A 72,089-nucleotide genomic window follows, 5' to 3' on the forward strand; every position below is an offset into this window, starting at 1 on the left:
GCCTCACGTCCCAATATGAGACCTCAATCCTGCAAAGAGTTTTGCAGAATTAGCTTTATGCATTGTGAACGGCCCCGTCAAAATCAATGGTACTATTCACATTGTGTAAAGGTAATTACATGCATAAATCCTTGCAGGACTGGTGTCAATTCACATTACTGATATATATAAAAATCTCTTACTATATGTTCCATTCTATGCATCCAATGAAGTGGGCTGTAACCCACAAAAGCTTATGCTCAAATAAATTTGTTAGTTTCTAAGGTGCCACAAGTACTCCTGTTTTAATTTCAACACAGAATACAAAAAAAGTGTAGAGTCCTCACTTTATACTTTGTTTATTACAAATGTTTGCACTGTAAAAATGATAAAAGAAAGTCTTTCAATTCACCTCATAAATACATTGCACTACAGTACTTGTATCATGAAAGTGCAATTTACAAATATCGTGTTTGTTACATAACTGCACTCAAGAAACAAAACAATGCAAACTTTAGAGCCTACAAGTCCACTCAGGCCTACTTCTTGTTCAGCCAATTGGTAAGATAAGGTAGTTTACATTTACGGGCGATAATGCTGCCTGCTTCTTATTTACAATGTCACCTGAAAGTGAGAACATGCATTCACGTGACACTTTTGTAGCCAGTATTGCAAGGTATTTACGTGCCAGATATGCTAAACATTCATATGCCCCTTCATGCCTCGGCCACCATTCTGAAGGACATGCTTCCATGCTGATGACACTTGTTAAAAAAATTAATGTGTTAATTAAGTTTAAGACTGAACTCCTTGGGGGAGAATTGTATGTCCCTTGCTTTGTTTTACCCACATTCTGACATGTGTTTCATGTTATAGCAAAGAAGGTACCAATGTGAGATTTCTAAAGATCGCTACAGCACTCGAGCCAAGGTTTAAGAATCCGAAGTGCCTTCCAAAAATCTGAGAGGAACGAAGTCTGGAGCATGATTTCAGAAGTCTTAAAAGAGCATCAATCCAATGCGGAAACTACAGAACCCGAACCACCAAAAAAAGAAAATCAACCTTCTGTTGGTGGCATCTGACTCAGAGGATGAAAATGAACACGCGTCAGTCCACATGGCTTTGGACTGTTATCAAGCAGAACCCATCATCAGCATGGATGCATGTCCCCTGGAATGGTGGTTGAAGCATGAATGGACATGTGACTTGTTAGCACATCTGCATGTAAATATCTTGCGATGCCGGCTACAGCAGTGCCATGCAAAAGCCTGCTCTCACTTTCAGGTGACATTGTAAACAAGAAGGGGACAGCATTATCTCCTGCAAATGTAAACAAACTTGTTGGTCTGAGTGATTGGCTGAACAAGTAGGACTGAGTGGACTCATAGGCTTTAAAGTTTTACATTATATTTATTTTTGATTACAAATATTTGCACTGAAAAATGATAAACAAAAGAAATTGTATTTTTCAATTCACTTAATACTCTAGTGCAATCTCTTTATCATGAAAGTTGAACTTACAAATGTAGAATTACGTACAAAAAATAATTGCATTCAAAAATAAAACAAAGTGAGCATTGTACACTTTGTATTCTTTGTTGTAATTGAAATAAATATATTTGAAATGTTGAAAACATCCAAAAATATTTAAATAAATGGTATTCTATTATTGTTTAACAGCACGATTAACTGCGATTAATTTTTAACTGCTTGACAGCCCTAAACAAAACATGTTTACATGCTACTGTATTTTAACTTGTTGCTAAATGTACCCAAGTTAAAGACCATTTACACAGAAAATAAAATATTTGTCCCATGATGAATGATTAGAGTAAGGAACTTGCTGTATGATGTGTGTATGAGATTATTATGAGTGTAAGTGTTTGTGGAATCAGACCTTTAGTTTGTGTTCATCATGAATAACTGAGCTCCATGCCACAACTCAATAAATTGTTGAGGCCTCAATTCAGCAGTCTATCCCTGTTCAGCAAAGCACTTAAGCATATGCCTAAATGTTTTGCTGATTAAGGACTAGTTTTATTTAAAAATTAAATGTATACTGAAGTTCTCCAAAATCTTAGCAGTAAGTTTATCATACAGCAGTGTTTGCAATGGCGTGAGAGCTGACACTTCCAAGAGAGAGGTATTTTTATGTCTGTCATAAGCTGCTTATTTTAAAAAGTATGTAGTATTTTATAGTGCTACTTGCGAGTAATGTCACTTGCATTTGTGAGTGTATGCAGGATCAGACTTCAATCTTCTGTGTAAGTTTACCAGAACTCCAAGTACATTTATAGGGAATTGGAATCCTAGGATGTTCAGCAGCGGAGTATAACCATGTTTGCATGTATTTAACATGAATATCTATCTGGATTTTTTTCCATCATAATCCCCAAAGACTAAAGACAACTGTCTCTCATCTGAAGCTCATAAGCACCAGGGGCTTCTGTCCCTGATATCTCTATCAGAGCAGTTAGTCTATGCATTCCATTACCGAATTTTAAGTTTTAATAAGATTTACAAAACAATCCAAGTATGAAATTTCTAGCTTCAATCATTACCTGAATATAGAAGTTCTGATTATAACTTATGATATCATGCTGGGGGTTTTCATCCTCATGTAGCTAAACAGCTCCACTTATTTTGTTCTAAGATATCTGGCCTCAAACAAAGTGCAAAAAAGAAACCTGCCTGAGAAAGATAAGAGCAACTGAAAAGGAAGGACTACAATGGAAGCTGGAACTCAAGCTTAACAAAAAGTAGCAGGCACTACCATGCAACCACCCATTGATACCCAAATACATGTCAGCCAGATGTTCATATTATCACCACCTCTTTGTAACAACTGAGAGGTGAAACTGATCTTTGCTAATTTACGTATTTTCACATACAATAAGAAAATATGGTTTAACATTCATTTTAATTTAATCATGTAAACACTATGTACACTTTAGATTTTCTTTGGACTTCTTATTCTATTTTATGTTACTGGACAAATAGCAGCATGAAGCACTTAACGTCTTCAAAGCACTGTACTAACATTAACTACTGTTAATCCTCATCCCCTTCTGTGAGGTAAATAAAACATACACCATTAAAAATAATCAGTTACTGCAGCATTGACTATGTATCGTCTAAGTTAAAACAGATACTGCAGAGAAGCATTTACACCATAAACATGGTAAATATTTACCATTTAATGGTGCTTATTGTAACCAGGTATTATCTCATTTTATAATTGGGACCTGAGAGTCACAGCGGGAGATTCTCATCTGGTGTATATGGCATAGCTCCATTGTCTGCAGTAGAACTATGAAAATTTACATGAGCTGAAGATTTGGCCCACTGAAGTTAAGAGTCAATTTTCTGAATGTGGCCTCTAATTTTAGGTGCCACTCTTCAGACATCTAGAGCCTAATTTCAGAGATGCTCAGCAACCAAAATTTAAACCGAACTCCATGGTTGGCACCTTTGAAGCTCAGGCTCCAGGGCCTATGTTCTCAGAAGTGACAAGTAATTTTAGGTGACCAACTACACTGATTTTCCCAAGGCCACAAAGCAAGTCAGTGTTATAGTTGGGACTTGAATGGAGAAAAGCTCATCCCATAAATCCCAGGCTCAGTCTATTAATCCATAATCCTTCTGAATATGCTAGCCTTCATGTTAGTCACTACAAGATCAAAAGCACTGGGGAAAAAAAAAACTGTAGATTGACAATAATAAGCGAAGTAAATTCTGGCACAGTACAAATCAAATCTGGTTCTGATGTCCAACACTCATTGAGAGTTTTTGGCGTTGTAAGCTGTTGTAAGAGATTCACGGTGGCATTACTTAAAAAAGGTATATGTACCCTGTGTCCCAGGACCCTTTGGACTTTTGGCACTATTATCTTGCTTACATAACTTGCTGCATTTGCAAACACTTTAAAAAATCTTCTGCTTCAAGTTATTTCTTTGGTATCCCGGAACAGATTCATTGTGACTGCTTGATTATCTGGCCAGTGATGCAGAATAACTAAGCAACAGCTGCATCAAGCAAAAGAGCCCCAATGTTACCAGTACTTAAGCGTTCACGTAAAGTTAGCACATGGGCTAACAGCTGGCAGCATCAGTGCTTAGGTTGTTGCACAGCCTCAGATAAACTGTGCTTTCAAAAACCAGGATGGGTTGATGCAGCACACATACCCTTTTTAAGGAAAACCAGGCTGGTAAGGTTCATAGTTTTAAGTTTTAAAATACTGTTCTAGGGTAATTAGAGTACTGTGTAAAACATTGCTTCAGAAATAAACTACCTTGATTCTAAAATAATGCACGCAAAGTAAAACGAAATTCTATCATCTGTTTTTTCAGTGCTGTGGCGTGCGTGTTTATTTAAACTAAATCTAGTATTCTGAATTTGCATCATAAGGAAATCAAACTTTAGATTCTGAACCATTTTATAAAAATCTGATGTTTGTTAAATAACCAGAGATTCACATTAAAATTTAGATAATTCTATAACACTGAAAAGGGACAGAATTTGCATTCTGTTAACATAACTGAGGAATGCAATTACCTTATAGCCATCAACGTACGTTGGGAAAAATTCTGCCCTCGGTTACATCTGTATAACTGAGAGCAGAATTTAGCCCCTGGTTTGTAACTGCAGCATTAATGACAAAAAACTTTTATAATTAAGAAAGGAACTTCATTTGTTAGGCAACACTGGCTTCCAGCATAACAAGAGGGGAAGAAGTGTACCAATCCCACTGAGTGGACAGTTGTTTGGTCAGAATGAATACATACAAAATATGAAAAACACCATGAGGTTTAACAGGTGAGGGATATTGAATATCATGCCATTGGTTATGATTAAAAAGACTTTACAACTCTCCAGCAATTTGCCCTTGGGAGTTTGTTCAAGTGAGTTTCTCTACTAGAAGTTCATGGATAAACTGGAAATGACAGTGGTGCTGTAAAAGTGTAGGTAGAAAAACAGTGCAAGGCCAAAGGCTGAACATTTTAATTTGTCATGAGTAACCCCCAACACTACCATTACCGCTCCTAAAGAAAACACATACATAAAATACTCTCAGCTTATCATAAATCACATTGGCCTGCATTGTACTCTATGTTTAGAATGTACTGACTACCTTCCTGCTTCACTTAGAAGCTCTGGATGAAGAATAAATACAGTCTTTCAGACTAGTACACTGTCTACCTTCCAGTCATTATTGGTAGCAAATACATTCAACATTAATTTTTTTCAAAGAGAAGCAGACACTATTATTTAAGGCCTTTGTCCCTGTTAGTCTGTTCTGCAGACTATGCTTCCTTAAAATAAGATGTTTACCACTGTTTCAGCAGCCAGAGAGCGAAGTTGAACGAAAAGGTCACATTTACAGCTGCCAAGAAGGCAAAGTTCCTGAGGCTTAGCCAAACAAAATAAAATTGATGTTCACTTTAGTTTTCTCTTTGTAGCCTGGGAGGGAGGGTAGGCTAGAGGATTGCATACCTTTTTCTGACTTTGCATCACATTTCATTCTCCTTACAGCCCTTGCCAACTGGGGTTGGAATTACTACTGATTGTAGAGAAAATGCATGTAAATTGCCACAAATATCAAATGCACAAACAGGATCCCATAACACAAGTAAGCACCAACTAATGGTGGTATAAACACCATGGATCAGAATTTGATCTCAGTTATTCCCATGCAAATCCGGAGTGAAGTCCATGAGCTTCAGAAGAGTTATTCTGAATTTACATTGGCATAGTTCAGATCAGGATCTGAATCATGCTTGCAGTGAAGAACCAAATTAAACTAGAGCATTAAACAACAGCCTTTTAGAGACATAAAGTAACTAATAAATTAATAACAGTGCTCTTTACCCTTTTGGGGGATAGAAATAATAACTACCAATGAATACAGCTAATATTTATCCAGGGATTTGTGTTAGTTGCAACAATTCTAAAAGGGTTACTTGGTGGGTTGGGTTGGCCACATCTGAAACCTGTATGAGTAATTTTTACAGGTTTCTTGTTGCTACCCTGTATAACCTGTTTAAAATGTATAAAGAACTCTGTGTGTGTGCGCGCGCATAATTATTAATTATGTACTTTGTGTGGGTACATACATACACACACCATACATATACATACATGCATCGTATATGGTTTCCTGCATATCCTATGGGAGATGTAGCATGGCCTTCGCTAAAACATTAGATTTGTTTCCAGAAGTTTACAACATCCACAGTACTCACAAAAGGCAGAGGGAAATGGAGCCACAAGTAGGTAGAGCAGTCAGCCCAAGAATGAAGAGCCATGTATATAAACCTAACATTTCAAGAAAGATGTGCCATGGTTGACTCGTAACATCACCTTTTAACACAGCATATACAAGACAGTGATTTCCACTGAGGCATTGGCAAATGAGGTTTTCTGTTTTGTTTTTTTTAAATAGGAAAGAATATTTTATTGGTTGCTACTGCTCCCACTGAAATCAATAGTAAAAATACCATTGACATCAACAGCAGCTAGTTTGGCCCCTTTTTCATAGTAATGAATATCCAATTAAGATCAGAGTGTGCAATAGCTATATCATCTGGTTTTATATTTGTGCCGATTGTGAGATGCACATGGTATTTTCACAGTTGTTAGGTAATACACCTAAATAATATAATTTAAACATAGTTTAGTGTGGTGTAGATCATTGGTAATTTTGTAATACACCAAAAATCACTGGTGTGGCATAAGTGAGTGTGTTCACTGTAGTACAATCCATACAATACAATAGTTTAGCTATGAAACGATAATTACCAGAATCCATTCTTGGCAAATATCCTCTTCATTATTTCTCTAGTATTCCCCTGTCCCCACTTGCTGTGGCATCTGGTTGAAGGGAAGTTATCAAATATATGTAAATATATATGTTATTTTAAATAGGTCACAAGCCAACAGATAATGGCAACATGCTTTTTCTTCTTTTACTTTATAAATCAGCAGAGTACTAAGAAGTGGGCTTGTTCATTTGCCTGTACTCCCTCTACTGGCTGCATGACTGGTTCTGCAGAAGCAGAAGACCAATATTGCATAATAAATACATGCTCAGATTCTGGAAGATCCCTCTTTCTACAAGATTTTAACAGTTTTAAAGGTGGATCATATTTGTGGCTGAATTACTTGACAGTGACCTTTTTTTAAAAGTTACATTTACACACTACAATCCCCCAGTCATTTCCTGAACTGTGGTTTGCAAGCAATATAGTGGTCTGAAAACAATAGGCACTTAGCCTCAAAGTTGGCAAGTAGAGGGAGAATTATTTGGTAGGTATGGCACCAAAACCCAATCTTTGTGCTTTCTCACATACATCTACTATATAAACTGAGGAAGAAACAAACAGAGTTTTAGGTTGTCGGTGGGGCATGCTTTTTCTTTTTGCCCCTGCAGGATTTGCAGACACAGCAGATGATGCATGGAGATGCCACAAGCAGCAAGGGAGAAGTCACCAGCGCTATGATACCCAATCCCACCAGGATCCCCACAACCTGCAAAGTTTAAAGGGAAAAAAAATTAACCAACAGGAAAATAAAAAGTGTGTATTTGTGAGTTGCAATCTTGACAGATGATTGTGGTGAAGGAGATTTCACCTTTCCCTTAATGTTTGTCATTGCTCTGTTTGAGCTGGTTATCAGCATACCTGTGTTCTGTTCCACATAACTGAGGCTCGAGAATGGCCCAGTTTGTTTCTGCAGGGGCCTTTGTCATAATGTCGTAAGAAGATATCATTCTGAAAGATAAAAGAAAAACTGTACTGAGCAGGTCACACTAATGTGGGGAGATTAACAGGACAGGAGTAGAACTGCCACATTTCTGACAGTGCAGTAAAATTAACTGTTCTGGCAGAGAAATTTGCTTGCCTGTTACTTAATTACTTTGAGAAATTAAATAGGAAACTTTAGATCTACAAGACACACTGTCTAAGATATTTCATATCCCTAATATTTATCTTCTGTATTCCTAATTTTTCTCGGTTCTCTAGTCAGTTCTCCCATGGTCTTAATAGGCTGCTCTTTAAAATAGAAAGTCCCCACTTTTCTCCCACATCAAACTAATATTTATCAAACTAATTACTTTATCTCAACAAGATGAGGGGCACTCAGTTTCCAAACACCCCCCCCGACTGTTCCCCTGTAGCTTGAGCCCTGCTTTTTCCATTCATTCTTTAATCTAACTTTATTGTTATATAAGCATTACCTTGCAGTAAACTTTGAATACCTGAAACTTTAGGGGGTTTATAAGAGCTATATTGTAACCATGCAATGACTACACGTTGTCAAAGAAATCATTTAATTGCCTTATCTTTAACTGATTAAAACCAGCTAAGGGCATATCTACAGACAACTATCACAGCTTCACATGTTTAGACTACTATGGAAACTTGACACCCCTCCAATTTTTCATAGAGTTACACAATCATTGTGTACTCTGTGTACTCCAAAACAGACTTGAAAAAACCAGCACCCATAAACAGACTGAATAGAAAGTTGAGCACACCCTGTTTAACATATAGAGAATAAAGAGGAACAAGGAAGTTTCACCATTTCCAAACTGTGTAGCAAAAACCCATTTAACTTTATTTTACCTCAAGTGCTGGTACAAAGAGTTCTTTTCCTCACCTCCCACAAGTATTACTACTCACTGTGCCAAAAACTGATGTTATCATTGTACACCAGTATGTTCCACAGGACCTAATCCTGTGAGGAATTCAAAGTCAGTGCAAGTGGAGAATATTTGATGTTTTGGTGGCGGTGCTTGGCAACTTGCAGATCTGAGCACTTTTTAATGATGATAGTGTCCCCCAAGTTCAGACTTCCTGTTCTCCCCTCCTCTTGAGCTCTTTGTATCCCTAATAAGATTGTGAACATGGAAAGTAGTTTCCAAAACACTTTCATCCTCAAACTTATTAACTGGATCATTCTCTTCTGCTAATACAGCACTAGAGACTGACTATGGAGAAGTGACCTAATTTAAATGAGCTCTGAATTGACCCCAATTTGAAACTGTAGCCTTTATCTGTGCCAGACCGAATCCGAACATTTTTAACAGGTTGGAATCCAATGAACTGGGGGGAGAAGGGGGAACACAATTAAATTTGCTGTCCTTAGCTCTCAACCCAACTATCTTTAGCTATAGTATTGGAAAATCCCTCTTCCTCAAGAGAATTAGCATTGGACCAAGGGATATGGCTACAATCCACTTCAATTTAGGAAAAAAAGAAAAATCTCTTTGAGGCTCATTGGAAGCAGAAGTAACTTAAGCTTTGGCCACCATGAGGATCCATTTAAATACAAGGGCATTCACTCAAGTAAAGATCCTTTTATCCTTAGCATAAAGGAACAGAACTAGAACATACATGATTCCAGTTATGACATATGGAACTTATCCCCCAAATCCCAAACTAGCCTTGTTCTAGAACCTTCATCACATGGCACTTACATCCAAGTTCTGTAGGCAGTACCAGCAAAATGTATGCTTGCAGTTCCTACACATCATTTGAGCGCAGCCTTCATTTCGTTCAATATAGATCCGGCACACTGGGCACTGTTTAATTGGAGCCTCTGTGTCCATCCTGGTAAGTGCTCTAGAAGGGTAAGGAAACATATGAAAGATGAAATTTCAGTGCAAAACCTGTGGCTGTATGACTGGAGTACCAATGCCAAGTAGTATATGCATCATTATGTTCTTTAGGGCCTCTAGTTTGCACTCAACTCCATAGTCTGGCACGCTCCGTGAGTTTCAAGATTAAGAAGCTAACATCAGGCAATGTACTGGAAGTGTAAAATTTCATATTCAAGGGAATGCATTAAAACATATACTAAGAGCAAAAAAAAACTGCTCATGCAGCATAGAGACAAATTAAATGTTCAATTCCACTGATTTTACACAATGTACAAAGTAAACACTCACTACAGCCATGCATGTAACAGATATAACATTAAAAGAATGGCACTGGACAATGTGGAAAAGAGCTTCTGTATTTTGTTAAGATGACTGGACTGTGTAACTCAAAGTACTGTCCTTGCTTCTGCATGACAGCTTTAACCTCAAGCAAAGCCAAAGATCTAGTTTGAAGATCAAAATCATATGAAGACCTCACAGGCAATTCCAGTTTGATGAAACACCTCCTGCTCACCAGAATGCTTAGTTGTAACTCTTTCAACTCGTGCAAAAATATTCACAGTGGTGGAAGCCACAGAGCACAATAGAGAGTTTAAAGATGACACTGTGCATGCCAGTGAATGCTGTTCTGTTTCTGTAAGCACAGGCTAGCCAGAGAGCTGGTGTGATGTAAGCATAAGAGTATTTACAGAATTCAGAGACATACAGCCATTGCCAGAACTACGCATCCCCACTAATAGGCTGTTGTAAGCACACACCTAGTGCAGTCATTTTCATCCGTGCAAAGTGAGTGTAAATGGCTACCAAATGAGAATTCTCCACTCACACCAGTGGAAGAATTTTGCACCTACTTAGCACAAGAGTTAGGCCTAGTCTATGTACCGTTTTTATACCAGTTCAACTATTATGGTTAAGGAGTACGATTTCTCTACCAAAATAGTTAAATTGGTGTAATACCTAGTATAGACACAGTTATGTCGTTTTAAAGGTGACTTATGATGGTATAGTTTATTCCCCTTTGTGACGGGTTGTTCACCCCAACTCTGGCCCTGAAGGGGTTACTGTAGGCTAAGAAGGGGGCCAATTAACCAGACAGGCCACAGCCTGAATAACGAGGGAGCCCAGCTGAGGAGGAATGAGCTGAGCTGTGTTTTATAAAGGCAGGAAGCTGGCAATAGAGAAGAGTAACTGCAGTTGCTTTCTGGGAGAAGGGAGTTTTGGGGTGGGCAAATCCAGAGCAGTGTGGGAGCCAGAAGGTTAGGAAAGGTTCAGGGAAAAGGCAGTAAAATCTGAAGTGAAGTAGACCTTAGCTACTAATCAGAGGGTCCCTGAGATGGAACTTTGAGTAGAGAGTGGGCCCAGGTTCCCTACCAGCCATTGGGAAAGTGGCACTAGCTAGGCTGTGAATGGGAAGACTGCCTTACACACATGACTTGGCTGGAAGACTAAGCCATGAACACAGAGCATCTTGCCTTACTGAGAGCTAGGAAGAGAAGGTAAGAGGTGCAGTGAGATGAAAAAGAGGCATTGGACCTGGAATCAGCTAATCTCCAGAGTGACCAGGAGCAGGCGCACTAGTGGGGAGCAAAGCGGCGACACCCTTCGCTGTGGAAATAGCTATATTGGTATAAATCACCTTTGTATCGCTATACAGTAACTGCATCCACAGTAGGGAGGTTGCATCACTTTAACTACACTGATATAATTAAAGTAGTATAATCTGTGTGTGTAGACAAGGCCTGAATGACACACACAAAGGTGCAAAGTACTGGATAACCCAGACTGAGGACCAGTGGAGCTTCCAACTCCATAAGTAGCTGCTTAATGCAGGACTAACAGCAGCATGTGAATTATATTTAGAAACACATCTGCAATGATGTATTAGAAATAAGTCTAAAATACGGAGAAGGCAGGTCCATGAAGTAGATGTGGCACTGGACACCCATTTTGTACCACTAGCAGAGCTGAAAGATGGCACAGCCTAGCTGAATTCTGCTCTTACCCCTGCTCAGTTGGTATTACAATGGGTTGGTTTTCCTGGCACAAGTGCTCTGGGTGCCACACTTCTTTGCAGGATGAACAGAATTTCAGGTGACAAGCTGGGCATTCTACAGGCACTGCTTGCCCTGAATCAATCAGTTCAACATGGCACATGGTCTGGCAGTCAGCAGCAGGGCACCACGTTCTGCATGGGTCCAAGTGGACTTCTGAAATGTAAATACAGAAACAAAACTGTTTAAATCTGCATTCATTATACACTCCTTTTTTCACTCCGATTACCATTTCTCTAGTCATACAAGGCCTGATCCGATGCCCACTTAGATCTTTAAAGGATTCTGCATTGCTAACACTATGGACGTTGTGCAAACAGTGTTGCACTGGACACATAATTAAGATGAGAATTTGTCAGACACTGTCAGACAAACTTCAGTCTTTTGCCATAAGAGGCTGGTGATAAGTTAATGAGTGAATGTTAGATAGTCTCCCCATCTCTCTCTAGAAGAGCCTAGAACAGGAGTTCTCAAAGTGGGGGTCGGGAACCCTCAGGGGGTTGGGAGGTTATTATATGGGGAAGGGGCGTTGCGAGCTGTCAGCCTCCCCCCAAACCCTGCTCTGCCTGGTATTAAATACATTTTAAAGTGTTTTTAGTTTATGGGGGGGAGGGGTCACACTCAGAGGCTTGCTATGTGGAAGGGGTCACCAGTACAAAAGTTTGAGAATCAATGGCCTAGAACAACATTAGCCTCTGTTGCACTATTACAGGCCCCTGCTGAATAGCTGGCTTATCCATTTAAGGTAGTCTCTGGAAAAGCAAATGATATGAAAAACTTTTCTTCCTTAAGGGCTGGAATGATACTCCTTCAAAAAATAAATAAATACTTTGCCACGTTTGTACTGCTGTGATTCTAAATTTAAACTGCTCGTAAGCCCTGTCCTTCAAGTCTTAGGCAACAGGACTGAATTACAAAAATAGGAATAAATACAGCTAGCTAACAGGTCTGTTAAAGTGGGACATTTTTACACAATGTCAACATGAATATGTACCTAATATCCCTCTAAAAATATAAGCAATTATGATCTTGCACTTATATCAGGAGTAGCTCCACTGAAGTCTGAGTAAAGTCACTTACCTGGGCCTCATCCCCCTCCCGCCCCCCATATCTATAAACTAAGAAGAGCGATACCTATTCTCCTCACTAAGTGGTCATCACTAAAAAAACATTGGTCAGCTGTTACCACATAATAGCTTCTGTGATGTCACCATTATCACCCAGGCATTGATGTGGTATCTCATACACACTATCATTTGGTAATGAGTGACAAATGTTGACTTTTGCTACTGTGCCCCTGCGTTGACCAGAGAAATTTCAATGAGAACCCAGCTAAAATATGATCATGCTGACAGAGTTTCACTCTGTGATATATTTGATTTGATTTCACTGCTTTCCAGCACAAATTGGAGGAAGCCAGGCTGCAAACCACCAAAATCTATGCAAAAAGTCTATTAGGAGCAGGGTGCAACTGCTAGTCACCTGCAACTCCTGTTCCTCTGGGAGCCTCTGATACAGTGGTGGGCAACCTGAGGCATGCAGGCCTCACATGGTGCATCAGAGTAATCCGCTGGTGGGCTGCCAGACAGTTTGTTTACCTTTGCGTGCCCACCCGCAGCTCCCAGTGGCTGCGGTTCACCATTCCCAGGCAATGGGAGCTGCGGGAAGCTGCACAAGCCTCAAGGACATGCTGGCCACTGCTTCCTGCAGCTCCCATTGGCTGGGAACAGCCAAGCGTGGCCATTGGGAGCTGCGGGAGGCCGTGCAAATGTAAACAAACTGTCTGGTGGCAGATTACCCTGACAGGCCACGTGAGGCCTGCAGGCCGCAGATTGCCCACCACTGCTCTGATACAACCACAGAGAGGGGATGTGGATGGCCCACAAATGGGTGGGATTTTGCCCAGTTGTGAGATGTCATTCATCACATCTCATGGGAAGCCTCTACTGGTGGGACTCCAAATGGTAGAATCCTCAGTGAGGCACAGTTACTGAGAGAGCTTGATATTATGCAGTGAAATTAATTTGGGTCCCAGATATCCAGAGCCTAAAAATGTGCAACTAGAAATAACCCCCTGGGGTAGAACCTTCTACAAACTGTGGGGATTTCTCACACAGCTCCCATCTTTCTAATGAGCCAAACCAGAGTCTTATATCTGAACACCCCTGAATTTTGGAGATCTGAATTTCAACTGGGATCTGAATTTTGCAATCCATGCCCATCTCTAGTGGAAAACAAACATTTTTGTCTATTCTATTTTGGTTAAGAATAAATGATGTTGTCATGAAAGCTGCATCACTGGAGTCCTGATGCCACAGGAGGCTGAGCATTCTCAACTTCCATGGAATTCATTGGCAGCTGAGCGCTCAGCACTTCATAAGTTGGGCTCAGCACAGGATAAGATCAGTCCCTAGTAGATACTGACCTATTGTCCAATGCATCTAGCCTTTGCCACTACAGAAATGTAACACAAAAGTGTTTTCTTCTAGCATTGTAGTGCAGAGACAGCAAAACAAGTTGCAGTGTCTAATGTACCCAACTCTGGAAACTTGAGTTCTTTCAAAAATAAGATGGGAGAAAGAGATAGAAGAATGCCTGTCTTTGTCATTCACTGTTTTTAAAGCTTATTGGCTTTGTGGTATCTTTGCAGCAAGATATAAATGATGCATGAAATGTAAATCCCTGCCCACCCAGTATACAAAGAACATACAGATGGTACTATTCAGTCATTGCTGTGATGTGCTATTTGCTTTAGCACAGAGCACAATGAAACCAGAAATGCCCACCAAGCCTAGAAAGTTGCAGCTAAAAATATGATGCAAACAACTCTAAAGGGTTGTTGAATACTTCTATTGAGGTGGTGGTCCCTCTCCTGGTCTCCTCCACCTTTCCTCTGACTTGCCACAACCTAGGCAGCCAACTGGATTCAGCTCTAAGCAGAGAGGTCTTCCCTAAACTGCATACCAGCCATACCACCAGAGGCTGTGCTCTAGTCAGTTCTCACAATATGTACAGTCAGATGTTATCTGGAAAACAGCCTAAGAAAATGCAGAATAGTGTTTTTGATTCTGCGGGTAATACTTTTTCTTCTGAATTGGTACTAAACCAATGCCTTTCACATGGTATTCGGGGACAGCGTACTGTTAAAAGTCCCATGCTTTGGATTAGACATAAAATGGAGGTTTTGGTCTCTTGGGGTCATTAAAGATCCCATGGTAATTTTCACAGAAATAGAAGCAAAACCCATTTGTCCTGGCCAAATTCCATTCAGCCAATTGCATTCTGCCTACCTCAGTTGGGATACAATATTCTTTAATTCATGTCCTAAGCTGTTGCATAGCGTTACTATGCACTATAAAACAGCAGCTGCCTTTCACTGCAAAGGCGGCTGCACTCAAGTGGTGGATTTGTTTTTTGAGTATCATTAAAAATTTAGTAGTGCCTGGATCAAGACTGGGAGCCCGCTGTGCTAGGAGCTGTACAAATATATATGAAGACCCACTCTCGGCCCTGAAGACCTTACAATATAAGAAGACAATCCAGGAGGAAGAGTAGAGTGATAGGGATACAATCAAAAATATGATATTAATATAAAGCAGAGCCAGCACCAGAAATAGGAGCAGCGCAAGAAGGAGACAGCAGCATGGGGCAGCCTTGAGTAACTCAGATCCTTGGCTGTTGCGGAGAAGGAGCTTGGAGAGCATGGCTACAACATGGGAAGGGATGAAACTGAGGCAACAGCAGCATTGGGAGCAGGTCCAGTGAGCAGGGAAGCTTCCTGGTGCTATGAAGGGAGCCAGACCCCTGCTTGGTGTAACCAATGGGAGAGAAGAGCCCCTGGCCAGGGCCAGTGGAGTGGCACTGGCAGATTGCACAGGACCACCACCTGTGAGCTCCTGGGCCCCCTGAGCAGTGAAGTGGGCCCCCAGAAGGAGGTGGTGAGTCCTTGTGCCAGAGAAGTGGAATGCAGTTGTCAGTGTGAAATGGTGGTTCCTCTTCTCTGAGCCTGGGTCCTGCTCGTGGCAGTAGAGGATTTGTTTGTTCCTGGTTGGAGAGATACAGATTTGACTGGAGTGTGGGAGTTAGAGTGTTTGTGCCTGGTATAAGAGTAAGAACCTAGGTGATGGGTGACTGCTCGTGAGTAAGGTTAAGATTTTATCACAGTTATATTTAGTAAAAGTCACGGACAGGTCGTGGACAATAAACAATAAGTCACTGAAACCAGCAACCTGTCCGTGACTTTTACTAAAAATAACTGGAGGTGAGCTGACCTCTGCGGAAGACTGAAGGCTGAGCCCCATAGGAAGGTTGGGGGGAACGGGGTGAAGCCTGAGGCCCGCTGCCTGGGGGGTGGCATTCCAGCTGCAGCTGCAGGGACTGAAGCCGAAGAAGTCACGGCGGAGTCTTAAACTCATGGAATCTGTGACTAAATTGTATCCTTGGTCATGAGCAAATGCTGGTTACAGCAAAAGGTCATAGGCTGAAAGAGTGGCTTGAGGGCAGAAGGAGCTGGGCTGAATTAACTAAATATCCTAGCAACAGTTAAAACCTGTCAGCAAGCCCATAAATCTTGGTTGTGCAGCAACTCTGCCTCCACCACAATTGCACCTACCTGTTTCTTTGCTCATTCTAAAACTACAGACTTTATAACCCTCCTGCCCAGGGAAGAGGATGTGGTATGGACATATCTTCAGTGGAAATGGAGTTTGGTGACCACCCTGCTTCTGGTCTAGGCCCTTTGGGACTCTGTTCCCACTCTTATACAAAGACTGGTGCCCGACAGGAATCAGGCCCAGGATGGTTTTCACAGGACAATTACTTGGCCAGACTTTTGAATTCTCTGTAAAATACTTGGTAGATTTCAAATCTACAGAATCAAACAATCTTTTCCATGAATTTTTCATCAGACACTGCTCCTGGTTGTCATCAATGTATAAGTTGGGAAAGCTTATTGGTAAAATGTTTAGACATTTCTGAAATAAAAGAATCTTTCTTTGATTTCCGTATCACTTTGGGAAGCCTATGGCAGATATGGCAAGAGTTTAGACTCTAAGAAAATTGTTTAACTGATTGTGCATCTTCAATAGCTACAAAGCTGAAAAGAGGGCTGGATTTCCTCCATGCACGTAATCAGTACAATGGCTCTGGCTTAAAGAGTTTTGACTAATAGTATTTTCAAAAATATTCCAACAGAAAGGGCAGAGACTCTGGCTCATTTGTGACACCAGATTTATATACTGAGAGAGCAGCACTGTATACTTTAACCTTTACAAATCAGATCTGTGGATAATAGACTTTAACCTACGTCTACAAGAATGTGTGTAGTTAGCATTTAAAAACTGGTGGGGCAGTTAAGACTATCCGGGGAATGGAGGGCTTGTCTTCACTACTGGGGTAAGTTGACCTAAGTTATGCTACTCTAGCTACATGAATAATGTAGCTAGAGTCAACATAGCTTAGGTCGACTTAGCACAGTGAAGACACTGGGGTATGTTGACGGGAGATGCTCTCCAGTCAACTTCCCTTATTCCTCTCATTCCAGTGGAGTACCAGAGTCAACTGGAGAGCGCTCTGCCATCCATTTAGTGGGTCTTTACTAGAACTGCTAAATCGACACCCACTGCATCGATTGCAACAGCATTGATCTCCCCGGTTGTGAAGACAAGTCCCTATAGTTTCAGACGATACAGAATAAATAAGGTTAAAATTAACTAGTTTGGGAATAGCAGCAAAGAGTCATGTGGCACTTTATAGTCTAACAGACGTATTGGAGCATAAGCTTTTGTGAGTAAATACCCACTTCATCGGATGCATGCATCCCACTTCGTCTGTTAGTCTATAAGGTGCCACAGGACTCTTTGCTGCTTTTACAGATCCAGACTAACACAGCTACCCCTCTGATAGTTTGGGAATGATTACTTGAACTCCTCTCCTCCTTGGTTAAGTGATAAAAACAAGCATAAAAAGATCTCCCAAAAATTCAGTTGGTCTTTATCCTGTGGTATAAGTACATCCAGGGGGGTCAGTCTTAGATTTTAATATACAGGAGTTAACATGCAATCAAAGGATTGAAGAGGGAACAATTGGGAAATCTAACCATAACTGTAAATCTAATGGGGTGATTTGTACTGATATCAGGATTCTCAATTAGTAAGTTAAGGAATTGACTTGACTAGAAGTTTCCCTCTGGATCCATGATAGTTATTGATGAATTCATGAAATGAATTCAACAGCCTCAAAAGCAAAGCCCATGATTTGGAATTTAAGAATTATTTGTTGTGAAAAACCTTTAAAATCTCATCTCTATTTGATTTAATTTTTTTACAAGGAACTTGGCTCACCAAAGATGGATCTTTTTATCTCCCAATTATGAATTTTGTTTTGAAATTTATCAAATGTGCTAAGAAGGGAAGACCATTCAGTGGACTGGCCCTTTTAATTTCAGTCAAATTAAATGCTACAGTTAATGTATTAGTTCCAGGTAATCCCTATTTCCTTTATAATATTACTTTAGTTGCTTTGAATATGCTTATTTGCCACCATCGGGATCCTCCTATTATAACAAATCCTTATGGCAGAGCTAGAATCTTTTATTGACATATTGATTAATAAATTATCCATCAGCAAGCTTTATTTTTAGATCATTTTAATGCTCAATTGGGTGTAGAAGGTAAGGAAATATGAAATGTATCATTCTTCATGCAGTGACTGGTTGTTTGCTCTGCCCTCGAGAAATACTACAGATAAAATAATAAATTGAGCAATCCAAAAACTTTTAGTGATTTTTTGATAGATTCAGGTGGGAAGTTTCTAAGGTAGGCATAGTAAGGACATGAAGGGGCACTTTACCAACACCGACCAATGGGAGCGAGGAGCCGGTGCTTGGGACGGGGGCAGCACACAGAGCCGCGTGGCCTACCTGCCTAGGAGCTGGACCTGCTGCTGGCCACTTCTGGGGTGCAGCGCAGTGTCAGAACAGGTAGGGACTAGCCTGCCTTAGCTGGGCAGCACCACTGACGAGACTTTTAACGGCCCAGTCAGCAGTGCTGACCAGAGCCGCCACAACCCAGTGCCTTACATTCCACAACCTAGTACTGGGTTGTGACCCGCAGTTTGAAAACCACTGCCTTAAGAGAGTTTGAGGCCAAGGTATGTGCTCAAATTTTGTATGGTGCAGAAACATGGGAATGGACTGATCCCATGGGATTGGAATGATCCAAAACAAAGTGTTTGAGGAAGATACTTGGTCTCCCAAATAATACCTCAACTGCTCTTCTTAGAGCCGAGACAGACATGAATTCTATTGTCTAAAGTGTAATATCGTAATATCAATTTTTGACTTCATATTCATAGTATGCATCCACAACAACATTTGCCAAGGCTATGCTTAGAGGAACAGCTCAGTAGGGCTTTTCCATATAAATTTCCTTGGTTAGGGTATATTCAGAACTATTTGCATTCTCTAGGGCTCAGAATTGGAAAAGATTAGACTAGTGATTTCACATTTTAAAATTTCAAATCAAATTGAGATTAGAGGATACTAAAAAGCAATTAGACATGGCAGTTCTTTCCATTACAAAGATGTCTCCTTGGTTCCCTCTTGTTAAAAAGATTCATGGGTATGCCAATTATTTAGACAGCTTGTCCAATAGCAAGTTATGGACAGTCTTTACAGCTCTGTTTTCAATCTACGCAGACAGCTTACTTAGAAGACAGCCATACTGGCATTGAGAAATGTAACCGCCTCTGTCTATGTGGCTCTGGGCAGGCAGAAGACCTACCCCATTATACTGTAATTTGTATTGCCACTTGAGGTCAAAATGGCTGTCCCTGGTTTTGGTATCAGATGCCTTTTTCCTACGACCTCTCAGAAAATAAAATGTTTATTAGGCACTGACAATGCATCTGATCTGAGCAGTTGCTGTACTTCCATGGTCAGTCACTAGACTGAGGGAAAAGGCAAATGGCACAGTGATTTTATATGCTTTAATTGGTTTTATGTTGTTAATTTGTATTTATATGTATTAATATTGTAAAAAAAATTAAGGTTTATTGTAATATAGCTTGGTTTTGGCACATTGGCCTACGGTTAAGTCACTATTAATAAACTTGACTCATTAGATACACTTATACATAATATTTAAAATTATGTATATGCCAAATAATCCAACCTGTCACTCAAGTCAACATAACTGTCTGATTTCTTACATATGCCATGGCAGAAATGAGCCCTGAGAAGCAATTCAAAGGACAAAAGCGTAGTGGCCTTGCCAGTCATTCCAGAATAGATGTTCCATTCCTAAGGGGCAGCATGGAAGAAGGTGCAGAAAGGTTTCGTGTTAAAAAAAAAAAAAAAAAAAACTTGTGATGAGGTCAACATTGTTGGCTGAGTGGAGAAGATGGTGGAGGAAGGTGGGACTACGTAAAACTAAAACAGACCACTTGGCAGGGGCAGAATTATGAAAGGTGAGCACAGGTAGCTTGATGGTCATCCCATCTCAAAAAAAGATTAGAATTGGAAAAGGTACAGAGAAGGGCAACAAAATGATTTGGGGGTACAGAACAGCTTCTGTACAGAAAGATGAAAAAGGCTGGAACTGTTCAGTTTAGAAAAGAGATGACTGAGGGGGGATATTATAGTGGTCTATAAAATTATGGTATAGAGAAAGCGAACAGGGATGTATTATTTGCCCCTTCATTAAACACAAAAACCAGGGGTCACCCAATGAAAATTAATAGGCAGCAGGTTTAACACAAACATAAGGAAGTACTTCTTCACACAATGCATCGTCAGCCTGCAGAGCTCACTGCCAGTGGATGTTGTGAAGGCCAAAAGTATAACAGCATTCAAGAAACCATGGAGGATAGTGGCTATTAACCCCCTAGCTCCAGGTGTCTCTACACCTCCGACTGCCAGAAGCTGGGACTGGATGACAGGGGATGGATCACTTGACAATTGCCCTGGTTCTGTCCATTCTCTCTGGGGCACCTGGCACTGACCACTGTTGGAAGACAGGATACTAGGCTAGATGGACCATGGGTCTCACCCATATGTCATTCTTATGTTCTTAATGTCATCGGCTTCTTTATGACAAAAGCTGTAGTCCAGTGGTCCCCAAACTTTTTACCTCATGCCCCTCCTTACCCCTATCTGCCCCTCCCTGAGCTGGGGCCAGGAGTGGGGTTGTCGCTCCAGGAGTGAGGGGGGATACAGACAGGGTTAAGAGAGCTGAGGATGGGGCCACAGCTGGGGGTGGAAGTGGAGCCGAGGCTGGGGGCTGAGGCCAGAAGCTGGGTACCCGGATACGGGGCTGACGGCCACGGCCAGGAGCAGAGCTGGGTGGCAGTCCCATGGGGACTTGCCCAGGACCCCACCCATGTCTCCCAAATGTGCCTTGGAACCCCACTAGAGAGGTGTGCCTCACAGTTTGGGGACCTCTGCTGTAGTCAATAATGAGCCAGATCCCCTCCCATGGTAAAAACCAGGGGAGAAAATCTTGGTGAGGGTTCCATTGCAGAGGTCTCCCCACTTTCCCTTTATTGTCCTATCATGCAAACTGGGTTTGCTCACATGGAAAAACCCAAACATTGCAGATCCTCTAGGATCATGGAAGGCCAAGGACATCCACTTGGACGCTCCATGCCTCCATACCAATGCCAGCCCCTGGCATCCTAACCTAATGCAAATGCCACCTGGTCCCTTGCAGCACAGCTACACCCATTCTATCATGGATGCCGCCTCACTGCAGCTCTCCCAAGGACCCAGTATGGGGGATTCTGCAGGAAAGGTAATCTAATCTCAGGCACACAAGTTTGAATATTTTCACTAATAAATTTAATTTAAAAAAATTGCCTTGTTGGTCCTGCTCCTGCTTATGTCCATGGGAGTTTTGTTACTGACTTGAGTAGGAATAGAATCCAGCCGACTCTTTGTAGTTATGTTAAAAGGAAGGCCTTTTCCCTCTCTATGGGAGAGGGCCTTCTAGTAATCAGTAGAACCCCGTAACCCCATATTTTGAGCCATGGTAGGATAAATATAAAATAAATGGTTCACACCTCGTTCAAATTTCAGTCGCTGGTATAACTGAAACTGATCAACAGGTACCAAACAGGCAATCTGAAATGAAACATAAGAATAGAAGAAATGTTAGGAAAAGAAAAAAAACCAGCCAGCCCCATATGCCTGCTCTTTTGAGTCTCATCTCAACCAACCTTCCTTTACTAGTTTCCCCCTCCCCCCCATTCTCCTCAATCCCTTCCTTCTCCAGATGCAAGTCTAGGTAATTCCAGACCACCTGTATTTCAGGTCACACATTCCAGTAACTTAGTCCCTATGTTTATTATCCTTCACAAGAAATAGTTCTTCCTGGGTGCTTTATTTACTTCTAGCTTCCCCATGTATTTCATGTGGATTTATTATTAATGAAAGGTGATAGATTGCCAGCCCTGTTTTATTTATGTACAGAAGTACAACAAGGAAAGCTTCCCTCTGCCAATGTCCTTCAATCTTGGTGACAGGAGTCACCTCTAGGGTACTGAGAGGGGAGTTTAGTCTCCCTTCGTTGTCATTTTGGCTAAGATTGACAACAACAGTGTTGCTGGATTTTGTGATGTGCACCCTTGTCCACTGTGAACTGGACTGAAATTACCAACTCATTTCATATAGGCAACCACATAGACGTTATCTGGTATGTCTGAGTCACTACCAACCATGGCTGGATTTGAACTGGTGACATAGAGGTGCTGAAGGGCTGTATCCTCCATTATCTACCCTATAAAGACATTCAGTCACCCTAATTTTTTTAAGATTATTAGCCAGAGCCTCATCTGGTGCAAGTCAGCATGGTTCATTTGAGTCAACGAAGTTACATTGATTTATACCAGCTGAAGATATGGCCCTTTGGATCTTAGATTTTGAACCCATCACCTATATTTATCCATCACTGTAAATACTCTTCCATCATTCTGAAAAATGGAATTAGTCCACCTCAGTCTCTTCTCTTTTCTCCTGAGAATAAACACACCTTCCTAAATTTTCCTGTTAAATTAGGACCTGTTTTCTGAGGTGCCTCAACTCCCACTGATACAAATGAACAGTTTCAGAGGGAGTTGATGGCTCTCTGCACTTCACATGAGGCCCTACAGCATTACACCCCCAGAATTTAGCCCTCTCCAGTACTCACTGAAGCAGTAACAAACTCTTGGTTGCCTTGCCCTCTGTTGCGCCAGTATGAAAAGTATTAGAATACAGACAAAAATACAATACAAGTTATCCTGCTTGTAATTTGGATTGGTTTTGCCACTGGGAAGGAGCAAAGAATGTGTTCATTTGTACATAACTCATTTTACTCAAGGTACAAAAATTAAGCAGTCTGGAATATAAAGTTGCATTTCAAAGGCAGATGTTTGGATCATTTATTTGATCTAACCCATGTTATACAAAAAATAATGCCACTGACATCAGGATTTAAGTGTTTTAAAGATGCTTAAAAGATTTATAACTGAGGAAATCAAAGGATTTTATGTCAGACTTAGAAACATTAGCAAGTTTTTACAAAACACATTCTTAGCTTAATCAGTCACAGTCTTAAGGTTCAAAATATTTTTTCTTTCTAGTTCAGAGATTGAACAGAAATTACTATACACTGTCTTTTCAAGGGACAAACCTCTTTCCTCTGACAGCTCTCTAGGGTAATATGAGCTTCAAGACATTTTCATCTGTTCATTAAAAATTAGTTTGAAACATTCTTAGAAACACAACAGTAATTGAACTTAAAAAAAAAAAGGAGCTGAGGAATTTCAGTAAAGAATGAAGCCAAAGAGTGAAAAAAGAAAGGTGCAATTTCAGCATTGTCCATATTCCTCCTGGTTGCCTTGAAATCTGAACAGAGTTTGGAGAAAGTAAGAGTTAGTCCAGCTGCTCCTTTCTAGTCATTCAGGCTCTGACAGCTACTGTATTTTAAAGTGTGTGGCATCACTAATGCATTAATTGGTGATTCCTAAGCATGCCCTTTACTACTCAAGAAACTATTTGTCAAAAAATCCTCAGTGCTAGAGTGTGCGATTTTAATTGAGGTTGGGATTTTCAAATGCATTCAACATTGGCCTTACGCTGCTTCTGTTGAAATCAATGAGAATTTTACCACTGATTTCAGCAGGAGCAGAGTTAAATCAAAGATGAGAGCTGACTGTTTAAATATATGCACCCACAAACACAGCCTTCCATCTAATCAACCCCTCTTTTCCTATCTAACCTCTCCATGGCTCAGAACCACCTCCCTCAGCTCTGAAATCTCTCCCTCCCATCACTTCTCAGCTCAGAACCCCTACTAGCACACCCCTGTACACATAAACCCAGTGGTGAGCTGGAGCTGGTTCGCACCGCTTCGCTAGAACCGGTTGTTAAATTTAGAAGCCCTTTTAGAACCGGTTGTTCCACGAGGGACAACCGGTTCTAAAAGGGCTTCTAAATTTAACTGGCCAAAAGTGACGCCTTAGGCGCCAACTCCACGGGTGTTCCAGCCCTGGAGCTCCCAAGCGGAAAATTTGGTGGGTGCAGACCACCCACCAGCAGCTCCCCGCCCCACCCCTGGCCCCAGCTCACCTCCGCCTCCTCCCCTGAACACACTGCCCCGCTCTGCTTCTCCGCCCCCCAGGCTTCCTGCGAATCAGCTGTTCATGCGGGAAGCCGGGGGGGCTGAGAAGCAAGCTGCGGCTTCCCGCTCAGGCCCAGGGAGGCAGAGCAGAGGTGAGCTTGGGCTGGGGGAGGGGGGAGAAGGCGCGAAGAGGGCTGCGCGTGCCGCAGTAGGTAACCTGGGGTGGGGGGGGAGGGTGCACAGGGGAACTGCTCCCTGCCCCAGCTCACCTCCGCCACCCTCGGCCTGAGCGGGAAGCCGTGACCTGCTTCTCAGTCCTCCCTGGCTTCCCGCCGAACAGCTGATTCGTGGGAAGCTGGTGGGGGGCGCGGAGAAGCAGATCGGGGCAGTGCGTTCAGGGGAGGAGGCGGAGCGGAGGTGAGCTGGGGCCGGGCAGGGAGCTGCTGGTGGGTGCTCTGCACCCACCAAATTTTCCCCATGGGTTCAGAGTGGGTGCTCCAGCCCTGGAACACCCAGGGAGTCGGCGCCTGAGGCGCCACTTTTGATGTGATTAGTGGGGGAGATGCCGCTCCCCCTGCTCCCCCCTTGCTATGCTCCCCGGCCCCTAGGAGCCAGAGGGACCTGCCGGATGCTTCCTGGGAGCTGCCCCAGGTAAGCACCGCCAGGACTCCCCACCTCGCCCCCCGGCAGGTGCCTCTGGCTCTTAGGGGTGGGGTGGGCACCCACTACAGTGGCCCACGAGACCCTCCTGCCTGGTTCTGGGGGCAGTCAGGGGACAGGGGAGGGGGGTGGATGGGGCAGGAGTCCCTGGGGGTGGGGGTGGGCAACGACCCCCTCGTAGGGTGAGGAGGGAACCCGTTGTTAATATTTTGGCAGCTCATCACTGCATAAACCCTTCAGGACTTTGAAAAGCCATCTCTAGGCTTAGAACCCTTCAGATCTTAGGTACTAATATGACCCCTGTTGTCACAGTATCTGAGCAGCTCACAGTCTTTTACTGTATTTGTCCTCAATACACCCTGGGAAGGTAGGAAAGACATGAATTGCTACAGCCTGAGCTAAAGAACCATGGCTAACCCTTCCCCCTCATCTCTGATATCTAACACCACTAGGCTCATAAATTGCTGGTGCTGGAGAATTAGGAGCAGAGGTAACCGGGACAGGTGATGACTTCAGGGAATGTATTCAGGGAGCCCCATATTCTGCCTCTATGGAGTTAACGGGAAATAGCCCCATACAAGCCTGTAATCCTGGTTTTGTGCCTCCTCCCTCTGCTGTCTGCAGTCTATATGCTGCAGGGATTTCCAGGATTGCAGCTCCAGAAGACACCAGTGGCAACGCAGGGAGGGTTCTGCTTATTCCAGGGACTGGAGCAGTATTAGCTCCACCAGGAGTCCCAGCAGATGGTATTGCATCAGCTACACAACTCAATATCTACAGTGTGGCTGGTAGGGATGGCAATATTTGAGGGGATTATCACTACTAGTCTTAAAGGCCAGCTGCCCCCTGTTCACAAGAACCTCTGAACAAAAAATAAATAAAAAACAAAACCAAACAAAAAAAAAGCTGTTTTAATAGCTCCACTTAAAGTTAATGAATATACAGTGAAGTGCACAATAGGCCAAAGTTCATTGTAGACTTTACTCCTTCCATGTAATACATAAATATTTGTTCTTTTGAAAAAAAAAAAAATCCTAACTGAGAAGAAAATGTGTTAAAACTTTAACAAATACTATAGTTAAAAGGTTCATCCTGTAGAAAATATAAAGTACAAGAAATTTCTTTAGAGTAAATTCAGAGAAAAATTGCAATGTGGGCCTGATCCTATTGGTTTCAAAGGGTTTGACTCATGCCCTATGTTATAAGGGGGGGGAAGAGAGAAATCTTGTAGCTACATTATGGGTTAAGGAGTCAGAAAGCCTGAGTTCCATTTCCAGCTGTTACTGGCTCATTCAGATCTTGGGCAACTCATGTAACCTCTACCAGTTTTGCCATCTTTAAAATGGAGATAACATTTTCTCAGGAGTCTTGTGAGACTCATTTCAGAGTAACAGCCGTGTTAGTCTGTATTCGCAAAAAGAAAAGGAGTACTTGTGGCACCTTAGAGACTAACCAATTTATTTGAGCATAAGCTTTCGTGAGCTACAGCTCACTTCATCGGATGCATACTGTGGAAACTGCAGAAGACATTATATACACAGAGACTCAGTGCATTTAAATGAAATGTGATACAGAAGTACAAAATAAAAAAAGTTTCTGCATATTGACCATTGGAAATTTCCTTACATAAGAAAACGTCACTCTTTACTTTGCAAACAAAAACATAAACCTATTGGTTATGTAAACAGGGCTAGATCCTCAGCTGTGACTAAGATACATTTAACGGGCAGGGAAGTAGCAAGGATGTCTTTATGTCTACTTTATGACACCCTGACCCTGGGACTGGTGAGTCCCAGCCCAGCCCTTCAGATAACTTAATTACATCCAGCTGACTAGTTCAATGGGCCTTTCTAGCAACTGGGGATTGCAGGACTGGCCTGGAAAGTGGGTGGCATACAGCTAATTCCCCATTCCATGAAATCCTCACTCGGACAGACCCACCAAATTTCTGGCTCCTTTGCACCACAAAGCTGGCAAAAATAGGACCAAGGATCTATCCCACAATTTCCCCAGATTTCCAGGTGCCTTAAAAGAATCTATTTGGGTGTTTCTTAAAGAAATATCATCATTGCTTGTGTATATGACACCTTAATAGCTGCTAGTGCTGTGAATTAAAAAGAGCGATGAAATCATAATTATTATTTATTCAGCCCTTGGCACTTCATAGGGAAATAAAAGTGGCACATCCCTGACACAAGACGTTTTTAATCTCAGTTACATTTAATAAAGCAAAGATGACAAGCATTGGATGGGATCATTGTGAGATTAAATGTTTGTCTCCTCCTATCCTGGCATTTTTTCAGGCTGACTTTTAACGGCTCCCTTACACGTCTGTTACATTTCTACCTCCCCCCCCCCCCACTCTCCTGATAATCCCATCCATATATCCACACACCCAGAGCTTCCAAAGTCATTGGGAATCAGGGTTCAGAATCAAAGCTGTACCAAGTTTGATTAAAAAGTGACAAAGGAAGGAGAGCAGGTATGTGACAGAAAGGAAAATACCAAAGCTTGTTCCAGGCTAAGAAATTGTCCAATTTAAGGAGGCTGGTTGACAAATGCCAAAGGAAATATTTCAGAGCTGTTTATAATTATGTTAAAGGTCTAGTGAAAATGTACATGGATAACAAGAGGACAAACGCTCTTCTCCTCTGAAAAGCTGTCAGGCATTACATTTGCGATTTATTATACGTTTTGGCTTTTAAATAAGTTTTAGATTTTGTACACATTAGGCACTTCTACAATATTGTTATAAAAAAATATAACTGTAGTGGGGATAGCGCCTTTCTCACAAAGCATAAAGATTTATAAGAAATCCCAGTACACATATGGAGATGCTGTAACTCAGAACGCCCAGTGACGCCCTTGCACAGTGTCCAACAATAGGATTCTTAATGAGTTCTATAAAGGTTACAGTAACTGGGAGACACTGTAGGTCCCTGAGGCAAAGAAACAAATAAAGGAGGATGAAAGGAATGAGGTTCAATGCACACAAGGCTAGACTGTCCATTTTTTTACAGCCCTCAGTACAGGGTAGCACATGGAAGCAGCTAGGAATTAGTCCTTTCTTGTGCCCTCCCCCACTTGCCCACCCACTACTCTAGTGGCCAGCACATTGGAGGCAGCAGAGCCAAAAAGCTCCATCTACTCTCCCAAGAGATGCACCAGAGAGGGAGCGTACTGGACACACAGCGGCTGCTTAAATCCTCATGCTTGCAATGGAGAGTCAGGGAGGTCACAGAGGGGAATGGATCTTACATCCATTTATGTCCCTGAGCAGCCATGTGGACCATGCCATAATCTTGCCCATAGAGAGGGAGGTTCCTCACAACAGATGATGTTCTAGTAAAATGGATGTTTGAATAAGTGAGACCACCACAAACACCGTGAACCAGGATACCACAGGGAGCTGCACCAGTCAGTAACCTCCTCTGCCAAAACCCCTAAATCCATGCCTGGAGGCAGCATATGTAAGTGGGGGAATGGTCCAGCTATTGTGGGGGAAACTTTCCTGGCTTCTGCAGGACCGACCGGTGAAGTGGGCTAGCGAAAGGATCCGAGTCCTCGCTCCCAGTTCCTTTACCCAGAGGCCTCCCTGTCCTTGAGGGCTCCCCTTCCACTCTCCTGCCTGGCAGAGTCCTCGCAACCCCAACAAGGCTGGGCCCAGGATTCCTGGGGGGCTCAACCCCAAAACCTGCTGTGGTCACCTAGGATAGGGGCTAGGGTGTCCCCACTCCAGGGTACTCTCCGCACTGGGCACTTCCCTGACCCACTGATCACTACATACAATTTAAAGCAAATACAAGTTGTTTAATCAACAATTAATTTAAAAAAGAAGAAGGAAAAATGGGAAAGGTTAAAGGAAAATACATCACCCCGCTCTGTGGCAGGGAACATCACAAACAGTGTCTCTGGAATGTCAGGGCAGTTCACAGTCTGTTCCTTGTAGGTCCCAGGCCTCCTTCTCAGGCCCTGGCTGTGCTGCAGGGATGCTGCGTGTTGGACACTTGCTCTGGTGGTGGCCACACACCTCCAGGCTTTGGGTGGTGGGACCCTTCTTCCCAGCGTCAGCCCCCTGTTGGGTTAAGATCCCCCCCCCAAGTCTGGCCTGCAAGGACCCTTGGCTGCTGGTGTCTTTCTGCGCTGGGCCCTTTGCCCAGGGTCCCCCCTTGCTCACCACACCTGGTTCTGTGGCTGCAGCTCTGCTCCCAGCACAGGGTCTCCTCTCCCTGGGCTGTTTCTGTGACTCTGCTCCCAACTCTGACCTGCTTCCTAGGCTGCTTTTCTGGTCCCTCTGGATCTGGCATGGCTCTGCTCTCCAGCTCAGCACGGTGCCCTGCTCTCACCTTAGCTCGGCCCCACTCGTCTGACCAGGCAATTCCAGCTCACAGGGAGGATGGGACCTTCCTGGCCTCCTGACTCCCTGATTAGCCTGCCCGCCCTGTCATTCAGGCTGACCTGGACCATTGGCGTCTCCCCATTGTTCCTGGGGACTGTCAGTCTCAGGGTCCTGATTTCCCATCGACCCTTCCCCTTTTAGTACTGGGAGCTAGCCAACCAGAACACCCCCATTGAATGTTAGTAAGGGGGCAACAGTCCTGTAACTGGGCACAGACTCACCGACGGCCCCTCATGCTGGTCGTCTCAGGGAATTAGCGTTCCAGCCTCCAGAGCGCTCTCTTCAGGCCGGTGTCTCGCCTTGCTGCTGCTGGCTCCCTCCCAGGACCCCAGTGCCCCTTTCGCTGGGTGCTGTCCCCTGGCTGTACCCCACAGTTCTCGGTCTCCCCTCCCAGGGGAGCCCCCCCCCACTATCCCTACCTCACCTCAGTCGTAGGCTCCTGCCAGTCACCAGCTAGCCCCCACACCCTGGGGCAGGCTGCAGTATGAGCCACTCATCACTGGCAAGGCTGGGTTTGGACCTGCTGCCTCTGCCTACCCATGGCTGCCCCTGAAACCCCTGTACCTAATTGGCCTTCCCAGGCCTGCAGCCTGGGGCTTTCCTAGGCCAGAGCTCCACAGCTCCCTTGGCCTTTCCCCAGCCCTGCTCCAAACTAGGTCCTCTATTCAGGTTTCTGCAGCCAGGTCCCTCCTCTCAGAGCGCGAGAGAGAGAGCGCGAGCGCACACTCTTCCGCTCCCGCCTTTCCTGGCTTTTATAAGGCCCGCTGGGTCTTTTGGGGCGTGGCCCCCAGCTGTGGATGCTCTGCCAATCAGCCCAGCTCTTCCCCTGCCCCAGCCCTCTCCCAGGGCTATCTTAAACCCCTCTGGGCCCGAGCGGGTGTCCACTCCGCTACAAGTCCCCTTACACATATACTTTTGTATATGAGAAAAGTTCAAAAATCATTCCTCATAGCCTTCCAACATGCAGACTTCACTTCTACAGAAAATTCACCTAAAAATCCCACACCTTAAATATTTAAAAGCACAAATTGTATGGCTTTGCATTTATGGCAGAACGTTATTGACACCACAGCAACAGGAAACACTTTGATAAGTCAAGACCAAACAGCGTAGGTTGGGTTTGGTTTTCATGGGCAGAGGGAGGTTTCAGCCTCCTCAGTGTCGGAGGCTAACCTCACTCCTCCCGCCACCAGATACAGCGTTCACTAGTTTCATCATAAAATATTTATCTTCACCGTTAAGGAGCTCGCTCATTTCAAATAGAACTTGCTTACTTGCTCCCTTCGCGTTTATTGAAAGCACCAGTGGATGACAAAGAGGAAAATAAAATAATTTGGATGCTGGAAAACAAAGATCTGATGGCAGTGGATCTCTACCTTCTTACACTTCTAGTGAATGACTAACCAGTTTTCAAATTAAAAAGAAAGAAAATAATTAACCTTTTTTAAATGCATGCTAATTGGATTTTTGCCCAAATAAGAACTGATATACAATCAGTAAGAACTTTGAAGATTTGGGCCAATGTTAAAAAAAAAAAAAAAAAAATCATTCAGACCATCCCTGCATCTCTTTACAAGACAGATGATATGCCTGAGTCAGCTCTTAGTTATACTGGTGTCAATCATGTAAATCAGAAGTAACTCTACTGAAATCAATGGAGTGATTTGGTGCAAAACTAGAGAGAGAGGAGAGTCAGGCCAGATTTATATTTATGCCTGCAATGAAAACAGGACACTTACAGATCTAAATCATATATACGTGAGGCCTACAGATGCCAAGTGCTACACACTTCATACTATATAGGAATCAGAAGTAACAGACAAATCATAGAATCATAGAATCATAGTGATCAATGGCTCCATGTCTAGTTGGCAGCCGGTATCAAGTGGAGTGCCCCAACGGTCGGTCCTGGGGCCAGTTTTGTTCAATATCTTCATAAATGATCTGGAGGATGGTGTGGATTGCACTCTCAGCAAATTTGCGGATGATACTAAACTGGGAGGAGTGGTAGATACGCTGGAGGGGAGGGATAGGATACAGAAGGACCTAGACAAATTGGAGGATTGGGCCAAAAGAAATCTGATGAGGTTCAATAAGGACAAGTGCAGGGTCCTGCACTTAGGATGGAAGAATCCAATGCACCGCTACAGACTAGGGACCGAATGGCTAGGCAGCAGTTCTGCAGAAAAGGACCTAGGGGTGACAGTGGACGAGAAGCTGGATATGAGTCAGCAGTGTGCCCTTGTTGCCAAGAAGGCCAATGGCATTTTGGGATGTATAAGTAGGGGCATAGCGAGCAGATCGAGGGACGTGATCATTCCCCTCTATTCGACATTGGTGAGGCCTCATCTGGAGTACTGTGTCCAGTTTTGGGCCCCACACTACAAGAAGGATGTGGATAAATTGGAGAGAATCCAGCGAAGGGCAACAAAAATGATTAGGGGTCTAGAACACATGACTTCTGAGGAGAGGCTGAGGGAGCTGGGATTGTTTAGCCTGCAGAAGAGAAGAATGAGGGGAGATTTGATAGCTGCTTTCAACTACCTGAAAGGGGGTTCCAAAGAGGATGGCTCTAGACTGTTCTCAATGGTAGCAGATGACAGAACGAGGAGTAATGGTCTCAAGTTGCAGTGGGGGAGGTTTAGATTGGATATTAGGAAAAACTTTTTCACTAAGAGGGTGGTGAAACACTGGAATGCGTTACCTAGGGAGGTGGTAGAATCTCCTTCCTTAGAGGTTTTTAAGGTCAGGCTTGACAAAGCCCTGGCTGGGATGATTTAACTGGGAATTGGTCCTGCTTCGAGCAGGGGGTTGGACTAGATGACCTTCAGGGGTCCCTTCCAACCCTGATATTCTATGATTCTATGTGATCAGCACCATCAGCTGCACAAATGCAAACTGTGGCTTATGTCTACACCGGAGGTTGTGCACTAATGCAGCTCAGTCACTCACTGGTGTATTTCAGGGCAAATCCCCAGCACAGTCAAGGCCATTCGGTATGGGACAATTCTGCATCAGCAGAGAGAAGAACTGGATAACATACTAGGTCCTTTCCATCTCTAACACCTATGAATCCAATTCAAAATTGGTTCTTAAAGAATAAAACGTCTTGTTTGAGAAGATAACTGGTTTGCTTTTTAAAATGCTTTTTATCTTGAAACAGACCCTTCCTTCATCAAATATTGCCTTTTCATATATGTATGCTTTTAAAATGGCTACACTACGAGCAACTGTTGATTTAACACAATACCCAGGATTTGACCTAGGACTAGAGCTGGTAGAAAATTTTCCAACAGAACATTATTCTATTCTGTCAGAAAGTGCCATTTCATCAAAATCAGAACTTGAGAGACTATTGATTTACATGAAATTTCATTTAGGAGAAAAAAAAAAAAAATTTAACTGCTTTTAAAGAAGGTCAAAACTAAACTTCAATTTTTTATTTTGAAATGACTTTTCATTTCAAAGTTTTTTAGAAAGTCAGAATGAAGTATTCCCATTTTATTAAATCAGAATGTTCCAAGCAACCCAAATCAAAAATACTTTAAAATTTTGTTTTGCAGAAAAATTCAAGTTTCCAAATCAAAAAACAAAAAAAAAAATCAAATGTCTCGACATTTTTCATGGATAAAAATTCCTGTTCCAGCATAGATCTACCTACAACATACCTTATGACAAAATATGGCCAAATATTTATATACTTTATGTCATGGCGAAAATTGGTTATTTGGATAATAAAATTAAAAGTTGTTTTTTTCCAGAGCACCAGTTCCAACACCACTACCACAACATTGTTATACCAATGAGAGCAGAGAGCAAGCTGCCTAAAAGTAACATTTCAAATTGCAAGCGTCCTACTTGCTGACTATACTATGACAACATACTTAAATAGCCATCAGGATTATCCTTTGGATTCCATGGCCTGTACTTCCAGGCTGCCGATGGCCTTCTTGTGTGATAAACTACAGGCAAAATTTTGAATAATCTTTTTAAGTATTCATCCAGAGTAACAATTCACACAACACTATTTATCTTGAAAAATGATTCACTTCCGATCCATTTTGGATTTAGTATCCCTAGCCCATCAGCAAAACAGTGCTTGCTATAATTTCTATAAACTGCATACTTCCCATGCCACTTAGGCTGGAATGAATAAAAATCATTCTCTTGGAAATTTGAACATTTTTGTCAGCATATCAATTAGCTGTAAACCTTATATTGACATCAACCCTTTGGAAAGCTGTTAATACTGAGGATTATTAGGTGAATTTCCAGATTTGGGGCAATAGGGAACGCTGTGTCAGAGAAGAAGTAAGGCTTTTGGTCAAAGGTGGGCGGGGATAGATCTGTAACGAATCCTCTCGGCTACACCTCTTTCCTGCATGAAAGCTACTCTTCCCTGATTTCTCCCAATGAGCTCCATTTCACCCTACATCTAATTCCCAACACCTTCCTCAGGCTGGGAGCAAGCAGTACATTCTACCCAAACATACCTGAAATGCTCAGCTGTACTTTAAAAAAGACATGTTCCTATTTTCATTTGTTTTTTTTAAGCTAGTATGGCACATATACAGTCCCTGAGCAGCAAGTAATGCAACATTGTTTAACACTTTACTGGAATACAACGTTTAGCTTTTGCCGGAATAGAAAGCAACAAAAGACAACAGGGCGTAGGCTTCAGAATGCAGCTCAGAACAAAGATTAAGCCTGTAAATGCATCTAAAAATATAGTTACACACCCTGGAGAGTTTTACTGAAATATAAAACATATCTTATTTATACTGAAAAACAGAATTAGGCTATGGAGTAGAAGAATAGAAATGCTGCACACCAAGAAGATAAAGTACCTTGACAGAGGGGTGTGTGACACATTCATAACACTAGCCTGCACTATGCCAAGTTATATCTTGTTTTATGGAGTCCTTCCATTTCATGAGCATTCAGGGCTTCAGTCAATGGAAAGACTCCCATCAGTTTTTCAGTTGGCTTTGGAAAGGATCCTAAATTCACCCCGTGACCTTGTATACAATAGAAGGTGGGGGGGTAGAGCGGTTAATTGTTAGCTAACACAACTAGAAATCTTACTTGGCCTCTAGTATAGGCACAGTTTAATGTGTTTAAAACCAGGTTAGAGGATTGTGAGGTTAAACTTGTGTTTAAATTAGGTATTAAATGGTGTTTCAAATGTCCACTAACATGATGGATTTAAAATCCTTTTTCCTGGTTTAGACAAAGTCTATTCAAGTGTTCAATAAAACTGAAACATTGTTTGTTTTCATTTGTCTTTTACTGGTCCTTTTAAAGAAGCATATACTCAAATAAGAAATAAATCATATGAAGGTCTATTCCACCAAATGGCAGAGAGGGTGTGGCCAACTGAGTCACGTGGTCTCACGTAATGAAGTTATATCAGAGTTGAGTCTTTATAGGCAAAAGTTGGAGATCAACTGTCTCATGAATTCACAAAGTGGAATATTATAATGTTATCATTTTTCTGCCTGAAATGGGAACTTGCATTTTAGATCCTGTACTGAATCATGTATAATGTTTAATTAATATTTCCATGCCAAACACGTTCAATATTCTTGTTTGTACAATGCCCTTATACTGTCATCTATTTAAATACATAGCATGCAATTTGGAATAAAAACATTCTATACTGTCCAAATTGTAAAGGTTTGGACTCACCCCTGTAGTGCCTCCTGCTGGTCATTGGGGAATTAGCTCTTTCCAGCACAGAGCACCCTCTGAAAGCCAGTGATCCACACACTTTGGCCCCCGTGTCCCTCACAGACCCTGGTGCCCCTTTCTCTGGGGTTCTGCCCCCTGGCAGTACCCCCACACTCTTCCTCTGGGTCTCCCCTTCCTGGGGAACCCCCAACCCACTATCCCCACCTTGCCTCAGCCTGGGCTACTGCCAGTCATCACCAAGCCCCTGCTCCCTGGGGCAGACTGCAGTATAAAGGCCACTCATCATAGGCAAGGGGGTTCGGACCTGTTGCCTTCCTCTGCCTCCAAGTACTTCTATGGGCCTTGGACCAGGCCTTACAGCCTGGGGAGTTGCCAGCCTGGAGCGCCCCCGCTCAGCCTGTTCCTTCCCCAGCACTGCACCACCCTCAGTACCCTGTCAGGCAGGTAGGCCCTACTCTCTCCCAGCCTGGAGAGAGACTCCTTGGGCCTCTGGCTCACAGCCTTTTTAAACAGGCCTACTCGGGCCTGATGGGGCATGGCCCAGCTGCGGCTGCTTCCCCAATCAGCCATCCCCAGCCACAGCCCTCTCCAGGGCTGCTTTTAACCCCCTTCTATTTTAGGAGCGGGGTATCCACCCCGCTACACAAATTAACTATTTTTTATTTTATTTATTTTTTTAAGTGGTGCAGTCCTGTAGAGGAGAAAGAGAAACAGAAATAAAAGTTTCTGCATATAACTGACACGTTTTACAAAATAACTTTTTAGATCACTAAAGAAAACAGGAGAATGGTTTTACTATTTTCTGCTATCTGTTGTGAACTATTTTTCATAGTAAAAAGATATATTCAATGAAACCCATAAAACATTTCATTTTAACAGACTTTTAAAATGCAAAAGTTTCATTTTTCTAGTAGCAATGCCAATAGGGAGTTTCAGAACATTCTTTCATTCATGGGTCATTAATGCACTTCTTGGGCTGTGTAGTCACTCAGCCTTTAGCCCCAGAAAGCACCCAAGGAATACATTAATGGCCATTAATGCATGCCCTGGAGTGGCCTCTTGATTAGCTAATGGGAAATAAGTCTTTAGAATTTCTGCAGCTCCACAAACATAGCTTAATAGAGTAAAACTCTTTGTAACATTTGTTAAGTGTTATGATACAACTAAAGCAAACATTCTTTTCTGTTCAAGGCTGGTTGCCTACTTCCCAAGATGAGAGAATGCCCACTAGTTTCTCACCTATTTCCATGCAGAGTAAAGGAGGAGAAGAGGAGATGCTGTGGAAGGTGAAGAATAACTCCATCATATGCCCATGTGCTGTAAGAATCCCAGATGTGGTTCTCAGGCCCCAGTTCACCAAAGTACTTAAGCACATGCTTAATTTAAGCATGTACTGGGACTTAACCAGGTGCTTAAAGTGCTTTGCTGACCTGGGGCCTTGCAACATGCTCCTATTACAATATGCACATGCTGGCTTTTCAAACGAGAGGAAAGCAGACCTGGGATACCATCTCCAGTCTGCTAGTAGGAGAGGGCAGTCACAGAACGAGGTTGGCTCATCCTCATTTCCTACGGGAGTGAGGAGGAGTTATAGGAGAGCCATACCCTCTGAGTCTTTTCTTCACTCCTCAGCAGTGAGCACAGCTCTTTTTCTTTCATCCACCGGGTGCAGGCTCCTCTCCACACCTCCCTCATCAGGGAAGCAACATCATAGAGCAGGGGTCGGCAACCTTTCAGAAGTGGTGTGCCAAGTCTTCATTTATTCACTCTAATTTAAGGTTTTGCATGCCAATAATACATTTTAACGTTTTTAGAAGGTCTCTTTCCATAAGTCCTTAATATATAACTAAACTATTGTTGTATGTAAAGTAAATAAGGTTTTTAAAATGTTTAAGAAGCTTCATTTAAAATTAAATTAAAATACAGAGCTCCCCGGACTGGTGGCCAGGACCTGGGCAGCGTGAGTACCACTGAAAATCAGCTCACGTACCGCCTTTAGCACACATACCATAGGTTGCCTACCCCTGTCATAGAATTAGGTCTTCTTCATATTGCCCCATAGCCCCAAGCCTTCTCTTCTGCTTCCTTTGCTTACTCTGAATTGGTGCGGGGGAAGGGTGCCACAGCCATTCTCATACTAAGTTATAATTTCTGCATTCCAAGAGGTCGAGAATAGCAGCTTACTACAGAATGACATTTCACCACAGGTAGAGTGAAGTTTACTTTAATGCCTTGTCTACATTACAAAATAAACCACATTTAAAACAGTTGTTAAAATGGCTTAGCTTAGGATGCAGGGGTCACTACCTTGGCTATTGTACAGTGCAAACATTCTGAACAAAGATACTCACAGGTCACATTCACTGGGGGATTCACAACAGAATTCCGCTGGCAATGCCCACGTTTGAACTGGGTTATAGTGAGCACAGCTATGCCATCTTTGAATACAGGGCTGTAGGAGGCCCACAGGATAACAAATAAGTATTTGCTTTTGTGCAATTCAGGGGAAGAAAATTCAGGGCTTGGGTCTCATTTATTTCATTCCTGCACTTGGGGATGAGAGAAAAGGAGTGAGGGCAAAGGTCGTTTAATGCTTTTAGCCACCTTTGCACTCCCTACATTCTCCCTCTATTTGCTATGTAAGCAAGAACAGCCTTGGGGCTGCTCTCTCTGACACTCTGTTTTTCATGGCCTCTGGGAAGCAGAGAATTGCTGCAGTGTAGTACACTCCAGCCATACTAGCGACCCATCTCTTGTGCCATGGGTTGAGAGTGGGGCCATCTAGGAACTTTACATCCTTTCTACAATAGCCAGGCAAGCCATTTGACTAGGGGCTATTTCTGACCACTTTACACAGACTAAATGGCATAAAGGGGACATAATATAACTGAGAATTGGATGCTACCTCAGTTTCTTTATCTCAAACCTTAGAAGTATATATGCATGTTCCTCTGCATGTGTGTTATACATATTTGTGGGTGTATACACACGTGTGTATGTGTGTGCACACACTAGTGTAACCTCCTTGTTCAGCCTCAGGGCTCCCAAAGTCTCATCTATTGGAAAGTTCTCTGTTTTGGGTTTTGAGACTCTCACTCTTCTCATCTGTCAAATCCAACTCCCACCCAGCTTTCCCTTACAATTTATAGAAAGACTGAGACACAAGAAACCGTCCTCATTTTTCCTGCTTCACCCCAATATAAACACACTGGGTTAAATCCTTACCCCACTTAAACTAGTGGGAGATTTGCCATTTACTTCAGTGGAGACAGGATTTCACCCACCGTAGGTATCCATATCAAAGCCATTCCAACAGTCATTGCTAATGAATGTTTAGTGGTTCCTGGATGCAGAATATTTTGGTTAAATCACCTGCCTGGGTAATTCAGAAATTGTCTGGATCCCAAGTAAACATTTTCTCAAGACAGAAAAGAAAAACATCTATTTGTCTCTAGTTCCTATGGTCAGGCAGGCTTCCTGTCACAGACTCATGAGAGGTAATTAAGAGGAGGAAACAGAACAATATTGTATTTATTATGGTGGATTTATTAGTTATTTATTAATTTATTATTAATTATTATTTATAATAATTTATTATTATAAATAAAGGTGGAACTAAAAAGAGGAGAGAAGACAAGTGTCACTACCTCTGCTTCTTGTAGGATCCCATGGTTCAAGCATACCATGTCTGGACAAGTGATGGGAGAACCACAGCCTTCTCGAATTGCCAGCTGCATATACTGCTTTAGGCACTAGAAAGGAGAAAAGAAAAAAAAGGATGGAAAGTTGAAACCCACATGATAGGGAAACGTAGATGTTAACACTGCACTACACAGGTGCCACCTCCACTTCCTTAATTGGCTGTCCTAGAGCACTAGGGAAAACATAAATTATCATACGTGTGGATGCTAAGAACCATTACTTTGGGAAGAATGCAGCAAAGAACAATTAATTATGTATGACTTCATCCATCACATATTGAGTTTACTCAAGTCAGCAAGTCAAGTCCTGTGCTAATACATTTTCTCTATATTAAGCCTAGACTTGGAAAAGAACAGGCTATATTTCACTCTAATTAAAACAGGTTTTGCTCTTCTATTTTCCCTTCATGTTTTCTTAATTCAGTCTCTCACCTGGTGGCCACCATTATAGGGCCTCACTTACAAGCAGGAGAGTTGCTTTCTCAGCAATCTGCAATGAAGGCAGCTTATAGATTGGCTAGCAGAGCACGGATCTGGAAACAGTGAGGCTATCAACTTTCCTCCAAATAGATTGTGTCATTTCCATGAATTGCCATCAACCACTGGCCTACTGAGCAAGTGTTCAAAGTCCATTTCCAACAGAGAGGCCCTCCTGCATGTGTCCACATCACTTCGCTGCACAAAAATAATTGTGTAGTATTTTTTCTTGGGATGAGAAAAAGCAGATCCCCAATGTTTCGTCCCCATTATGACACATCCAATTTGGATTTTAAGGGCCCTATTCTCCAGCCTGTTACACTAGTTTTATGCCCGTGCAACTGCACTGAAGTCAAAAGAATTTAAAGCAGTATGAAACTGGTGTAACAGAGGTTTCTAATTCTAAAATACACAGGAAGTAGTGAACCCAAAGGGTCCTGTGAAAAAAAACATTGACCAATATTCCAGGTAAAAGTGATGTAACAATGTATACTGCAAAATGATGTAATTCAACTCTACCGTGCATGCCAGCAAAATGTACACCTGCCAAATCCTTGTGGTCACTTAAACAGTTTATTTTAAAGAAAAATGAATATATCTTCCACCAAATGGCATGGCATTTAAAATAACATCTGATTTCCAATAAGATGTTTATTTTTTAAAAAAAATTGTATTTAAAGGGAGATCATCAGGTAATTTATTACCAAAATTTAGGGATTTAATTTTTTAAGAGTTTCAAAAGCCTAATTTTAAAACCAACAGGTTAAACTATAAGCCCTGCCACATGCCCCTGCAGGAGTGTAATAAGGTATAAGGAGCCCCTTTAAGTCCCTGCGTGGACTCCCTGCATTTCCAGCGCCTGTAGGGTAGGCCACCACTGGACTGTTATTCCCCCACCCATCAGGTGGGAGTCTTGGCTCTGCCCCTCCAATGCTCTGGTAAGCACAGCTGAGCTGGCACAGACAAGTAATCTGTGCCAGCAATAGGTTGCCCCCGATCAAAGGGAAAGAAGGGACTAGATGTGACCCTGGGGGAGACACTCTGGTTTTGCCTTGCTCCCGGGTTTCAGTCCAGCCCCATATGTTTATGACTTATGTTTTAAATTTCAATCAACTTTTATTTGTTTACATTTAAACAGTTCCCTACATGAGAACTAGAAAGTGATACTAGTAGATAAAAAAATAGAACTGGCCAGTCTATTTTCACATTCCAAGATGAGCAAAGGGCAAAAAGTAAATAAGCAGTATAACTATTCTAACAATTTTAATAACTTCAGGTGTTATTAGTAACACAAGGAATTTAGTGAGACTTAACCGGATGCTGTCCCTTTATTCATTCAAACAATGTAGTTAATGCTCCTTTCCAAAAGGAACCTAGAAACAACACGAGAAAGAGTCAGTAATTGAAACATAAAGTGGGTTTAATGGCCTAGCTACAAAAGACACCTCCCATCTGCATAGAAAAGTAAATGGAAACAGAGGAAGTAACATAGTCATGATTGATCCCAACAGGAAATGCTCTACTCCAAAGTCTGCCCCCAAAAATCCACATGCATTGGAGTGGAGGAAGGCTGCATAGCTCATAAGGGTAGGACAGCCCAGCAATAGGTGCCAACTCCGGGAGTGCTCCAGCCCTGGAGCACCCATGGAAAAAAATTAGAGTGTGCTTAGCATCCATCTGCAGCCAGTTCCTCCCCTCTCCCTCCCTCAGCACCTCCCACCCACCAGAGGCCCCACCAATCAACTCCCCCGCCCCGCAGCGCCTCCTACCTGCCACGGATTAGCTGTTCCACAGCATGCAGGAGGGGCTGACGGGGAAGGGGAGGAGCGGGGATGGGGTGTGCTCAGGGGAGGGGCAGGAACTGGGCTGGAAGAGGCGGGGCAGGGTGGGGCCTTGGGGGAAGAGGTGGAGTTGGGTGTGGTCTGGGGTTGAGCAGGAGCTGAGCACTCCTGGGGAAAGGAAGATGATGGTGCCTGTGTGCCCAACACATGCTCCCTGCATCCTGCTCCCATTGTTCAGAGCCCACCGTACCCTTTGGGGAGTGTAGATTTTCCTCCTCAGTGTGTCTCTCAGTTAGTGTTGGAGAACAATCCTTCTCTTTGACTGCAACCCCGGCTCCTGTCCCTTTTGGGATGGGTGACTATGTTTAGTAATTTACTTTGACAGTAGGATACAGTAGACTCAGATTCTAAGATCAGTTCAGGCCACCCCATTAAAGAGCGAGGACAAAGGCTAAGAAGTTACTGCAGGACTCATGGAAGCCCAAAGGCTTTTTCCTACTTTACCCTACTAGGGCAGTTGACCTCAGCACTAACAATTATTTTCCTGTGGAAGAATGTGCGTGCAGCTTTAGGAATACACCTTCAAGGGACTAGATGGCTCAAAAGCTTGATACCATAATATGAAACCTTTCTCCTCTAGTTTGCTGGTTCAAATCCAGATCAGGTTAACAAAGGCTAGTGCGTCCTTTATGTTGTAGTTTCACAGACTGAGTTCAACAAGCTTTGGATCAGAAGCCAGTAGCTGAGGATCTCAAAAGTACTTTACAAACAACAGCCCTGTGACATAAATTTTACAAACATTAAATCTTTTACATATTACAGAACTGACGCTGAGGGACTATGGGCCCAATTCAGTCAGGTGCTGAGGAGAGCTGAAGGTGCTGAGTGCTACCCAGGTGACACACAGCACATTCCAGGACAAAGCCTTAAGTGTCTTGCCTAAAGATCACACATCAGTCTGTCTGGGAACCAGGAATAGAACCTCACCTCTCCTCTTCCCAAAATTAGCAGTAAAGAAATTAAAAAAAAAAAAAAAGGTTCTGTAGCTTTTAGCACAGCAGAACTGCTTTAAGCTTTTATTATTATTATTTATTTAAAAACACAGACGCTAATTTAGTTTAATTATAAAGTAGCTGAAAATGAAGCACTGATGCAAGCCGTGACTGTGGTGAAGACAGGGCAAAGAGAATTATAAATTTATACAGTAAAATACTTATTTGCATTTGCAGCATCATACAAACATTTCCACACCCCAGAAACACATCAAAAGTTGACAAAAGCATTGAAAAATTGCACTTTTTGCTTAGACAAACACCACAGTAATGAAAATCTATTGATACATACAATTTCCTGTGTACAGAAACTATGACCCAGATTTTCAGAAGTGGGAAGTGGGCACCCAACCCCTTTTGAGAATTAGAACCCTTCAAGGCATTTTACACAGAGAAAGAGTGTGTGCAAGTAAATACAGTTCTTTAAAGATAGGATCATTTCAGAAACACAGGAAACAGTGGTTAGAGATGTGCACATGACATGTAGGCAAGAGTTCTGGGTTGTATTCATGGCTCTGCCACTTTCTCCCTGTGTGTGACATTAGCAAGTCACAAAGCATGTTTACCTTCTTGTCTAAAAGTAACTGCCTAAGAATAGTATTGTTTCTCAGCAAGAGACAATTTAATGAAAAAATGTGAACTGCCAGACCTGCAAATTCACCCTGGTCAAGTTGTGTTCTTCCTGGCTTGCATATTACCAACAGGAAATGGAATTTAGACATGTATGTTCATGGTACATGAGCCAGAATAAAATCTTGTTCCTTCTCCCATAATTTTGCAGTGGTGACAGAAATAAGATAAATTTTAAGAGTGGGACTATTCAAAGAATTCGCTGCTAACGTAACTGCTCCAACTGAAATCAATGGAACTTCCATTAACTTCAGTGGAAACAGAGTTAGGCCAATGCTGAGTGCTTTGGAAAAATCTTACCCAAAAAAGAAAGGGGAAAAATATTTTCTCATTAAAGCAAGTAGCTATGGCTCAAAACACACATAGATACCAAGCAAATTTATTGAGCAAGATGTGCCATTTTTGCAGAGCCACTCGTCTGCCCATAAATGCATTTCAGCCTGTCATTCCCTCAGATTTCTTATCTACAAAATGGGGATAATAAATATTTACCTGCCTCCCAGGATGTTGTGAGGCTTAATTAGTTAAAGTTTATAAGAATGCTTTGATGAAATATATTGTTTTATGTACATATATACACAGAGAGAGAGAGAGAGAGAGAGAGAGAGAGAGAGATTATATTACGATATATATGTTGTGACAAAGTTCCTCCTCTACCTTGATGAATCTTGCACTTATTGGCGGATTTGCTCGCCTTGGAGATTCACGGCAGCCGTCAGTTTGGCCGTTTTCGTGAACCCACAGTCCAGGTCAACTTCTCCTGTGTCTGACCAGGAGTTGGGAGGTTTGGGGGGAACCCGGGCCCGCCCTCTACTCCGGGTTCCAGCCCAGGGCCCTGTGGAATGCAGCTGTCTAGAGTGCCTCCTGAAACAGCTGTGCGACAGCTACAACTCCCTCGGTTACTTCCCCATGGCCTCCTCCCAACACCTTCTTTATCCTCACCATAGGACCTTCCTCCTGGTGTCTGATAATGCTTGTACTCCTCAGTCCTCCAACAGTACGCTTTCTCACCCTCAGCTCCTAGTGCCTCTTGCTCCCTGCTCCTCACACACGCACCACAAACTGAAGTGAGCTCCTTTTTAAACCCAGGTGCCCTGATTAGCCTGCCTTCATTGATTCTAGCAGCTTCTTGATTGGCTGCAGGTGTTCTAATCAGCCTGTCTTAATTGTTTCCAGAACGTTCCTGATTGTTCTGGAACCTTCCCTGTTACCTTACCCAGGGAAAAGGGACCTACCTAACCTGGGGCTAATATATCTGCCTTCCATTGTCTGTTGCCTTGAAGAAAAGCCTGGTGACGGTGGCAAATTGGCCCGTGCTTCTGGAAACTATGCCACAGTTATCTCCCACTATCTTGAAACTAAGAAAACCTGCGTGAAGCTGCCTTCTGATTCTGAGAAGGTGATCTCTTCTGCAAACAGAGCTGTTGGTGGCATTGTTGCTGGTGGAGGTCGTATTGACAAGCCTATCCTAAAGGCAGGTCATGCCTATCACAAATACAAGGCAAAGCAAAACTGCTGGCCACATGTCCATGGTGTGGCTATGAATCCTGTAGAACATCCCTTTGGTGATGGTAACCATCAACATATTGGTAAGCCTTCAACCATCAGGAGAGATGCTCCAGCTGGTCGCAAGGTCAGTCTCATTGCTGCCCGTCGTACTGGTAGACTGCGTGGAACCAAGACTGTGCAGGAGAAGGAGAACTAATGTCTTTCAATACACAATAAAAGGCTTTAACCCCCCCGTCCCCAAAATCACTCTCCTGTAGCCATCTGGCCCGACCCTGTCACAATGTCTAATATAAACACTCCACTATATTCTATTATATATATACATAGAGATAAGGAATGAGAGGGCGCATATAGACTCAGACACATACTCATTATATATCTACAGCTCAAGTGGAGACAATATGACATTTTCAGAAAGGAAGAAACTGCTAAGAGATACACTGAAAAGATCTGTCCTGGACTAACAGCATACAAAATTTCATTTGCAGTAAAACATTTCATGCAAGCTTCAGCCTAAAGGGAGTTGTTATGATAACATTCTTAATCTAACTCTGGAAATAGGTGCTTATATAGTAACTATGAATAAGTACAGCACTTCCAGTAGGAACTGTTCTAACTTCACTGATTTCACTAATATATACAACAGGATTAAACAAAATATTGCCAGAGATAAAGGTTTTTAGTGTAGGATTTAGTCTATATACGGCATTAGCACAATTGCACATTTTTACCTCTTGATTTTTAAATTAGTTCAGGCAGTGTATTTAAATCTCATGTTGCTAGGCAATGACACGACAAGGGCACTTGTACTCCTCTCACTACAAATCCATATTTCTATTCAAGGCCACTTTCAAATAATCTTCTCCTTGCCACAGACAAAAGACTGGTCTCAGTCATTACTGCATATTGCTTTTTCAAGTACATCAAGCGCATTCAGTGTGTTCTATTAACTTTCTCAACTCCAATTTTGTACAAAGCTTTCCAGCTCACTAATTGTAACTTTTATTGCTTTTGATAGAAAATATGAAAGGAAACCACAAACCTGATGTGACAAATTTTAATATCTAGTTTTTGATTAAGAAAAATAAAGGAGACAGTCAGTTAAAGAATGAGGGTGGAAAGGAAATCAGGTCAGCCCTTTCAATAATATGTCCTATAGGCAGTACTGTTGACAGTTGAGCCCTGTATCTAGTTAACATTTCACTGCAATTATTATGTCATTTAAAAGGCAAAAGCAGTAGGTTGTGACTGGGATCAAAGTATGACCAGTGCTTAATATGAGAGTAAGGTAGTGGAAATGCAAAAGAACTAGGAGAGTTCACTGAACATGCTCTGCCAGAACAATTTAGACCGAAAATGATTTTTCAACTAAACTTACAATTTCATGAAAAAAAAATCAATTTTTCATCAAAAACCCACAAAACTGACATTTTTCGTTTTAAACTAAAATGTTTCAATTTTTATATGCCAAAAACTGATTTTTTAAAATTATTATTATTATTATTATTTTAGTTTGTAGTCTTTTGATTAAAACCAAAAAAAAAAAAAGACAAAAAGTTTTCAGCAAAAACAAAAAAAAGGGGCGGGGGGAAAGTAACTTCCCAACCAGCTCCACAAGTTACAATTTATTTACTATTTCTATAGTGGTAGCATGTAGAGGCTTTAATCAGGGAGCAAGGTTCCATTGTACTCACTATCTATTTTTATCATGTAGGACATAATGCTTCTTTCTTTAATTCTTTCCGTTCATAAAGAGCCCAGTTGTTCAATACATACCCATGTGCAGTGCAATTGACGTCAATGGGTCTACTCATGCGAGCTCTATGAATATTCACCACCGTGAATACAGATTTGCAGCCTGGCACCAGAAGTGCCCGGTCAGTGCCGGTGCATATACACTTACATTCAAAAAGTACTTGCAGTGTGTGGAATAATAGGTATATTTATCTAAGGTTTTATAATGTGCTTGTCATCATGTTATTCAAGTGCCTGGTATATATATGGTCAGCTATTATAAAATAAGTACATTTATCAAATCAAGATAGATTTACCAAGTGTGGTTAAAAAATCAGCACCATTTCATTTTCCACCTCTGTGGCTTAACATTTAAGGGCCGGATACAATGCTCATTCAAGTTGTTGGTAACATCTCCATTGGACAAGGGATGAGGCCCTATAAAAGTAAGACACGTGGAAAAAGAGTGAAAAATCCTTTTATAGTTTGATGAGCGTGTTGTGGTCTTGTGGTCAGAAAAATCAGTGGCTGTGTACATTTTTTTGGTGACCATATGGCCACAAATGGCGCACCAACTGTTGAAAGCAATTGAGTGTCAACAGGCAAGTGTGACCACAGGGCAGTGTATACTGCTTTCTAGCTCATCATTCCATAACAAGAAGTATTTGATTTAGTGGCTCTTTCTCACACCCAACATGATAAATGCAGTTATTGGGATTTGTTCCTTCATTGAATCTGCTTATAGTATTGGTAATCACCATTCTTATGTGCAATTTTAAATTGACTGGCTTATGCTACTCAAAGTCTGAAGAGCCATACTGTAAAAATCAAAATAAAATACATATTGGCTTCTGGTACCCCAAATGTCGTGGGATCGCTATCATTAAGCACCAGAGAGTGAATATACCCGAAGCCATAAACAAAGTGACATGTCACATTACAGCTGGTCCCAGTGTGTTCTGGACTAAGGACTGAGTCCAGACACCTGTGTTCTGTTAGGCCTGGCTCCGTTACTGATTTACTGCTGGGTACTGGGCAATTTACTTATGTCTCTGTCTCAGTTTCACCACATATAAAATGGATAATACCTACTTCAAAGGAGAAGTGAGAAGTTCTTTGAATACGTAAAGTGCTTTGAGCATGTGCTACGTATTATTTTATATATGCCAATTTTATCATGTTTTTTATGAGCTCATCTAAATTAATTAGCCTCTTACTCCATCTTTTCATGTTCTCTATATCTTCTTACTATATGTTCCATTCTATGCATCCGATGAAGTGGGCTGTAGCCCATGAAAGCTTATGCTCAAATAAATTTGTTAGTCTCTAAGGTGCCAAAAGTACTTCAAGCTTGGAAAGAAACCCAAATGCCACAACATGACAGTTGGTGGGTAGACATGGAAAACAATCTGAAGTGAGCTTTATTTAAAATCATTGGGGCGTTGCAGCACCAGGACTGAATGTTTGATCTGCCTACACCTAAAGAGAGGAGTATAAGAAAGTGGTGCATGGGGAGAGGGAATGAATCTTTTCTTGAAATTAGCAAGAGGAAAGAGGATGGCCTTTAATAATTGGATTTTTTTTAATCTAATTTGCATCTTACACTGGTGTTACATCATGTAAACTCCATTAACTTTAATGGAATTGTTCCAGATTTACACTGGTGCAAGAGGAAATCAGACCCTTAACTACCGCTATGAACTGAAAAGTATTATCTCACTGGGGCACAGGTGTGTTGATTTTGGAGATGGGCCATTATTTTCTTGTGAGAGAGAAACAACATGTGGAAAAGAGAGCGTGACTGAGGATCAACACTGGCCCAGGTAGGAATCTTCCCTTGCCCTGTGTTGTCTCTTTCCTCCTCCTCTTCATTTTTCACCTCCACCTTTTGGTTGTCTCTCACCTGTTTTAAAGTTGTCTCCCTCCCACTCTACTCTCTCTCTCTCTCTCTCTCCGTCTCACACACACACAATGCTGTCTTTTCACAACCGTTTCCTCTACTGTGCTGCTCAATGCTGCCTGGGATGCACTAGGTACAGCAGAAAATTCTCCTCTCTCAAGCACCTGCAGATAAAGCAACGGATGCACAGAGTGTTTCATAAATCAAGGTGTCTCCATGTGTGTGTGCTGAGTCCTGGGAAAATGGCTGGCCCCTTTGTCTCCGCAGTAACTCGCACACGCTTAGTGGCATGCAGCAGCAGTATCGTGGAGGAAACTGAGATTGGGGGAAGACAACAGGGAAGAATGGCTTCAGGGCCTGTCTCAAGCTGGGCTCTCACTACACCCTTTGAAATGAAACCCAAAGTAGAAGGCTCTTCTCACTATAGTTCAAAAAAGTTGAGAGGTTAAATGTACTCTCACTTGCCCTGCTAGCATGGCATTGTCTATTAAAGTCACCCAGACCTAAGAAAGGGAAATCTTATTCTCCTTTACACAGAACTATTGTACCAGTGTGTGTGATGACATATGGATTGTTATAGTGGCATTTGTTTCATGCATTTTCCATTGTAGTTAATTCACACACTTCTCAAAAACATAAGACCACATGAATGATGAGTCATACCATTGCTGCATAAACATGTGCCAACACCCAGAAGCTAGGATGTGAAATTGTCTTTTGTTTTTGCAAGATTGGTCTGTTATTGTACATGATATTAGACAGCTCAAACCTTGTTCTGGTGAGTAACATACAACTTGAAATTAATTGCCGGTTGGTGACTTTAGCAGGCATGTCACTTGCAGTTAAACTCACTCATATAATACTGAAGATCAGAGTATTTGGAAAAAAAGTTGAAGAGGAGATTGGAGCAGGATTTGGCATTGATATTCTGACATTCCTATTAGCAGGAGTGCAAGTAGAGTGGTACCCACCAGTACACATTACCGACAAGAGATTTTAGCTGGTATGGGGTACCGGAAAGACTTGGGGCTAGCCCCCCACCTTTGGAGGGGGAGTAGGGTGGGGCTGCACTCTGCTCCTTAAAGGAGCAGAACGTGGCTAGGGAGGGCATTCATTATTTAAATGGCTTTCACAGCACAATACATAAGCTAACAAACTTAAACAAAGGATTTGTTTAAGTTTGTTAGCATATGTATTGTGCTGTTACGTTTGTCCGGAGTCCTCCAGAGGGAAGGGGGTGTGGGGGCGGAAGGTGTTTAAACAGTGTTTTTGACTCTGTTTCTCCCCATTGGTCTGAATTATCCATGAAATCCATACTGCATCACATCAAGTCCAAATCATTAGAGGAATGCCTCTGCTTGCACTGACCAGAGGATGTTTGGATTCCGATGTCAGCCCAGTTCTGCAGCCTTACAGGAATCAGGTGTTGTCCCCAGTGTACACAGAATCCTTCTTTGCAGCCAAACTAGTCTAACATGCATTTTGTTAACTGGAACTGGAGCAGCAAAACAAAGAAAACAAATGCCTCATGTTTCAGCTTTGTGGGTGAGAGAACTATAAGTGAAGATTATAATGCTGGACACTGATGGCCTTAAACCAGCTGCCTCAGGAATCTGTCAAGAACTTTGCTGAAAATATGCTCCTCATCTTAGCAATGGAGCTAAGACTTATCACACATCTGCCCACCTTTATTCAAATGAAGCTCCTTCTAATATGACAGCTCAGGCATTGTTAGTTTCACACAGAATAATTTACAAATTTGGAACCTAATCCTGTAAACCCTTAATCATTTGATCAATCTCATTGAAGACAATGGGACTATTTGCATGATTATGGACCACTTTTGTGGACTGGTAAGAGTTTCAGGAGTCTGTTCCTATAAAAAGAAAACAAGTACTTGTGGCACCTTAGAGACTAATAAATTTATTTGAGCATAAGCTTTCGTGAGCTACAGCTCACTTCATCAGATGCATGCAGTGGAAAATACAGTGGGGAGATTTTATATACACAGAAAACATGAAACAATGGGTGTTACCATACACACTGTAACAAGAGTGATCAGATAAGGTAAGCTATTACCAGCAGGAGAGAAAAAAAATCTTTTGTAGTGATAATCAAGGTGGGCCAATTCCAGCAGTTGACAAGAACGTGTGAGAAACAGTAGGGGGGGGCGATAAACATGGGGAAATAGTTTTACTTTATGTAATGACACATCCACTCCCAGTCCTTATTCAAGCCTAATGTAATGGTGTCCAGTTTGCAAATTAATTCCAATTCAGCAGTCTCTCATTGGAGTCTGTTTTTGAAGTTTTTTTGTTGAAGAATTGCCACTTTTAGGTCTGTAATCGAGTGACCAGAGAGATTGAAGTGTTCTCCAACGGGTTTTTGAATGTTATATTTCCTGACGTCTGATTTGTGTCCATTTATTCTTTTATGTAGAGACTGTCCAGTTTGACCAATGTACATGGCAGAGGGGCATTGCTGGCACATGATGGCATATATCACATTGATAGATGTGCAGGTGAACGAGCCTCTGATAGCGTGGCTGATGTGATTAGGCCCGATGATGGTGTCCCCTGAATAGATATGTGGACACAGTTGGCAGCGGGCTTTGTTACAGGGATAGGTTCCTGGGTTAGTGTTTTTGTTGTGTGGTATGTGGTTGCTGGTGAGTATTTGCTTCAGGTTGGGGGGCTGTCTGTAAGCAAGGACTGGCCTGTCTCCCAAGATCTGTGAGAGTGATGGGTCGTCCTTCAGGATAGGTTGTAGATCCTTGATAATAAACCCCCAGGCTGCAGGCCTTGTGCAAGGCCCAGAAAGGTACAGGGGCTGCAGAGGCGCAGCCTGATGATAGGCCAAGGCAGCAGGTCCTAACCCCTTGCCAATGATGAGTGGCCATTACACTGCAGTCAGCCCCAGTGAGCAAGGGCTAGATGGTGACTGGCAGTAGCCACTGAGGCAAGGTGGGTCCCCTGGGAGGGGAGACACAGAGTGTGGGGACACTGCCAGGGGGCAGCACCTCAGGGTGAGGAGGCACCAGGGTCCGGGATGGACACAGGGCCAGAGGCAGGTGAGACACCAGCCTGCAGAGGGCGCGCCGAGGCTAGAAAAGAGCTAATTCCTGAGACGACCAGCAGGAGGCGCTGCACCGGTGAATCATCGCCTCGCTACAGTGTAGCATTGTAGGACGACTTTGTTGGTACTCGGCTACTAGCAGCTTTTCTACATCTAAAAGAGAAAAATCCATTTTCAAATCTGGTATCTTATATCCCTTCAGAACTAGACACAGGAGTTTTATAGCCCTGGGAAGGGGCAATCCCACATTCCCAACTGGATGTGGAAATCACTTCTAGCCCCTGAAACATCTGACATTGGAATTTGAAGTAACATTTTGAGATACAGTAATCATCATTTTTAGAAGTTTCTATAGTTCCTTCTGAGCCCTGGACAGTTGGACTTTTGGTAACTAAGACACCTGGCTTTACAAGCAGAAAAATAAAAAATGTCCCAATGCTGTTATTTCAAAACTGTTTAAAACATTTCTCTGTGTATATATATCTTCCTACTGTATTTTCCACTGCATGCATCCGATGAAGTGGGTTTTAGCCCACAAAAGCTTATGCCCAAATAAATGTGTCAGTCTCTAAGATGCCACAAGGACTCCTTGTTTTTATTTCTAAAGTAGTTCTTCTGTAGTGTGTGGCCTATAGAGTACAATATATGTTAGCATGGTGCCCTCTAAATATTTTATTAGCACTTGTTTGGATGAACTCCATTATACAAGAGAACCATCCCAAACACATGCTAATAAAATCTTTACACCACACTACATCATCATATAGTCCCCATATGTATAGTATAGATTTATAGTACACACAGAGGAGCCAGGCAGAGACTCCAGACAGGAGGACCAGAAGGAACCAGAGCAGGGACTGCTGCAGTCGGGGAAGGGGTCAAATGGGGGCCAGTGAGGGCCACTCATCTGCCTACCACTATCCCAGACCCAGAACTGTATACTCTGGGAGCACTAGGACCCAGTTGGTGCTTCCCTTTGTCCCTACGTGGCCTTGGAGGAAATCTGCAGAGATGAGTCAGACTAGGGTGACCAGATGTCCCGATTTTATAGGGACAGTTCTGATATTTGGGGCTTTGTCTTATATAGGTGCCTATAATCCCCCCACCACTCCCGTCCTGATTTTTCACACTTGCTATCTGGTCACCATTAGCCAGACAGAGACTCCAGACAGGACACCAGGAGGTGCAGAAGCAGCCAAAGCAGAGACCTCTGGACATTCAAACAACTTTCTACAGTTTTGATAGGACTTTCTCTACCCTGTGCTGATTGGCTAGTTGCTCCAATCGTCCTTCTCCCTCATTGTCTCTTCACCTCAGCTTCACTCCACACCTGCCCCTGGCCCTCTTCTCCCCTCCCCCTTTCTTTCCTGCCCTTCAATGTCCCCGTTCCCTTCACTTTGCTTGCCATTTATCATAGCCCTCCCTAACTAACCCGATCCACCACTGTGAAATTAACTTGACGTTTGCTGCCATCACGTAGTTCACTCTGATGGTGTGTTCTACCTCTTCCCCCACCCTGTATCTGTCTTGTCTATTTAGATATTGAGCTCTTCATGGCAGGGATTGTCTACTCGTCTGTTTGTACAGTGCCTGTCACAATGAGCTGGCCCTTAGGCATTACCATAATAAACATGATTATTACCAATGCACAGTTTGTTGTGAGACTCATCCACATTCTCATTTTAAACTAACACAATTCAGACTCAGCCAAGTCACCATATACTTTCGCACAGATCCCAAGAAGCTGCAGAGAATGATTACTTTGGGCTTGAGCTCATGAGTTTTTACTGTAGGCTTACTTGAACAGCAACAAACATTGCAGGGATATCTGGCTGATGCCATCTTATTTGAACTTAAGCACAGGTCCAAAGTGAAAAGTCCATGTACAAATCCATTAGGTTTTCCCTTTAAACAGCTGAAATCAAATATTTCTAGTTGAAATCTCCAGTCTTAATAGCACCGTTCTACTCAAATGCAGATACACACACTCCAATAAAATTTACTTTGGTTGGAATACAGGTTTTAGGAGGGATAATGTTTATTACATCAGCGCTAAGCTGGAAGAATACCAGATGCACAATACTAACCCATTTAACTTTTTTGTTTTACAGATCACAAATGATGGGGAGAAACATAAACCTCGATGCCTGAATAATTAAATTTCCATTAGCCCTCAAAGTTAGTAATGATGTAGAGGAAAACAATTGTGCTTTGGAGAATTCGGAAATACAGAGCCAAGGTAATTGTCAGCTGACAACATGTATGTGAAAACAACAGAAACCCATAGTAACAGCTTTGCATAGGACACACACTCTCCATGTTGAGCCTACCTGCTACATCAGGCTTAATGTTATCCTTGGCTCTGCATGGATAACCTTGTCATGGAAAACAAAACAAACTAGACTTGCTTAAAGCATCAGCACCCCAAAGACTGTTTATGTCTTCATTCCAGATACTAAGGCTGAGATTCTTACCCCAGCTTCAATCTTTTCATACAGATAAAAGGCTCAGAGCTGGGTAAAGAGGGGATCTTACAGCCCTGGAGGCAGCAGGCATAGAATTATACTTCAGTGCAGGAACTGAGGAAACCAGCTGCATAAGAATGGCCATACTGGGTGAGAGCAAAGGTCCATCCAGCCCAGTATCCTGTCTGCCGACAGTGGCCGGTGCCAGGTGCCCCAGAGGGAGTGAACCTAATAGGTAAGGATCAAGTGATCTCTCTCCTGCCATCCATCTCCACCCTCTGACAAACAGAGGGTAGGGACACCATTCCTTACCCATCTTGGCTAATAGCCATTAATGGACTTAATTTCCATGAATTTATCCAGTTCTCTTTTAAACCCTGTTATAGTCCTAGCCTTCACAACCCCCTCAGGCAAGGAGTTCCACAGGCTGACTGTGTGAAGAAGAACTTCCTTTTATTTGTTTTAAACCTGCTGCCCACTCATTTCATTTGGTGGCCCCTAGTTCTTATATTATGGGAACAAGTAAATAACTTTTCCTTATCACTTTCTCCACACCACTCATGATTTTATATGCCTCTATCATATCCCCCCTTAGTCTCCTCTTTTCCAAGCTGAAAAGTCCTAGGCCTCTAATCTCTCCTCATATGGGACCCGTTCCAAACCCCTAATCATTTTAGTTGCCCTTCCCTGAACCTTTTCTAATGCCAGTATATCTTTTTTGAGATGAGGAGACCACATCTGTACTCAGTATTCAAGATGTGGGCATACCATAGGTTTATATAAGGGCAATACGATATTCTCCATCTTATTCTCTATCCCTTTTTAATGATTCCTAACATCCTGTTTGCTTTTTTGACTGCCGCTGCACACTGCGTGGACGTCTTCAGAGAACTAACCACGATGACTCCAAGATCTCTTTCCTGATTAGTTGTAGCTACATTAGCCCCCATCATATTGTATGGATATGTGATGGATTGGATCACAGAAATCCCCTTGGGGCTGCCAACTGATGTGCCAAGACTACTTCTGTCCTGCTTTCCCTGCCAGCTTGGGACTCCAGCACCCTGTCTTGCTGAGCCAGACATGCCAGTCTGCTCCAACACAGATGCAGGGTCTGAACCACGTGCCACAAAGCTGCAGACTTAACTGAAAGCAACTTACTGAAGTGTTCCTGTCTTTAACACTCAGATGCCCAACTCCCAATGGGGTCCAAACCCCAAATAAATCCATTTTACCTTGTATAAAGCTTATACAGGGTAAACTCATAAATTGTTCACCCTCTATAACACTGATAGAGAGATATACACACAGCTGTTTGCATCCTCCCAAGGTATTAATACATACTCTGGGTTAATTAAGTAAAAAGTGATTTTATTAAATACAGAAAGTAGAATTTAAGTGGTTCCAAGTAGTAACAGAGAGAACAAAGTGAATTACCAAGTAAAATAAAATAGAACACGCAAGTCTATGTCTAATATAGTAAGAAACTGAATACAGATAAAAATCTCACCCTCAGAGATGTTTCAATAAGTTTCTTTCACAGCCTGGATGCCTTCCTAGTCTGGGCACAATTCTTTCCCCTGGTTCAGCCCTTGTTCCAGCTCAGGTGGCAGCAAGGGCATTTCTCGTCATGGCCGCTCCCTTTGTTCTATTCCACCCACGTATATATCTTTTGCATAAGGCTGGAATCCTTTGTCCCTCTAGGTTCCCACCCCTCTTCTCAATGGAAAAGCACCAGGTTAAAGATGGATTCCAGTTCAGGTGACATGATCACATGTCACTGTAAGATTTCATTACCCACTTGCCAGCCCACAGGTATACAGGAAGACTTACAAGTAAAACAGAGCCATCTACAGGTAATTGTCCTAGTTAATGGAAGCCATTAAGATTCCAGACCACCATTAATGGCCCACACTTTGCATAACTACAACAGAACCTCAGAGTTATATTTCATATTTCTAGTTTCAGATACAAGAGTGATACATTTATACAAATAAGATGACCACACTCAGTAGATTATAAGCTTTGTAATGATACCTTACAAGATACCTTTTGCATGAAGCATATTCCAGTTACATTATATTCACACTCATTAGCATATTTTTATAAAATCATATAGAGTGCAACTTTACAGTATAGTTGGGGTTATTTTTTCCAATGTGCATTACTTTACATGTATCCACATTACATTTCATTTGCCATTTTGTTGCCCAATCCCTTAGTTTTGTGAGATCTTTTTGAAGTTCTTCACAATCTGCTTTGGTCTTAATTATCTTGAGCAGTTTAGTATCATCTACAAACTTTGCCACCTCACTGTTTACCCCTTTCTCCAGATCAGTTATGAATAAGTTGAATAGGATTGGTCATAGGACTGACCCTTGAGGAACACCACTAGTTACCCCTCTCCATTCTGAAAATTTACCATTTATTCCTACCCTTTATTCCCTGTCTTTTAACCAGTTCTCAGTCCATGAAAGGATCTTCCCTCTTATCCCATGACAACTTAATTTACATAAGAGCCTTTGGTGAGGGACCTTGTCAAAGGCTTTCTGGAAATCTAAGTACACCATGTCCACTGGATCCCCCTTGTCCACATGTTTGTTGACCCCTTCGTGTCTTACTAATCTATTAGAGTTCTTTGATTTCCCTTTTGCAGAAACCATGTTGACTTTTGCTCAACAATTTATGTTCTTCTGTGTGTCTGATCATTTTATTGTTTATTATTGTTTCAACTAATTTGCCCGGTACTGACATTAGATTTACCAGTCTGTGATTGCCGGGATTGCAGCGTCTGCTTCAGGGGACTGCCCTCCCCACCCCCTCGGTTGTAGGAGCTGTGCCAGGGTCAGGACTGTGGTGGGAGGGACATATCAGGCACAGAGGCACAGCACATAGTACTGGGGAGGAGATTCTGGGCAGAACTGCTGCTCCTAGGCTGCTGTAACTTAGGTTAAGTTACACCAGAGGTCACATCAACCCCCACAGTAGCCCAAAATCAGGAGTGCATGTAAGTGGCTTAAAGCCACCAAACCTACCTCCCCCTGCTTTCTGGGCCATGAGTTTTGTGCTGCACCTCTTAGAAAAGCAACACAGAATTTTACCCCAGAAGAAAATTATCTATTTAAAAGCAGATAATGCTAATGAGGCATGTGCTGTAATTACCAGTGAAGATGCCTTCAGGCCCATACATGGGCAGTCCAACCTAATGGTTGAAACCTAGATTAGCGTTGTGGTCAGGGGTCACACCAAGGGTCACAGAGTAAGAGGCAGAAGCTACGCCCAGGGTCAAAGCCAGAGTCAGTAACTGGGGTCAGGATGAGACAGCAGGGAACAAGGCAAGATAACATAAGCATGGCCATACTGGGTCAGACCAATGGTCCATCTAGCCCAGTATCCTGTCTTCCAACAGTGGCCAGTGCCAAACGCTTCAGAGAGAAAGAACAGAACAGGGCAATTCTCAAGTGATCCATCCCATTTTCCTGTCCCAGCATCTGGCAGTCAGAGGCTTAGGGACACCCAGAGCACGGGGTTGCATCCCTGATCATCTCGGTTAATAGCCATTGATGGACCTATCCTTCATGAACTTATCTATTTCTTCTTTGAAGGGAGATCTGAGTGCTAAAGCATGTTCTTCATGTACAGGAGAACTCCCACTGTGGTCAAAAGTTGCACATGCAGTTTGAGAGCCGTTTGGCTTCGTGCAGAGTAGTCCTTCACTGGTACTGAGAAGGATTACCTGCTCTTAGATAAGATATGTACAATGGAAACATTAGAACTTGCATCACGACTAGCTTATATAGATGTATCTGGCTCTCAGCAATCTCAAATAAGTGGCAGAAAGATAGCAAGGAGGAGCAACATGAATGAACACAGCATTCTGTGCAATCAGTGACTCAACCCTCCATAACCTGAGTCACATATTGCCACAATAGCCTTGTTTCTGTAAAATCGACCAGTTAACAGGAAAATGGGAAGTGTTCCTTCCTTGTCCATCCCTGACACCGCATACAAGACATGCACAGAACAAGTAAGGGAGAGAGAAGGAAACAGAATAAGCATGAAAGACAAAGGTACCAGAGAGACAAGGTGGGGGAAGTAATGTCTTTTATTAGACCAACTTCTGTTGGTAAGAGAGACAACCTTTGTCTTACCTCACCCACCTTGTCTTGCTAATATCCTGGGACTGACATATATATAACAACAAGGCATAAAGACAAAGGTAGACAGACACCAAAAGTGAGACAAAGCTTAAAACACAAGGCTTAAGAGCTATTCAAACATTTAAAAGTCCATTGAAATGAGAGAGACATTTGGACACATTCTGCTAAGTATGTGAATACTAGATACAGATTCCTAGCTGGTGTAAATTGGCATTGCTCCACTGAACTTAAAAGAAAGAGGATGATTTACATCAGTTGAAGATCCATTCAACTTAGTCGTTCTGTGATTAAAGATTGGGGTCTACTAATGTAAAGACTATCCAGAAAGGATTTGATAAAAATTATACTAACCAAGGCTGAGTAGAACTTTCCCATGTGTTCTACAGAAATTCCACAATCTTAAATTTACAATAGTCAAAACCATGTTTTCATATTACATTCTAGAGAAAAATTTGAAAACAAAAGATATTATAAGTTGGATAGCTTGAACGCTCTGTTTAATCAATAGGCAATTAAATCATAATAAAGGTCAAAATTAAAAACCACATTCACAGATTCTATTTCAATCCATTGAATATTGCCCATTTTAAAACATGCAGCTAGATGCTGATCTTATTTACCCTGACATAAATGTAGACTAGCTCAGTTGAAGTTACTAGAGTTATTCTGGATTCACACAACAAAACAGAGATCAGAATCTGGTTCATGAGGTGAAATGAAAGCCAGTCAAATACTGAGGTCTAATTTTGGGTTGGCCACTGTATGGCCTTTATCAAGTCACTTAACCTTATACCACTTAATCTTATGCCCTTATACCTCAATCAGCCTTACTGACAAATTAGGTTTTTAAAACAACAACACTTAATTGACAAAAAATGCTACCTGGGACCTCCACAGTATGACTGCACCAGGAGAGTTTGAGGGCTATTTTCTTTAGAGCATCTATAAAATATTTATGGGGAAGAAACATTTTAAAAAGATTCTACAGAACTCTATGGTGGTATTAATATTTTTCTTCAGGAAAAATAAAGATGCTGATTGAATATGAATTGTTTACTTGCTCAGCTAACCATAAAAAGAGAAGGTGTCCTACTGTAATTTATGATTCCACCAATATGCATTTTATTGGCTATGGGAGTATCTTCATTAGAATTCCAAGCTGATGAAAGCCTCATTAACGTCAACATTCTTTTAAGCAAGACCGGACAAAGCAGTAGCAAGAATATGCCAGGAAACTATCTGTATTGGCATGGATGGGAGTAAATGACATCACTGCCTGACTTGTGCCATAACAATATAATAGGTCCCTTGTACCTCCATAGTCTATTACTCTATTTCTTGGTTAAGGTGCTGTCACTGCTTACCGCTGTACAGAAGATGCAGCTGCATTCTTGAAGAGTGGTCATCTTATCAAGAGAATGTTCACAAAGGCATAGCTTGCAAGTGACTAGAGGTTCCAGACACAATTCCCCAGCTTCTGACACATCAGTTGTCATGGTGGGATGGCCGATCTTACCAGTAGAATCCATCCGTTCATTAATATCTTACTCTGGTCCACTCAACCTGCAAAAAGAAAACAGCTGAAACTCCCCAAAAGCAATGCCAGTAGCAAAAAAGTTTACATAATAATCCAATGTAAAGCCATCTAAGGGGTTTGGTTTAGTGAGCTTCCTCTAACCTACCTGTAGTTCCTAGTTCATGTTGGAGTTATGTATTGTATATCTGGATGAAAACCCTTCTCAGCTGAACTGCAAGATGTTGATTGAAAACCTTCTAAGTTTTGTGCATGTTTTCAGACTGGGGCATTTAAAAAATACTGCACAATACTGGGGATAATTTCATTTGACTGTTCTGTTTCATGATCCTCATGTTAAATGAAGCATTTCAGATTCTGAAATGTGAAATGGTGGAAAGTAAATATACCAATTTTATTCAGAGCTTCTTACCATTTTCTAAATAGAGTGCAGCGATTAAGGCACAGGACAGAGAGTCAGAAGGTCTGGAATCTATTCAGAGTTCTGAACTGATTTGTTATGCAACCCTGGGTGCAGGTCTATACACAGTATACATTAGAGAGTGTTCCCAGAACTAGAAGCCTGATTGTCTGTTGGCCTGCAATGTGTGTAGTCATTTTCACCAGAGAAAAGCAATGGTAAAACTTTGGCAAATCAGAATGACACCATTATGCACTCACTTTACAAAGGTGGAAATCACTACAGTAATGGAGAATCAGGTCCAGTATTCATGTGTGCATGTGTGAATGAGAAAGAAATATATTTCTCCAGATGGAACTGAACCCATACAAAACCTTTTTGGAGATATAAAAAGTCTAGGTTATTTTATAAATTATTTTTAATTTCTAGACTCCTCTATACTTCCTGGTTGTACCTGGCAGTGAAGTCCTGAAATACCATAAGAAGAGCCTTTCTTGTTAGACTTTGGGCCCACTTTTGCAGACCCAAGCAATGTGGCTAAGGTTCATGCATCCAAATTTCCGGGTGCTCATCCAAAGCAAAGCTCTCCTTTACAGGTTCACTAAGTCCAAACCTCATTCCATTATCCTTAGCTCAGTCTCTTTATGGTACCATGCCATCCATAACAATGAGTTCCTTATAACGGTAGAGCAAGAACTATAGCAATTGCCAGAAGCCTTTGGAATAAAACACCTCTCTGAGTCAGAATCTATAATACGCTGTTCTGTAATTGCTGCAACAGTGATGTGTCAGTGAGTCACTGGAACTGTAATAGTGGATCAAGAACTATCTATCTGTTATTTAGTTCTACATTTTAGATCTTAACCCAATATATAAAGAATTACAACATATGTTTACTCAGATATATACACACTCACTTCTACTGCAGCTGTACCTTCACAGTATTACACTCTTACCATATGCTATGAAGCACTATGTTATTCACTTCAGTGCCATGCAGAATTTCCAATTTTTGGGGTACCTATAGTAAGAGATGTGGCTAGAAATAGGAACTAGAAGGGGAAAAGAAGAGGGGGAATATTTTAGGTTTGGGATTTCAAGACACAAATGGCTGTTCATCTTTTCCAGGGTCAGATTTCCAACAAGCTCTAAGGGGGCTGTGTTGCTGGATTTGCACTGTGTATGAATGAAACAGTAAAGAGGTTAATAAGACTCAATGTGGGTCATGGAGTTGACAGATTTTTTTATTAATTTTAAAGATGGTCAAAATTTGGCAAAGTGACAGACAAGTAGCACTAGTGACTGTAAACACACCAGTCCTGATTCTCAGCTTTGTCTGAGCTGGGCTTGGATGTAGTAGAGAATGGAAGCCACAAGGAGCTGGTTGTGGCTCCCTGGTTCCCAGCTGCGTCGCTCAGGTGCGCACTCAAGTAGAATGAGACCTACTCTGCCATTTGCAGATAAGGCTTGGTAGACCATGGCTCTACTACTGCTCCCTATTACTCCACCCCTTACACCACGGGTGGAGCAACAGCTGAGGCCGGAGGCAGCTGTGGCAGAGATTCCCAATACATGGGGAGAATTCTCCTGTGAGGATTTCCGGCCAGTTACACAAAGTGAACTTGGTGGTGGACTAGAGAATCTGGCTCATAATGAGGTCAAATCCATTTTACCTTGCTTAGCACATAGTCCCACTGCAGTGGGACTCTGCAAGTGAGTAAAGGAAGCAGGATTTCATCCAGTGTCCACATCCACACTGTGCAAGCTTTCCTCAGACAGCCCTGATGATACACCTCAATCCTGACCTACAACATTCCTGCTATGCAACATTTAGGCCTCCGCAGAGCAGTCAATCCACAAACAATCTTCTAATTGGGACACAGGTAAACTGGAAACAATGAACGTTTTGTAGGCTTATTTTAATTAAACAATAACAGAGGCCCGTCGAAGGGCCTTTACAAAAGATTAAAATTCACATTATAATTAATAAGTAGACTGCTCCCAAGTCTATTTTAAGCACATGCCAAAAATTCAAGTTCAACACAAATAAATTAACCAACAGCTACACATGTCTGGAATGAAAAAAAAATAGATGGAAGAAAAAGACGGTGCCCCATGTTTTGGTCAATAAAAATGTTAAATATAGCTATCTGAAGAAATTCAGAAGACCTGCTGTCACCAATTCAATGTCATTCACCCAAACAATGTCTTTGAAAACTGATTTTACAAGACTTAACAAATCTGTAAGCACTATGATCCATTCTATCGTCCCAACTTTTCCTTTCTTGCCTTTATCTTCCACAATGCTTTAACCCATTTAAAATAGGATACTCAAATCAATATGAAATGTATTGTTACCCCTTTTACTGGAGGCCTAGTCAAAGTTTGGGGACCTGTAGATGGTGTTCCAGTTGGGAGTACAAATGGGTAGTAGTCAGGTAATTCTTTGATGTAATTTTGTTTATTTACAAAGAATGTACAAGCCCTGTGTCACTGACCACAGAAGGAATAAAGTAGCAGGAAACAGTTTATTTTGCTCACAGCACCAAAAACACTCTGTTCAGCTTGAATCTCTGACTAAAAAAAAAAAAAAACAACCTTCTCCCCAGGTTTCTTCCAGAGACAGCCTTTTAGCTGTTCCTTCTGGCTGTCTCTCTCACTTTGTCTGTTCTTGTCTGACCTCAGATTCTGTGAGATCTCTCTTCCCACACACATACACACCTACTGAAAACAATACTCAGCCAAAAAATCCTGGGTGGGTTCACACACCCTTTTGTTTTAGGTAGGGCTTAGACTTAGTGTTATGTTAATTGAAGAATATGTTCACACCTGCCAATCTTAAATCAACCCCATTACAAGGTTTCACCCAGCTCATAACAGTATCACTGAAAGCTGAGTGTACTAGAGTACAGGGCATAACTGTGCAATAAACTTCTTCACTGAACAATAAAGACTATTTGCTGTTTTCTGAACACAGTTATAGTATTCCAGAAACGCTCTAACCCCAAGAGAGATTCTACATTAAATTCTTCCTTGATGTAACTCAGAGGCATTATCCCAGGGATGTATTTGAGCAGGTATATGCAATGGCTGCCTCACAAGTTGAAAAGGCAAGGGATCGAGACTATTTTTTTTAAGTCATTGTCTATTCTCTTTAGACTGTATGTACTTTTCAAGATGTATGGTGTGTTTTCTTAAATTGCAGCAGCTTTGTGAGATGTGCTCACATTTCCATAACTGTGCGTCTCTAAGAGTAACAGCTTTGGTGCCACATGACCAGGTATGTCCTGAAAATGCAATGAATCTGAATGGAGGTCCTATAGAAAAGGTCAGCTCAGGGGAGGGTAAACTGCATAGTCACCAGGAGTGCAATTCGCTGAGTGGTCAGTACAGTCAATGTTTTTGTCCGTTCCATTCAATTGCCTGCAGACACTTTCACTTGTCTCTGGGATGTGACAGAGCTTTGTGCTTCAAAGCAACACTGAAATGTCTCAACGCAACCCATAAGCAAGAAAACAGAAAGGCATTCTCAATGCAGAACACAGATGGCCTGGAGGTGAATGAATGAATACAGACAAAAAAAATAGTAGAGGAGTTCATAATAAAAAAAACAAACAAACAAACAAACAGAAGCATTCGAGGGGTGCATAGTTGTTGTTTGTCCTGGGGATTTTCTGGCAATGAGGTGTCCTGTTCTTAGAAAACTGTCTGAGTTTGGTGCAAAAAATAATTTTCAAGGAAAAAATAATTTTAAATCGACCAACTGCTCTCAGGAATTTACCTAGCCTGCCTGGTGTCTGTTTCCTGACTTAGTTGCCAGTGCAAGTCTTGATAGTAGTGTTTGGAGGGGGCGGGGGGGGGGGAGAATAATCACTGGAGGCATACTCTATGGGCTCTATTCACCCCTGTGGGCACAGAGCAGTGCAAATTACATTATCTGCTACTAATGTCACTTCACATAAAGAATTCACCACAAGGAGAGGACAGATAACATTTGCACTACTGCCCTACCTCAATGGTTTTTACCCTGTAGGGTTACAGGATAGAAGCTTCAAATTGTGTTAGTAGGAACTCCACAATTAAAGCCTAATGTTGGTGTAGTCCAGGGGTGAATCTGGCTCTGTATTAATATGTCAAAAACATCTATTGCGTGACTTGTCGTAACCAGGTAGGTGAGGTAATATCTTTTATTGGACCAACTTCATCGTTATCACAACCAATAATGTGTCCCTCTCAATTTCACTATATAAAGCTAAGAAGTATTATCAATAATAATTATTTTCAAACACTCTATTCTGGAATCAATATAAATTTGAAAAAGACATCTGATCCAAATCACAGAAAAGAACAGAAGCTTCTATTTCTCAGACGAAAAGGTAGGAACAACAAATATGATGTCACATTTCAGCATCTGATTCACCATAACATATGCAGTTCATATTCACAGGATTTAATTCTATTTTTACTGATAAATATTGATTGTCATAAATATAAAGGGAAGGGTAAACACCTTTAAATCCCTCCTGGCCAGAGGAAAAACCCTTTCACCTGTAAAGGGTTAAGAAGCTAAAGACAACCTCGCTGGCACCTGACCAAAATGACCAATGAGGAGACAAGATACTTTCAAAGCTGGAGGGGCGGGGAAACAAAGGGTTCTCTTTGTCTGTGTGTTGCTTTTGCCAGGACCAGAGCAGGAATGCAGGTCAGAACTCCTGTTAAGGGTTAGTAAGCAATCTAGTTAGATTCTGTTTTGTTTAAATGGCTGATAAAAGAAGTTGTGCTGAATGGAATGCATTTTTTTGTGTCTTTTTGTAACTTAGGGTTTTGCCTAGAGGGATTCTCTATGTTTTGAATCTGATTACCCTGTAAGGTATTTACCATCCTGATTTTACAGAGGTGATTCTTTTACTTTTTCTTCAATTAACATTCTTCTTTTAAGAACCTGATTACTTTTTCCTTGTTCTTAAGATCCAAGGGTTTGGGTCTGTGTTCACCTATGCAAATTGGTGAGGATTTTTATCAAGCCTTCCCCAGGAAAGGGGGTGTAGGGCTTGGGGGGATTTTGGGGGAAAAGACGTTTCCAAGTGGGCTCTTTCCCGGCTATATTTATTTGTTAGATGCTTGGTGGTGGCAGCAATAAAGTCCAGGACAAAAAGGTAAAATAGTTTGTACCTTGGGGAAGTTTTAACCTACGCTGGTAAAAATAAGCTTGGGGGGGGTTCATGCAGGTCCCCACATCTGTACCCTAGAGTTCAGAGTGGGGAAGGAACCTTGACATTGATAAAGGTTGATTTCACCATACTGAAACAAACAGATAAAAAAATATGTCCATCGATAGGCAAAGTAAGAAAAATCCTGCTTAAGAAATAAGAGTTTGATTTAAGGATTGTATATATTTGACATGCGAGGTTAACAATTTGTGGTTTCACCGTTATAAAGCTTTGACTTTTTTTAATCTCAACATCTGCAGTTATTAAATAATTATTGTCTGAGCTCCTCCCCCTCCCATTATCCAATAATTTAAAGGATAGGTCATCAAAGGCTATTAGCCAAGATGGGATGCAACCCCATGCTTCAGGTGTCCCTAAGCATCCAACTGCCAGGAGCTGGAACTGGACAACAGGAGATGGATCAGTTGAAATTGCCCTGTTCAGTTCATTCCCTCTGAAGCATCTGGCATTGGCCACTGGCAGAGATGGGATACTGGGCTAGATGGACCATTGGTCTCACCCAGTATGGTCATTCTTATGTCCTAATTTCCTGCAACTGTGAAATTTAAATCAATGCAAATTGAAAAAAAGCTAAAAACAAATGATAAAAAATAAAAATAAATATATTCCATTTTTAAAGACTATATAAGCATATTACTGTTAATAGTCCAGTATTTATTTATCAGGTCAAATGCTGGGTTTGGATATGCACATGGATATCACCATGAAGTGGAATAATCAGTGTTTTGAAAGAGCCACACAGATGAACACACTCAATTGAGGGGTCCTCAACTCCTAAAAATTGTACATTAGAATAATTAAAATCCATCCCAAATAATGTGTTTGACTTCACATGAGCAACCTTAATCATATATCCCAAATGTTCAGAGCCTGCTATCACAAACCAGGACCTTCAGACTCCAAATTTCTTGAGTGCATCGTATTCCATATGCATCATGAAATAAACAATCCACAAAAAAAGTCTCCTCAAATTCATTGTCAATAGGGAGTTTCCTGCACACATGTGATTTTATACATCTTTCCACTACATCAGAGATCCAAATGCAACCTCCAGCACTGAGGGACATCATGGAGAACTGTGAAGCCTTCTGCCTTGACACTGATTGCATAAATGGATTATACTCATGTATATAAGTCATTTGTCCATCTTTTACATTCAATGTCCAAAACCAGGACCTAAACAGGACCCTGTGTATGCAGACATTATTCCACTGAAGTCAGTAGAGCTGTATGTGTTTGCCCAGGGTTGCAGTTAAAGGGTGTCAAGAAAGGGAAATAAGGAAACAGGAGAAATGAGGCTCCAGGAACGGTTAACTACACAGAAAGTGGTAGTCATGTTTTTGTCAGCATGGTCTACACTATGAGGAGAAGCTGGACTCTATTTTTGGCAGAGATGCCACCACTAAATCATGGTATCTTGTGGACGCAACCAAGGACATCTCCATAGATGCCGACCAGGACCGAGCCAAAGAAGGTTGATCCTGAAACTCAGGATCTTGTAGACCTGCACAACTCACTGAAGTCTGAAGCAGACACAGTGCTGGAGACCCCAGACTCTCCCGAATCACAGGCAGAGGACCAAACAGTGTAGGGCCCTAACACATCCCTGAACCTGTATCCCTGACGAGTTGCAGTGTTTCATAAAGGCCACCTCTCTGGTTGTTCAAAACATTCAGCAAGTCTGTCCACTTCCTCTTCCCATCCATCAGCAAGGTTCTCTTCCTCACTCTCACATAGCTGCTTGCTGTGTTTTGTACAACCTAGCATACAAGGCAGATATTGCTCATCAGTCTCCAGTCTTGACATCAGGCACCTCCATCTCCCAGAATGACAGGAAGAAGGGCAACACCCTCAACGTCCATAGTGATCCTCAGAGAACGAATTCCATTTTTCATTGCAGAAAACAGTCCACAGTTTCTGGCATCAAGGACATTTCCAGACCACCCCACATTAGTATTGGTGAACCTTCCATGGTGATCAACCAGGCCTTGTAGCACCCTACAGAAATAGCCCTTTCTGTTGATGAACCCTGAGTCTGGTGGGGGAGCAAAGAAAAGGCATGTGCGTCATATCAAGGGCTCCACTGCAATTCAGGAACCCCAACCGTGCAAATCTATCAAAAATATTCTATGCATTGTCATGACTTATGAGCCAGGGAAACATCACCTTCTTGATAGCAAAGTGCACACCTCCATTACAACAACCCCAATGGTTGATCTACCAACACCAAACTGGTTAGACACTAACCAGTAGCTCTCATGTAACTGTTCCACCACTGCAGTGCCAGGGCACGCACTGCACAAATCTCTAGGAAAAGTAGCTTTTGACATCTTAGTTTTGCCACCAATGCTAGTCATCCCAGGTCTTCAGCACTACCGTGTCCCACCAGTCACTGCTAGTTGTCTGAAACCAAAAGCAATGGTCCAAAGAGTGAAGCTGCTCAAGGAAAAGTTCAAGCAAAAGCGTCTGCTTAATTTCAGCCACCACCTTCTCAAGTGCTGGTTCTAAAGTCATTGTACAGCTTGAGATATATCGCAGCAGCCTGTTTGAATTAGGCACCATAAGGATCAGAACACTCAGCAATGTTTCCTCCATGCTGCCTGACAGCACTTTGAAAATGGTGCTGGCTTGTAACAACAAGATGCTGAGCTGAAACAAGAGTAATCATAGGAACTATTTACTTTGGCCCCAAGTCCCACAATTCCAGTCCAGTGCGTTCCAGTAGGTAACCCATACAGCCTAGCTGCTGAGCAATGCACCATGGAAAGACTGCCCAGAATGCTGAGCACTTAATCTGAAACAACACAGAGCTTTGTGGATGCAATGATCACCAAGGGAAGTAGCTTAACCAGGGATAACTATGCGGTGTGGGTGCACTGCTCATATAACACAGATTCACAGAACCTGCAACAGCTTTCAAGGGTAGACATGCCCTGACCTACTTAAAGTTAAATGAGTGCTTTGCTGAATGAGGGCCTCAAAAAAGACAATTGACATCACAGATTGAAGGTCGGATTTAAACTGTAAACTACTGCATTCAGACTGATTTAGCATCTTAAATCTCTGCCTTGGGAATACAGCAAGTATTGATACATAACAACTCCTTTTCTGGATACTGTAAAATGCCACTGAGAACATGGCAATGTTTAAAAAAAAAAAAAGGAAAAGAAATTGTTCTAAACCTCTTCTTATTATGCAGTCCTAGGAAATCCAAAGCTAGCACATCTGTAATCTCTTTCATAATGGGTCTTTTGCTCTGTAAAAATTTTATTTTAAGAAAAGATGTTTAAAGATCAAGCAGCTTGCGAAAACATGCTGTCTGGTATAAAATAATACAACAAGAGCAATTTATCTCATTTGTTTCCATTGGGAACGGCTGAAAAATTAAGCACTTCAGCTGCTGTTCATGAGGCACTAGATATACAAAGTATTTTCATATCGTGCTGGCAACCAAAAATAAATAAAATACTTTAAAAAGAATGCAGTGGGTGGGAAAGCTCGGACACCGAAAATGTTTTGAATTAGTTCACTCACCGTCTGTTACATTAACTAGCTTCCTGAAAGTATAAAATATAAAATCAATATAAGATAGATAATCAGTTCTTCTATTGTTCTATTAGCATTTTAGGATACCTGAAGCATGCATTCATAAGTTTCCTGGTTTCAGAGCCATTGTGAACAAATAGATATCACCCTCATCACGGCAAATCCCAATGGGATGTGGCCTCCTTGCAAGCACGTAGATATACTTTAATTAAAATGAAAGAGTAATACAGTATTTATCCAAATCACTGTAGTCCACAACGGTGTTGCTGCAGTGTTTGTGGGCATAACTGTAGAGTACTTTAGCATTTCTATAAGGGTGTCCATAATGTGGGAGATTTTAGAACACTGATTCTTCATAGTAACAACTCCTTACTTCAAGACCGACTTAGAGAAGGGGATAATTGATCTTGACTGACCATAATGAACCAAATTCAGCATTCATATAACAAATGCAACGGCACAGGTACCAGCTAATGCTCATTATAATGATGGTTAGGGTGTCTTTTATCATACCTGTCACTAGGAATCAGAGGAAAAACCTAGGCAGTTTGGTTTTATGTTCCTATTTTTATTTAAGATTTTTAAAACTAATCAGTAGCTTATCACTAAAAGAGAGCTGCCATTATGCAATTGAGAGAAAGCTAAGAGAAGCTCCTCCAGATCACTGCCCCACAACATCTGCCCCATCTGTAACTGGCCAGAAGAAAATGAGGCTTCTTTTTATTCCTAAACTGAATTGCATATCCGGAAAATGGTCTTTATGACATCTCCCTACTGGACAGTCACGAAACAGCAGTCTTCACAGATTTTAAGCCCAGAAGAGAGCATTACAATCATCTCATCCAACACACAGGCCACTGAATTTCATCCAGTAATTCCTGAATGGAGACCAATAACCTTGTGGTTGAACTAGAGCAGTGGTTTTCAAACTGCAGGTCTCGACCCAGTACTGGGTCACAGTGGCTCTGGACCGCAACACCGACCAGGCCGTTAAAAGTCCCATTGGCGGTGCTGCCCAGCTAAGGCAGGCTAGTTCTTATCTGTTCTGACACCGCGCTGCGCCCCAGAAGCGGCCAGCAGCAGGTCCGGCTTCTAGGTGGGGCAAGTCCATCGCATTTCATGCTATTCCTACAGCCTGTATTTCAGTGACTAAGAAGCAAGACCTGAAGGATACACAGCAAACAGGGAAAACGAATGTATACACATAACATTTCCAAGCATTTTCTAACAACAAATTCATAATAACAGGAATTCTAATCCTAACTCATAGGAATATGATTCAAATCTAAAAATTAAAACTAAATGAATCCAGACTGACACCATCTAATATTTGTTAATGCTAAACTACAATGACTTCCCAAACAATTATTTTAATGTACTCAGAGTGTTAAGAACAAAACAAAAAAAACACTTCACTACCCAAAGAACTCACCATACATTTTTATAATTAACAAAAGCAAATGACAGTTTTCCATAATATATTAAAATATACCACTCATCATTTTAGACAAAAGGATGCTGTTCAAGGTAATTTAGGAAGTTTTAATTTATTTTTAAACACACTGGATCAAGGGCAACATTTTCAAGAGTGCCAAAGTGACTTATGCTATTCAAAACCCACAGTTGACCCGTGTCAGCTGACTCAGGCTTGTGGATCTCGAGCTAAGGGGCTGTTTAACCGCAGTGTACACTTTCAGCCCAGGCTGGAGCCCAAGCTCTGGGACCCTTCACCCTCATGGGGTGCAGACACAGGTATTTAACTGAAGTGCGAAAATACCCTTAGACACTTAGGAGCTTAAGTCTTATTGACATTCAGTGAAACTTTGGCTCCTAAATGCCTAATTCACTTTTGAAAATGGGAGATAGGGAGCACTTATGAAAATTTTATACCAAAAATGTGGGGTCACTCAGAGGTGAAAGTAAGCTGGTATGCCGCAGTACAGCATACCGACAAGAGCCGGTGCCCCAGGCCCTATAAATTGACTCCAGAGCCCCACTGCTGAAGCCCTGGGGTAGCAGCTGCAGGGCTCCGGCGGCTATTTAAAGGTCCCGGGGCTCCCCTGCTTCTACTGTCCCGGTCATTTAAATAGCCGCCGGAGCCCCGCCGCTGCTACTCCAGGGCTCCGGGGGCTATTTAAAGGACCGCGGTGGTAGAAGCAGGGGAGCCGCAGGCCATTTAAATAGCCCCCAGAGCCCTGGGGTAGTGGGAGCTCCAGGGGCTATTTAAAAGGCCGGGGCTCCAGCTGCCTCTGCCGCCCTGGTCCTTTAAAATAGCTGCTGGAACCCCACCGCTTCCCCAGGGCTCTGGCAGCTAATTAAAGGACTGGGGCAGTAGAAGCAGGGGAGCCCTGGGCCCTTTAAATAGCCACCGGATCCCCAGGCTGCTGCTGCTGCCTGGTGGTGGGGGCAGGGGGGAGGAGGAGGAGGGGCACAGGGTGGGCTGGAGCTGGCTCTGACCCCCTAGCACCACCCCTTCCAGGGGCCAGAGCTGGCCCCAGTGTACCGGTAAGTAACTCAACTTACTTTCACCCCTGGGGTCACTCCATTGACCACGGTGGAATTTGACTGGGAATGAATTAAGCCCATTAAAAGGGGTTGCTGTTGTAAGCTTTGGCCCTGAGATAGCTACAAAATGTTACAAAATGTTGTTGTTCTATTAAATGTTTGAGCATTTATGGAAACAACCAGTGTCACCCCCCACGATTCTTGTAACAGCTCTTAGGAAATCCTGAAATCTTTCCTCAATCAATCTCTTACCAATTTCAACAGGAATTTGCCTAAGTAAAAAATACATGATGAGAGAGAGACAGGGATCAGTCCCTTCTGTGGTAAAATCTGCAGGAAGAGATGAGAGGAGGAAAATTCAGTAAGGCCCCCCTCACTAAGGCTTCCCTCTCATTGGTCCATCAGGCATTTGAGTTGCAGTTTTCTCCCTTTCCCTCCCAGCCTGCCTATGGAATGAACCATGGGTCCAGCCCTCAAACCCCATGGATGCTAGGGAGAGGGAAGGAGATTGTTTTGGTAGAGGCATCAATTGTGCATCAATTCTGAGACCCAGCACTCACCCCCATGCTTCCTAGCATAGGAAGTGGGGTGCTGGAACTACGGGTTCGGGGTGCTCCCGCACCCCCTGGCTTGAAGTGGTATCCATCATATACCAGGTTTACAGTTTGGTTCAATGGCTCTCAGCACCCCCACCATACAAATTGTTCCAGCACCCCAGCTTCCTAGGAACATGGTTTGATCCATCACCCTCCCTCAGCAGTTCTGCAAAGGCAAGGCATCTTTAATCTCTGGGAGGAGCTGCATACGCAGGCCATTGGTGGAAGGATGCTGTGATTCTGAAAAAAAACACAGAATGTCTAAAGAGACGTTAACTGGTAGATTAAACATGCATATCCTAACAGTAGTTATTCTTTGGTAAGTCTGATAAATACTGTACTATTGTACTACGGTAACATTGTAATTTCTTGCCTTTATATATTTACTTTTACAGAGCAGGACACGCTTTGCTCTGCATTTTTTCAGCTATACAGAAAGGCCTGCCATTTTCCTATCAGACTTCACCTAGAGAACTTGACAATGATTAGGAAGCTGGTGTGCTAAGAGCACTGCTGAGCATGCGACCAACATTGTTTCCTTGTGCTCCCCATCTGTGTCTTTATCCAACTGTTGTCTCCTGTCTTGAACTTAGGTTGAAAGCTCTTTGGGACAGGGACAGTCTTTCTGTTCTGGGTTTGTACAGTGCCTAGCACAATGGGATCCTGGTCCATGATCTGGGCTCCAAGTTGCTACTGCAATGCAAATAAATAACAAATCGTGGGTACACTAGAAACCTAGTATCAAAGGAAAACAGA

General features: G+C 42.2%; 1 protein-coding gene across 1 annotated transcript; it reads right to left on the reverse strand.

Annotated features, from left to right (window-relative positions):
- Positions 1–7,365: 7,365 nt before the first annotated feature.
- Positions 7,366–59,050, reverse strand: RNF144B (ring finger protein 144B). The gene is made up of 7 exons (XM_077809102.1): positions 58,886–59,050; positions 38,685–38,789; positions 21,748–21,808; positions 11,643–11,847; positions 9,458–9,602; positions 7,659–7,748; positions 7,366–7,506 (listed from the first exon to the last, which is right to left on the reverse strand). The coding sequence occupies exons 1-7, from the start codon at positions 59,048–59,050 to the stop codon at positions 7,366–7,368; spliced, it is 912 nt and encodes a 303-aa protein (XP_077665228.1).
- Positions 59,051–72,089: the final 13,039 nt, after the last annotated feature.

Source organism: Eretmochelys imbricata, chromosome 2, assembly GCF_965152235.1.
Source record: "Eretmochelys imbricata isolate rEreImb1 chromosome 2, rEreImb1.hap1, whole genome shotgun sequence".
In the NCBI taxonomy this organism is placed as follows: Eukaryota; Metazoa; Chordata; order Testudines; family Cheloniidae; genus Eretmochelys; species Eretmochelys imbricata.

Bases quoted from the DNA above. Each gene is read 5' to 3' on its own strand.
- RNF144B (XM_077809102.1), bottom strand. From the start codon at position 59,050: ATGGATTCTACTGGTAAGATCGGCCATCCCACCATGACAACTGATGTG. The intron at 38,790-58,885 runs GTAAGCAGTGAC...TCTCCTTTCTAG, and splicing joins GCTGCATCTTCTGTACAGCG to TGCCTAAAGCAGTATATGCA. The intron at 7,507-7,658 runs GTATGCTGATAA...TAAACTTTGCAG, and splicing joins TTATGTGGAACAGAACACAG to GTTGTGGGGATCCTGGTGGG.